The sequence below is a fragment of the Phoxinus phoxinus genome (assembly GCF_949152265.1).
Source record: "Phoxinus phoxinus genome assembly, chromosome: 5".
Lineage (NCBI taxonomy): Eukaryota > Metazoa > Chordata > Actinopteri > Cypriniformes > Leuciscidae > Phoxinus > Phoxinus phoxinus.
Window position 1 is genome coordinate 43,393,094 of NC_136880.1, and position 55,000 is coordinate 43,448,093.

At 35.5% G+C, this 55,000-nt stretch overlaps 2 protein-coding genes and 1 long non-coding RNA gene across 3 annotated transcripts; all 3 read right to left on the bottom strand.

The window, feature by feature from the left end:
• Positions 1–835: 835 nt before the first annotated feature.
• foxl2b (forkhead box L2b) lies at positions 836–3,462 on the bottom strand. The gene is made up of 2 exons (XM_079612965.1): positions 3,240–3,462; positions 836–2,875 (listed from the first exon to the last, which is right to left on the bottom strand). Exon 2 carries the CDS (start codon positions 2,871–2,873, stop codon positions 2,004–2,006), a length of 870 nt encoding a protein of 289 aa, XP_079469091.1. The 5' UTR covers positions 2,874–2,875; positions 3,240–3,462; the 3' UTR covers positions 836–2,003.
• Positions 3,463–22,136: 18,674 nt separating this feature from the next.
• LOC306998707 (uncharacterized protein) lies at positions 22,137–37,398 on the bottom strand. Its single transcript, XM_079612975.1, has 3 exons — positions 37,170–37,398; positions 28,662–28,837; positions 22,137–22,265 (listed from the first exon to the last, which is right to left on the bottom strand). Exons 1-3 carry the CDS (start codon positions 37,366–37,368, stop codon positions 22,248–22,250), a joined length of 393 nt encoding a protein of 130 aa, XP_079469101.1. The 5' UTR covers positions 37,369–37,398; the 3' UTR covers positions 22,137–22,247.
• A 1,204-nt stretch (positions 37,399–38,602) lies between these two features.
• On the bottom strand, positions 38,603–49,736 carry LOC306998710. Its single transcript, XR_013797645.1, has 4 exons — positions 49,604–49,736; positions 47,196–47,240; positions 46,908–47,079; positions 38,603–38,885 (listed from the first exon to the last, which is right to left on the bottom strand). It is a non-coding gene; the product is annotated as an uncharacterized lncRNA (long non-coding RNA).
• Between the last annotated feature and the right edge of the window lie 5,264 nt (positions 49,737–55,000).

The following is a 55,000-nucleotide window of genomic DNA, read 5'->3' on the forward strand; positions in this document are numbered from 1 at the left end:
CGGATTCTGGAAGTGGAGCGGAATGTCAGACTCAGTTTACCGAGGAATAAACATGGATGAGCTCGTTTCTTTTAATTCAATATAATCAGTGTGTGTGAGACACAAACACCGGAGCAAGAGCAGCGCGAGAGCTTTAAATGCTCAAATTAAACACAGTTTAAATAACAATCATATTTATGCAAGTTTTTCACGTACGGCCTGCAACTAAAATAAATGCAAGGAGGTTTATGGTGTTTATGGCAGTTATGCATTTTAATGTATTTGGGTGATTGTAAATGCTGTCAGTATTTTGTTCGTAAAAATTGACGATTTAAAGCAGGCCGGTAGAGAAAAGCTTCCATTATTATTATTTTGACATTATGAAAATATGTCTTACGGTCATTCAACGGGAAATAAACCTGAGGAGATGCACAATTGTACATGCATAATTTATATTCAGACTACATTTGAGTTATTTAGTCTCGCGACAGGATTCTCAGCTGTTGTTATTGTATATTGTGGAAATATGGAGCGACTGAGTTTCTCTCGTTTTCTCACGAACGTTCGTTAAATCTGGCCTTGATCACGGAATGTAATGAGAGACAGAAGAGAAAGATATGCGTGTTTATACATGTATAATATTCATGCAAAAACAATATTTCCTTCAGACATTTAAAATTATTGTCGGCCTAATCACAGTAATTGTATTTTAATCCGTATTATTTTTTAAAATCCGTTACAACAAAAAAAAAAAAAACATTTTTTTTTATTTCTTTATTAAAACTCTAAAGTTTTATTTCTTTAACCTTGTGTTAGTTTCGCATATGGTTTAAAAAGCCAGTTGAGATAGTTTTATGGGATTTAATTTTTACCTTTCAATTCACATTCACATTTATTAGCGGTTTTCACAATATAGTTTCAAAGCAGCTTTACAGAAAATGCATTATAATTACATTTAGAGTGATCTGTTATCAGAGGTGACCGTGTCCAAGTTATGCATTTCAGAAATGTAATGTAAATATTATAATTTCGACGTATTTACGGTAGGCCTATAATATTTATGAAATGGCAGCTAAAAGACTGAAATAAAATGCAGGGCCATAATTGAATATAAAACAGCCTATATATAAATAAATAGCTATTTAACTGAATTTAACATATACAAATAACATGGGCTATAATAGCTAGTTGACGAGAACTGATTTTTCGAAACGAAAAAAATAAATCGCCCAATTCGAATCGTTTTTATTAAACCAAAAACGAATATGGTTTTATACTTGAACAATAAAAATACGTTTAATTTGTGAAAGAACACAATGAACGATTTTTTTCACGGAACGAAATTAAACAGAATTGAAGAACGGGTCTTACAATCACATTAACGGTAAATTAATTACTATAATTATGCCGTTCTTCTCAAGAGCAGGAATATCACTGTAAATTATGCAAAAATGCTGGTGTCTCAACGGTCAAATATGGACAAACACAACCGTTGGGTTTAAAAACTTAATTTAAATGTTTAAACCAACGGTTTATTTTGACCATATTTGACCGTTGAAACAACCCTGCGTTTTTTGTTTTTAGAGCGTAATCGTGTGTTTTCTTGTTGTTGTTTTTTTGTAAGCGTTTTTTTCTTTGTTTGTTTTCTTGTAATAACAGACCCCTCTAACATATTCCAATTACATCGACATTTTAATCAAAACAGTTTATTGAAAGCATAGAAAATAAGTGCTGGCTTGACAATCCAAAACGTAAAAATCACAATGGTCCCAAACCAATCGTGTAAATAGGCTATTCTCATTGTCCACAAACAAAGTAATTTTCGATTTTTATGATTTTTTTTTTTTAACCTTTTATCCTGAAGTCGAGAATCAAAACTACTGATTTATAATATAAAAAATAAAAATAAAAAGATCCATGCTGTCCAGGTAGCCTAGTGTTGGTTCTTCAGCAACAAAAAGTTACCCTGTTTACCTCAGATGATCGACCGAATTCGAAGTCCCTCGAGTGAGGCGTGATTCGGTTCAAATGTCAATCCGCGAATGTAACGTGGAGTTTTTGGCGTCGTGGTCCCAGTACGAGTAGAGCTCGGCCGGCTGCCGGGAGCAGGTGAACTGCAGGGCCGCCGCGCTGTTGGACGGAACCGGCGAGGGCTGTTGCTGCTGCTGGGCCTGATGGTGTTGCTGGTGGTACGAGTTCATCATGTTCGGAAGGCCCATGGCTTGCATTCGGCTATAGGGGTTGTAGGATGGGGCCGTTAGTCCTTTCATGGCCCCCATGTTCCCGTTGCCCATCTGGCAGGACCCGTAGCTCATCGTTGGCGGAGGCTGAGCGAGCGGCCAGGTGTTGTTCATGAAGCCGGACTGGAGGTATTTTGGGGCGGGTAGGAAGTTTCCGTATCCGTCGCCTCCGAAGAGAGACTTCCCCGGCTGGAAGTGAGCCACCGGCGGTCTAAACGGGCGCTTCATGCGCCTCCGACGCCGGTAGTTCCCCTTCTCGAACATGTCCTCGCAAGCCGGGTCGAGGGTCCAGTAGTTCCCCTTGCGCTCGCCGCCACCCTCCCGGGGAACTTTAATAAAGCACTCGTTGAGACTCAAGTTGTGTCGGATACTGTTCTGCCATCCCTTCTTGTTCTTCTCATAGAAGGGGAACTTGGTGATGATGTACTGGTAGATCCCGGAGAGGGTTAGTCTTTTCTCCGAGCTCTCCCGGATGGCCATCGCGATCAGAGCGACGTACGAGTACGGAGGCTTCTGGGACGGGTCCGCTTTCGGGTCGGAACTCGGGTCTGACTGGACCGGCTCGTCCTTCGCGAACTCTTCCTTCTTCACCGCGTTGGTGTCGTGGACCATCAAAGCCATTGCGTCATCATCCAAGCTATGGTAAGATGCCATCGCTTCAAAAACATAAGCAAACAAAACATCAAAACAAACACCTCACGCTAGGAATAAAGGTATATTGGTATCGGATGGTTCCGTGAAGAACCTTCGCTCTAAAAACGTTCGTTCGTTTCAACGGTCAAACTAAACCGTTGGTTTGATTTTTTTTAAATACAATTTTTAAACCAACGGTTTGTTTTGAATTTGAATTTTGGTTTTTTTAGATTGTCGAACCGCTTTATAGTGGATAACGGTTTTTTTAGATTATTAAAATGTTGTAGGAAACTGAACTGATCGCTAATGATTCTTTGGGAACCAAAAACGCATTGCTGTGAAAAGTAATGTTTAAGAGCGCGTGAGTTTGTTTGAAACGGGACGTACCTGATTTTAGCTCTTTTGGATGATTTGTTCATGCATTAGGTCACCGCAGATCCATAAATGATGACAGAAACTCTTAAATATGGTCCGTGTTGGATGACATGAGAGCTCCTCGCGCTTTGCTGTGATGGACTCGGGATCTCAGTGTGGTTTAAGCTCGAAGGCTCTTCTGGAAGATCCCGAAACTGTTTTTTCTCCCTCTCGTGAAATGCGAAACTCTGGTGTCGTCAGGCTCGCGCCGATCTCTCGTCATATTCCGCTTTCGTCACGTCTCTCTCATCGCTTAACACACACACACTGACGCGTTTTACACACAAATAACACCTTTAATATTCATATACAGTATATATAACTAAATTAGATGCTCTTTAAATATATTTATTATTATTATTTTACTTAGATTAGATTTAACTCCATATGCTACCAGTAGCCACTACTAAATATAAAAATTAATTGTATATATTTTTTTTTACATATTTTTGGTTAAAGGTCTTTGCAATTTATTTGACACTATTTTATGCATTATTATATAATACAGCCTATTGTAATTTAACCCGCCTTTATTTCAACACTTAGCCTACATATTTATCTCCAAGCCCATTTAGTTCGATTCCTTAATAAAAGATGAATACAAATAATTGAAATAATAATACAGAATATTTTATAAATACATCATTATAAAATATTAGGTAACACTTTATTTTACAGTGTCCTTGTTACATATGTTACATTACCATAGTAATAACAGTAAGTTATGCATAATTACATGCAACTAACCCTCAACCAAATCCTAATCTAGTAAGTACATGTAGTTACTTAATATTACCCAGTACTTAAAAATATAATTACATTGTAACATGACACCTTAAAATAAAGTGTAACCAAATATTATCCAAAAAAAAGAACAATAGCCTTCAACTTTGTTGTATACACTTTGCATGCATTATTATAGGTGTTTATTTATAATTGATATATAGCTGCAGATTCTGATCTCCAAGCCCAGCCAACACACACACACACACACACACACACACACACACACACACACACACACACACACACACACACACACACACACACACACACACACACACACACACACACACACACACACACACACACACACACACACACACACACACACGCACACACACACACAGGTGTAACAGCTGTGTGTTCTGTATGTCATCAGCATCTATCGGCTCCTTCACGCCTCTGAAATTTGACAGAGAACGAAACATTTCTTTTGTTTTTTAATGGAAACTGCGCTAGAGATCTGTCGAGCTTGCGTGTCGTTTACTTGCATTTTTTTTTCAATTACAGCCTTAATTGATTCTTAATAAAACACAAATTAATTAAATAAATGCATGTGTAATTAATGTTTCTTTTTCAGAACCCAGTATTTGGTTAAGCATCATTAGGTCATGCTATCAAACAGAAATCAGAAAATTCTCTCTCTCTATATATATATATGATGTTATCAATATTTACGTATGTTACAGACATGCATGCAATGCAAACCAGTATTAAGCTATTAGACCATCAAACACAGCAATATACACATTTATATAGCATCAGATGCTGAACGCAATCCGGCAGGCTCTTCTATTTTAAATAGACTAAAGCACATTTAAGGGAAAACTCACCAAACTTCCTGCCAAGCTCTTTGAAAGGAGGATGTTTATGGTTCAAAGTGCAAGAATGCAGATGGACTGAAGCTCCGGGTCAGTGGGACACCGCGGACCTGATGAACATCAGAACCTTACAACATCATCATCTCGCACCGCTGCAATGCGGACAGAAATGTGTTCAAGGTGTTCGAGCTTCACAACAAACGGCTCATGATGATCCGTCTGCACTCTATGTGGCAAATATGAGCCTTTACTTTAAGAAAATGTGCACGCACTTACAGACAATTGTCACTTAAATGAAACACTCCTGAAAATAAAAGCTCCAAATAGACACAAAATAAGAGCTTTGCATCCTGGAAGCAGTGGAGATCTGACATCTTATTATGTGCAATAAAGGTTCAATAATGCCATATATCTCTAAAGAGGGATTTTTATAATCTAAAGAACGATTGGTTACACTTTATTTTAAGGTGTCATTGTTACAGTGTAATTATATATATTTAAGCATGAGTAATATTAAGCAACTACATGTACTTACTATAGGGTTAGGGTTTGGTTGAGGGTTAGTTGCATGTAATTATGCATAATTTAAGGTTCCATGGATGTTAAAGGTTCTTTATGGAACCATAACTGTCAAAATAACCTTTATTTTTTAAGAGTGTACTGATGATTTAAAGCGCACTCTTGAAAAAAAAAGTTCTTTATTTGCATTTATGGTTCCACGAGGAACCTTTAACGTGGACACTTCACTATCCCATGAGGCACCGGGAGAGGATTTATGAATGGCAGTGAGCAGGTCACATGATAATGACGACATGGCGAATGTATTACGTCTGGATTACATTCACACTACACTACATTCATACTCGTTTCCACCACAGAGTGAAAAATAAAAAAGGTAATTGTGACTTTTTATCTCACAATTCTGACTTTTTATCTTAGAATTGCGTGATATAAAGTCGCAATTGAGTGATATAAAGTCGCAATTGTGAGAAAAGAGTCAGAATTGTGAGATAAAAAGTCGCAATTGTGTTATTAAGTCAGAATTGCGTGATATAAAGTCGCAATTGAGTGTTATAAAGTTGCAATTGTGAGAAAAGAGTCAGAATTGTGAGATAAAAAGTCGCAATTGTGTTATTAAGTCAGAATTGCGTGATATAAAGTCAGAATTGCGTGATATAAAGTCGCAATTGAGTGATATAAAGTCGCAATTGAGTGATACAAAGTCGCAATTGAGTGATACAAAGTCGCAATTGTGAGAAAAGAGTCAGAATTGCGAGATATAAAGTCTCAATCGCGTGTTATAAAGTCACAATTGCGTGAAATAAAATCTCAATCGCGTGTTATAAAGACAGAATTGCGAGATATAAAGTCAAAATTGCGAGATCTAAAGTCAGAATTGCGAGATATAAAGTCAGAATTGTGAGAAATAAAGTCAGAATTGCGTGAAATAAAGTCAGAATTGCGTGAAATAAAGTCAGAATTGCGTGATATAAAGTCAGAATTGCGTGATCTAAACTCACACTTGCGAGAAATATACTTGAAATTCTGACTTTTTTTCCTCAGAATTGCATGTTTATATCTCGCAATTCTGAATTTATAATACACAATTGGGAGATATAAAGTCAGAATTGCATGATATAAAGTCGCAATTGCGTTGTTATAAAGTCAGAATTGTGAAAATTGTCTTTTTTCCCCCTTAGAATTGTACTTTATAACTCGAGTTTAAATCTCACAATTCTGAGAAAATATGTCACAATTGCGAGATATAAACTCACAATTATGTGTTTAAGTCAGAATTGAGAGTTATAAAATCAAAATTCTGACTTTATAACACGCAATTCTGACTTTTTTTCATGCAATTCTGACTTTATATCTCGCAATTGACTATTTCTCGCAATTCTGACTTTATATCTCGCAATTCTGACTTTATATCTCGCAATTCTGACTGTATATCTCGCAATTTTGTCTTTATAACACGCGATTGAGACTTTATTTCACTCAATTCTGACTTTATATCTCACAATTCTGACTTTATATCTTGCAATTCTGACTTTATATCTCGCAATTCTGACTTTATATCTCGCAATTCTGACTTTATATCTCGCAATTCTGACTTTATATCTCGCAATTCTGACTGTATATCTCGCAATTTTGTCTTTATAACACGCGATTGAGACTTTATTTCACTCAATTCTGACTTTATATCTCACAATTCTGACTTTATATCTTGCAATTCTGACTTTATATCTCGCAATTCTGACTTTATATCTCGCAATTCTGACTTTATATCTCGCAATTCTGACTTTATATCTCGCAATTCTGTCTTTATTTCACGCAATTCTGATTTTATTTCTCGCAATTCTGACTTTATATCACGCAATTCTGACTTTATATCTCGCAATTGACTATTTCTCGCAATTCTGACTTTATATCTCGCAATTCTGACTTTATATCTCGCAATTTTGTCTTTATAACACGCGATTGAGACTTTATTTCACGCAATTCTGACTTTATATCTCGCAATTCTGTCTTTATAACACGCGATTGAGACTTTATATCTCGCAATTTTGTCTTTATAACACGCGATTAAGACTTTATTTCACGCAATTCTGACTTTTTATCTCACATTTCTGACTTTATATCTTGCAATTCTGACTTTATATCTCGCAATTCTGACTTTATATCTCGCAATTCTGACTTTATATCTCGCAATTCTGACTTTATATCTCGCAATTCTGACTTTATATCTCGCAATTCTGACTTTATATCTCGCAATTCTGACTTTATTTCACGCAATTCTGACTTTATTTCTCGCAATTCTGACTTTATTTCACGCAATTCTGACTTTATATCACGCAATTCTGACTTCATTTCACGCAATTCTGACTTTATATCACGCAATTCTGACTTTATTTCACGCAATTCTGACTTTATTTCACGCAATTCTGACTTTATTTCTCACAATTCTGACTTTATATCTCGCAATTCTGACTTTATATCACGCAATTCTGACTTTATTTCTCACAATTCTGACTTTATATCTCGCAATTCTGACTTTATTTCACGCAATTCTGACTTTATTTCACGCAATTCTGACTTTATTTCTCACAATTCTGACTTTATATCTCGCAATTCTGACTTTATTTCACGCAATTCTGACTTTATTTCACGCAATTCTGACTTTATTTCTCACAATTCTGACTTTATATCTCGCAATTCTGACTTTATTTCACGCAATTCTGACTTTATTTCACGCAATTCTGACTTTATTTCTCACAATTTTGACTTTATATCTCGCAATTCTGTCTTTATAACACGCGATTGAGATTTTATTTCACGCAATTGTGACTTTATAACATGCGATTAAGACTTTATATCTCGCAATTCTGACTTTATATCACGCAATTCTGTCTTTATAACACGCGATTGAGACTTTATTTCAAGCAATTCTGACTTTATATCTCGCAATTCTGACTTTATATCTCGCAATTCTGACTTTATATCTCGCAATTCTGTCTTTATTTCACGCAATTCTGATTTTATTTCTCGCAATTCTGACTTTATATCACGCAATTCTGACTTTATATCTCGCAATTGACTATTTCTCGCAATTCTGACTTTATATCTCGCAATTCTGACTTTATATCTCGCAATTTTGTCTTTATAACACGCGATTGAGACTTTATTTCACGCAATTCTGACTTTATATCTCGCAATTCTGTCTTTATAACACGCGATTGAGACTTTATATCTCGCAATTTTGTCTTTATAACACGCGATTAAGACTTTATTTCACGCAATTCTGACTTTTTATCTCACATTTCTGACTTTATATCTTGCAATTCTGACTTTATATCTCGCAATTCTGACTTTATATCTCGCAATTCTGACTTTATATCTCGCAATTCTGACTTTATATCTCGCAATTCTGACTTTATATCTCGCAATTCTGACTTTATATCTCGCAATTCTGACTTTATTTCACGCAATTCTGACTTTATTTCTCGCAATTCTGACTTTATTTCACGCAATTCTGACTTTATATCACGCAATTCTGACTTCATTTCACGCAATTCTGACTTTATATCACGCAATTCTGACTTTATTTCACGCAATTCTGACTTTATTTCACGCAATTCTGACTTTATTTCTCACAATTCTGACTTTATATCTCGCAATTCTGACTTTATATCACGCAATTCTGACTTTATTTCTCACAATTCTGACTTTATATCTCGCAATTCTGACTTTATTTCACGCAATTCTGACTTTATTTCACGCAATTCTGACTTTATTTCTCACAATTCTGACTTTATATCTCGCAATTCTGACTTTATTTCACGCAATTCTGACTTTATTTCACGCAATTCTGACTTTATTTCTCACAATTCTGACTTTATATCTCGCAATTCTGACTTTATTTCACGCAATTCTGACTTTATTTCACGCAATTCTGACTTTATTTCTCACAATTTTGACTTTATATCTCGCAATTCTGTCTTTATAACACGCGATTGAGATTTTATTTCACGCAATTGTGACTTTATAACATGCGATTAAGACTTTATATCTCGCAATTCTGACTTTATATCACGCAATTCTGTCTTTATAACACGCGATTGAGACTTTATTTCAAGCAATTCTGACTTTATATCTCGCAATTCTGACTTTATATCTCGCAATTCTGACTTTATATCTCGCAATTCTGTCTTTATTTCACGCAATTCTGATTTTATTTCTCGCAATTCTGACTTTATATCACGCAATTCTGACTTTATATCTCGCAATTGACTATTTCTCGCAATTCTGACTTTATATCTCGCAATTCTGACTTTATATCTCGCAATTTTGTCTTTATAACACGCGATTGAGACTTTATTTCACGCAATTCTGACTTTATATCTCGCAATTCTGTCTTTATAACACGCGATTGAGACTTTATATCTCGCAATTTTGTCTTTATAACACGCGATTAAGACTTTATTTCACGCAATTCTGACTTTTTATCTCACATTTCTGACTTTATATCTTGCAATTCTGACTTTATATCTCGCAATTCTGACTTTATATCTCGCAATTCTGACTTTATATCTCGCAATTCTGACTTTATATCTCGCAATTCTGACTTTATATCTCGCAATTCTGACTTTATATCTCGCAATTCTGACTTTATTTCACGCAATTCTGACTTTATTTCTCGCAATTCTGACTTTATTTCACGCAATTCTGACTTTATATCACGCAATTCTGACTTCATTTCACGCAATTCTGACTTTATATCACGCAATTCTGACTTTATTTCACGCAATTCTGACTTTATTTCACGCAATTCTGACTTTATTTCTCACAATTCTGACTTTATATCTCGCAATTCTGACTTTATATCACGCAATTCTGACTTTATTTCTCACAATTCTGACTTTATTTCTCACAATTCTGACTTTATATCTCGCAATTCTGACTTTATTTCACGCAATTCTGACTTTATTTCACGCAATTCTGACTTTATTTCTCACAATTCTGACTTTATATCTCGCAATTCTGACTTTATTTCACGCAATTCTGACTTTATTTCACGCAATTCTGACTTTATTTCTCACAATTTTGACTTTATATCTCGCAATTCTGTCTTTATAACACGCGATTGAGATTTTATTTCACGCAATTGTGACTTTATAACATGCGATTAAGACTTTATATCTCGCAATTCTGACTTTATATCACGCAATTCTGTCTTTATAACACGCGATTGAGACTTTATTTCAAGCAATTCTGACTTTATATCATGCAATTCTGAGAAATAAAGTCAGAATTGCGAGATGTAAACTCATTTTTGAAAATGTTTTATTCTTTGGCGGAAACAAGCTTCCATAATAGACGGCACTTTTTATAGCCGTCAGTCATTAAGTAATAATTACTGAAGAGAGAGAGTATACGTGATGTGGGACGCAGCCCATGTTCCTCTTTCTAACTGGAGGCTTGACCTGCCGGGGCATTAGTGTGTGTGTGTGTGTTTGTGTGTGTGTGTGTGTGTGGGGGGGGGGCTTCCTCACTTTGTAAATCCCGGGATTGACCTCTGCCTTAAATTACAAAGCCCATAGAGCGCTCGCTCTTCCTGAAGGTGCTCAGGGTTTCTGTTTTAAGAGCGGAGAACGTGTTTTCCTTTCTTATCACCCGGAGGAAGCGTATGGGAAGCTCTGAGCCATTCTCCCGACAACACGCCTGTCACATTATTATAATGCATTACGCTGCACTGGCACACATTAAACTGGGATGATTGATAATTCAATAATTCCGGGAGATTAAATACAGATCAAAGAGTGTTACAGATTGAGGATTGTTTTTGTAATGAAAAATAAAAGGGTTTATATTAGAACACTAGTGTTCTTGAAACAATTGTTAAGAACCTTTTATTCCAAATGATTCTATGTAGAACTTCTATATAGTGTTCCTGACTCCATTTTAAAGAACCCTTTATGATAAAAAGATTCTATATAAGGAGGAATGTCTTAAATAATCTGATAAACATGAATGTTTTATGCAATCTTTTAAGGGTTTCCGTAATTAAAACTAAATGCATAAACTACTTCCATGATCTAAAAGGTTCTTTATAAGAAGCACCTGAGGTTTCACTTACAACCTTTTCTTATAGTAGTTACTAGTTAATGACCGCTTTGAGATGGTCATTAACGTCAACTGACTTCAACTAATTAATAGCTGACACAAACTTTGAATATGTTATTATAGGAATTTTTCATAATCGTTATTTTGACTGAGTAATTGCTTATGTTCCTCTATTAAAGTCTAGTCTGCTAAATGCATAAATGTAAAATTAGATTTTTTTTACATGTTTTTGCATTTTTGACAATTGTTTTGTCCATTTGAAGTGCAAATATGCACCTTTTTATTGAAAAACATGTGGATAAAAAAAAGGTGCTCTTGAGACAGCACAATGCAGTTAATAATTAATATTAATATATTGTGAATTTACAACTAAAAAGAGGTTTGAATCCACTTTAAAGTCCATGTACAAACACTTTTTACTCTGTTTAATTTGGACATTGAAAATAGTTTGGAGCTTTTTAACTCCTAAAGAGCATCGCACGGCATTTGTTTTCTGATAACACTCGTTATTAACGTTCAAAGCCGCCGTTTTAATACGTTATTATAATAGAACATTTTTCATTTTCATTTCATTTTGACTGTGACTAATTGCTTTTGTTCCTCTATTATAAATCAAGTCTGCTAAATGCATGAATGTAAATGTTATTATTTATTTCTATTTCAACACCAGGATGCATTTTGACACATTTTTTAGTGATTAATGTTAAAAGCACCATTTTAAGGGTCGTTTAGATTTAAGTAAAACTTTCACTTTCCTCACTAAATTGAGTATTTTCTTTGACCATTTGGAGTGCAAATATGCACTTTTTTTATTGAAAAACATGTGGATAAAAAAAAGTAAGTTTTTTATTTGCTCTCTGTATACTTGAACTTGAGACTGCACAATGCATCTAATAACTCAGTGCATTTGTTGTCTGATGACGGCAGTAATGACCGTTAAAAGCCACCGTTTGGTGAACCTCTCGCTCTCCTCACTGCATATCTGCCCAACAATCATGTCGAGCGCATTTACTCCGGCTCAGATAGCATCTAAGTGTCAGACCCTGGAGGAAGGCTAAATGAGAGAATAAAACAGGCACACAAACACATCAGCAGACTCGACTCTGGCGTTTCGATGCTTATCTGTCGCGCACAGCCGCAGGGAATCAGCGCTGCACAAACGTGCCTTTGATCGGCCGAGGAAACGCTATTTCTGGCTCACCTCGCCTCTTTTGTTTCTGTTGAGCAGCAGGTGAAGGTGTTGAAGCTCATTCACTGAAGTCTAGCTCTGACACACACACACACACACACACACACACACACACACACTCCTGCGAAGAGAGAAACACATGATTTATTCATGACAGACCACAAAATCACCCATGTTGCATTCATAGAATTAATTTTTTTTAATAAAAATTAAAACTTGATATCCTTCATAAATGTAAATTTACATGAATGTAAATATTGTTTTACTCAAACCTGTCATGTTTAATTGCATTCATTAATTCTTTTTTTTTTCAAATGAAAGCTAAAAAAACTCAAGTTTAATTCTTCAATTATTGAAATGTATTAATGTAAAAAACATTGTTTTGTAGTTGTAAAAAAAAAAATTTTTTACAAGAAAGACTGAAATAGTATTTTCTACTCTTTCTTGCACACACACACACACACACACACACACACACACACACACACACACACACGAAGAGAGAAACGCATGATTTATTCATGACGGAGCACAAAATCACCCATGTTGCATTCATGGAATAAAAATTAAAGCTTAAAATCAATTAAAATTAATGCTTAAAACTTTAACTTTAAGGTTTAATTGTTCAATTATTGATATCATTCATAAATGTAAATTTACATGAATGTAAATATTTTTTTACTCAAACCTGTCATGTTTAATTGCATCATAGATTTTTTTCAAATGAAAGCTAAAAAACGCAAGTTTAATTCTTCAATTATTGAAATTTATTAATGTAAAAACATTTTCTTGTAGTTGTAAATAAAAAAAAAGAATTTTTAAAAGAAAATACTACACACACACACACACACTCCTGCGAAGAGAGAAAGCCGATTTATTTATGACAGAGCACAAAATCACTCATGTTGCATTCATAGAATAAAACATTTAATAAAAATTAAAGCTTAAAACTCAGGTTTAAATGTTCAATTATTGATATCCTTCATAAATGTAAATTTACATGAATGTAAATATTGTTTTACTTAAACCTGTCATGTTTAATTGCATTCATAGATATTTTTTTCAAATGAAAGCTAAAAAACTCAGGTTTAATTGATAAATATTATTTATTGATGCAAAACATTGTTTTTTGTAGTTGTAAATAAAAAAAATAATTTTTACTAGAAAATACTTTCTACTCTTTCTCACACACACACACACACACACACACACACACACACACACACACACACACACACACACACACACACACACACACACACACACACACACACACACACAGCTGTTGTTCTGCTGTGTAGTGCGGCGGTTCACAGGTGCTCGTCTGTCGTCTTCATTGAGGATTTCAGAAACACAATGAAAGTTGAGCATCAGAAGCAGAGATCTCATCATTTACTCACTCGCGTCTTTCTTCTGTTCAACATAAGAAACTGTTACTCAATAAAAATATGTATTTTTCCATATTATTCCTGTCTTGTTTTCCAGTACAAATATCTAAACATTCATAAATCAAGATACATTTACTGGAGAAGCAAAAAGACTGGAGATATTAAGACAAAATGTCTGAGTTTGTGTTTAAAACAAGAACAAATATCTGCCAATGGAGTCAGAAAAATAATATTATTTTCTCTTTGAATTAAGATTATTTAAGACTCCATTGGCAGATATTTGTTCTTGTTTTAAGCACAAACTCACTTCATTTTCAGATTTTACTTAATATCTTCAGTCTTTTTGCTTCTTCTCCAGTAAAGTAAATGTATCTCGATTTATGAATGTATAGATATTTGAAAACGAGACAGAAACACTGAAGAACATAATTTGTTTTTTTAAGTGTATTTTGAAGCAAACTGTTCTTCAGTTCTATCTTCTTCTTCTATTATGTCCAAGAGAATATAAAAAAAGGGTTTGAATGACATGATTCTCTAAAAATTATTGTTTATTCTCCTTCATAATTTTTCTGCACAAATCTGATTTGAAAGATTGATTTGTGTGATGGCATTCGTCTTCATACTGTGACGGTAAAGACTCGTGTCCTGTTTATGTTCCCGAAGGAAGTTAAATCACACACTTCTGCTTTCCCAAACACACTCCGTCAAACACACACTCGACATGAGGGACGCATGGACACACACATCCAGCACTATTTCTGCAATATGCATATTTTCAGTGTGAAATAAACACCCAGTATAAAACCAGTGCTGTACCCACAATGCAATGCGTTTGACCTGACCTTCGGACGTGATGTCATCATCTTCTTCTTGATTCGTTATTTGATTGGACGGCCAAAAGGTCATTGCGAAGTCATGTGACAACAACACAATAGTGTGAAACAATCGTATGCGAGTACACATAGTATAATTATATTATACCATTTTATTTTAGTAGTAATTTTCAAACATCTGACATCTAAAAAATGTTTGCAGTTTTTTTTTTTGCATCAAGGGTGATTTTTTTATTGACCAAAAGGGACAGTAAATACATTTATAATGTTACAACACATAAAATGCTTCTATTTAAAACAAAAGTATTTTGTTTACACAAAAACATGCTGATAAAAATGCAGCGAATTAGAAGGATTTCTGAAGGGTCATGTGACACTGAAGACTGGAGCAGAAAATTCAGCTTTTGATCACAGGAATAAATTACATTTTAAAATATATTCACACAGAAAGCAGTTGTTTTATATTGTAATATTATATCACAATTTTACTGCATTGTTTTTTTGGGTCAGTCTTTTTATTATAATTTTAGTAATATTTCTAAAGACTCCGATCCCACACAAAACAAGTTTTCACAGCACGTTAAAACAGAAATGGTCAAATAATAATAAAATAATAAATAAATTCAGTTTTAAAATATATTCACATAGAAAGCAGTTGTTTTAAATTCTAAAATTATATCACAATTTTACTGTGTTTTGGTCAGTTATTTTTTATAATAATTTTAGTAACATAGGCTCCCATCCCCACAAAATAAATTTTCATTGCATGTAAAAAAAATATAATAAATAAGTTCCATTTTAAAATATATTCACACAGAAAGCTGTTGTTTTATATTGTAATATTATATCACAATTTTACTGCATTTGTTTTTTGGGTCAATAATTTTATTATCATTTTAATAATATGTAAAAAAGGCGCCCATTCCCATGTTAAAACTAAATTAATAAATAATAATAATAATAAATTACACTTTAAATATTCACATATAAAATAGTGGTTATAAATTATATTATATCATATAATTATATTGTCTTTTATTAGCATTTTGGTAATATAGGCTCCCATCCCCACAAAATAAGTTTTCATTGCACGTAAAAAATTAAAAATAAACTAAAAAATAAGTTCCATTTAAAAATATATTCACACAGAAAGTTATTTAATTATAATATTATATCACAATTTTACTGTATTTTTTCAGTTATTTTATTATCCTTTTAGTAATATGTACAAAGACCCCAATCCCCACAAAACAAGCTTTCGTTAAAACAAAAAATAGTAATAAAAGTAATACTTTTACAATATTTTTGATCGAATAAATGATCACATAACACGTTTTCACTGCATGTTATAACAAAAAAATTGTAAAAATAAATAACAACAGTATTAATTTTACTGTATTTTTTATCAAATAAATGCAGCCTTAAACTCTTACTAACCCCAAAACATTTTAAATAGTAAAAATACAATGATAGACATTTTAAAAATAAATAAATAATAATAATTTTACACTATTTTTGATTAAATAAATGCAGCCTAAAACTCCCATCCCCACAAAACAAGTTTTCACAAAGCATGTTATAACAAAAATAGTAAAAATAAATAAATAATAGGAAAATACATGCATAAAGTAAAAATAAATAATAATAATTTTACTGTATTTTTGATTAAATAAATTCAGCCTAAAACTCCCATTCCCACAAAACAAGTTTTCACTGCATGTTATAACAAAAATAGTAAAAATAAATAATAATTTTACTGTATTTTTGATCAAATAAATGCAGCCTTAAACTCTTACTAACCCCAAATTTCAAACTGCAAAATATACCATACTTCATCCTGCATCTGATTGCATTAGCGTAGCAGAAACCCGAGCGCGCGGGCGTGTGTGTGTGTGTGTCAGGTTCACACACACACTCGGGTCGGGTCGCCCCCTTCTGAGGGCAGTGGAGGGTCACAGGGACTCGTCCCGTTCAGACGAATGTGTTCTCAATCAGAGGAAACACACACACACACACACACACGCCTCAGGTTTGAAGAAAGGCCCCAGATCTCAGGATCATCCCTCCCGGAGAGGAGGAGGAAGAGGAAGAAAAGGAGGAAAGGAGAGGTAAGAAAACAAACACCTGGGCTGTTAACAGGAGACAGAAGCGCTCGTGTCTCTCGGGGTGCGACTCGCCTCGGCCTCGCGTTAAACTAAACAAACACACACACACACACACACACACAGATTGAGCCGTCGCTAATGAGTGACAGACGAGAAGCAGGAACACAGGTGAACACTTCTGTCACAACAAACACAACGAGACGACGATACACAAACACATGTTCTCAGAACATCCAGGTTTTTATGTGAACATTCCATTTTAGAATTATGCAAATGAGGGAAAGTTACTCTTGAATGTTCTCTGAACGTTCCGAAACAAGCAACATTTAAAAAACGTCTGATGTTTTTAGAAATAAAGCGTTACTTTTTTGTTTATCTCACACACACACACACTCTTGCGGACACACACACACACAGACACACTCTCACACACACACGCACTCGAGGACAGACACTCATCACACACACTCGCGGACACGCGGACACACACACACTCTCGCGGAAACAGACACATTCTCACACACACACGCGGACAGACACTCATCACACACACACTCGCGGACACACACACACACTCTCGCGGACACACACACACACACTCTCGCCTCGCGGACACACACTCATCACACACACACACACACACACACTCGCGGACACACTCACACACTCGCGGACACACACGTGGACACACACACACACTCTAGCGGACACACACACACACACACACACACACACACACACACACACACTCTCGCGGACACAGACACACTCTCACACGCACTCGCGGACAGACACTCGCGGACACACACACTCGCGGACACACACACACACACTCACACACTCGCGGACACACACACACTCGCGGACATACACACACAATCGTTGACACACACTCACACACACACTCGCGGACACACAGATACTCACGGACACACACACACTCGCGGACACACACTCACGGACACACACACACACACAATGGTTGACACACACTCACACACACACTCGCGGACACACACTCACGGACACACACACACAATGGTTGACACACACTCACACAATCGTTGACACACACTCACACACACAACTTTTTTTTTTTTACGTAGCTTTTATGTTCCTTCGTTTTTGTGACGAAAGACCAAAAGAGTGTGTGTGTGTGTGTGTGACGAACGTTGTATTAATGTTACTGGTTCGCTGAGATGCTGAATTAACTGGTTAAATGTGTCAAATGCACGAGTTTATGAGAATAATTACGCTCGTCACAACACCAAAATATAATAAACCGAAAACAAAGATTTCATAATCCTTAATATCACCACAAAACCAATTACTATCTTCAACTGACAACTTCTGTACACATTCACTATATAATTTTACATACAGTACACTTAATATTCATGAATTATTATGGATTTGACTGCCTTACACTGTCGGATAAAAACTAAACTTAGTGACACTATTGTCTTTTCTATTGTCTCCATATTTGATGAACTTTGCATCATTAATTCTGTTATGTTCCTGTTTATGACTGTGAAACAATCTGTACTTGATCAAAATCTATATGACAAACAACTTGACAAAAAGCGATACATACAGCATTCCCAAACGGTTCAGCTTTGCATCACAGGAATAGATGTTTACATGTTTACATGTGTGTAACACTGATGCATCGAATATAAATAGCAAAGAATGAAAATTAATAAAAAGCGATGACAAGAATCCCTCCACATCTGCACTGTTGGGGCGATTGATCATTTACTCGCACACTAAAGACAAACTCTTTCTGGTTCTGATCTCAGGCGAGACGGTGTGTGTGTGTGTGTGTGTGTGTGTGTGTGTGTGTGTGAACGGAGTGTGTTTTGTCTCACGTAACTGATAATAAGAGATTATGGTAAAAGAGGCCGTCTGAACCCACATCACCAGGGGCACACACACACACACACACACACACACACACACACACACACACGAAAGTTAACAAGCTAACTGTACTGTAAATTATTTAAAAAAATAGGTTTAGTGTCAAATCTTTAGTTTCAATTAATTTAATAATTTTTTCCACAGCAACCACTTTACGTACTTTTATTTAAGTTTAACCAATAAATAACTTTTTTTGCAGTGTATAATAAGCAGCAGGTGTAAAAGACATTAGAACAACACCAGGGTGGGTAAAGGAAGAGTTAATCCTCATTTTAGGGTGAATTAACCATTTAAAACCAGTTACCTTATTTTTTTAGTTGACAGCTAGTTATAAGACTGAGGAGTAAATTTCTGTAAGAGAATACACACATTTGTAAAGATTTTTAATTCTTAATATAACACAACCGAGTATGAATTTATAGAACCTCAATGTTCTTCAATGTCCTCAACCTTTAAACACCTTATAAAGTTATTTGGAATAAAATTAGAGGTTGTTAAAGAACAGATTACGGTTCATTCCTGAATTTTCAGATTATTTATATTGATAATGTGTAGTTAATAACCTAAATCATTTAGTTTAGACTGAAACCAGAACAAAGTAAGTTGCTGTTAGCTAGCTACTAATTTTATTAAATTGTATATGGTAGAAAATTAGAGTATTTAAAATAAACTTTTTAATGCTACTTTTTAATATTGATATGATAATAGGCCTATACCAAAATAATTATTAGTGAACAATGAAGAACAAAAGAAACAAACATCAAGGTAAGAGATCATATATAATATATGAGATATCGAAATAAGAGAAACAAAAATCACAAACGGTTTCTTTGCATTTAAAACGTGTTTTGGAAAATATGCATTTCATATAAAAATTGAAAAAAGTATTTTTATGCATTTTTCATAACAATAAACAAAATTCTAAAATTAAAAACTAAATTTATTTTCACTTTTTTTTACATCAGCAATAAACATGGCAGTGTCTTTAAAAACACTTATGTTAGCAACACACTAAAACATGGTAGCAAAATTCTAAACAATGCTAGACACATGCTAACAATACTGCACTGTAAATTATTTAAAAAATAGTTTTAGTTTCTGTTGATAAACTAATTTATTTGTATTACCTCATTACCTTTTAGTACACGCTTTTGGAAATATTTATCATTCCTAATATAACAAAACACGAGTTTGAATTCATAGAACCTCAATGCAACACCTTATAAAGGTTATTTGGAATAAAATGAGAACCGGTTATACGGTTGATTCCTGGTGCGGTATCGTCAGGTAAGATTCACTGCCAACCCTCAGCAGACTCAACACTCATGTTTATCATTCCTACGGCCTCCTTTATCAACAAACTCACAGTCAAGCTATTTATAACAGACCGAGAACGAGTTTGGAATGACAGAAAAACATCTTCTGTTGCTACTTTTGTCATTGTTTCTATTTCAAGCTACCTGTAAACAGATGATGACACACTGAAGCTGATCTCTGATGATGTCACTGAAACATTAAAGGGGGGGGGGGGGGGGGGGGGGTGTAATGCCCTTTTCACTAGATGTAAAATAATGTCCCCAGAGTGTGTATGTGAAGTTTTAGCTCAAAATACCCCACAGATATGTTAAAATTGTCACTTTTTGAGGGTGAGCGTTTGTGTGTCTGTCCCTTTAAATGCAAATGAGCTGCTGCTCCCGGCACAGGGGGCGGAGCTACAACAGATTGCACTGAAAATTTTAAAAACGTTTAGTTTTTTTAGTCAAACCGGAGTCAGACAAAGATGGAGAGACTCAATAAGTGACCACATGCAACAAAACATTTCTGAATGGTTAGCTGATGAATTTATGAAGCTTGTGTGTCATTGGTTAGCATATTCTGTCTTGATAATCTATAAATCATGTTCCTGGGGGTTGCCGAGTTCTGCTTTAAATCAATAAATAGATAAATGTTATTTTAATCACTTTAATGTGACCAAATATTTTACTAGTAAAAATAAAAAAGATTTTTTTTTTCAATGTTTCAAGCAAACATTTATCAGCTTTTCATTTTTATTAAATTTCTTTCGTATCGTGACATTTTTTAATGCAAATTAAGTATATTTCCCTTGTTTACCATAATGCAACAAAAAAAACGAAAGATATTATTATTATTGTTATTAACATTATTCAATGTCCAAATGTTTTAAAATAAATAATATTTTGCATAACGGAAATCCAGCATATTTTTTGATAGTTGAAACTTTTGATAGTTTCATAGTTTTTCTTTTGCATTGTGACATTATTTTCATGTAAATCAATTATAGTATGATACTTTAATGTGCCCAAATGTGTGTATGTATGCATATATTTATTTACACACGCGCACACAAATACATAAATGTTATTTTAATTACTTGAATGTGTCCAAATGTTTGACTTTTGAGTTCCAGCGAATATTTCTCAAGGTTTAGATTTCATTTTAATTGAATTATTTTTTTTCCCATGTCTCCCATAATGCAAAAAAATTAACTTAACAATAATAATAATTTCCTTAATGTGTCCAAATGTTTTAAATAAATAAATCTTGTTTTATTTATAGGCTTAGTATTATATATATATATATATATATATATATATATATATATATATGTGTGTGTGTGTGTGTGTGTGTGTGTGTGTGTGTGTGTGTGTGTGTGTGTGTGTGTGTGTATGTATGTACACACAATTTAAGATCATATGAACTATACATTTAAAACCAACAACCAAAACTGCTTATGGAGAAAACGAGTGTTTGTATAATTGGACTTTATACTAAAAACCTTCCTGATATGTAGACCTTGTGAAAATGTCCTCATCTGACAGCGAGACTTATTTGTACCTCTTGACCTTGAGGAGAGCATGACGAGTGTGAAGATCTGCTGTATCTCTGCAGGACGCTGAGACCCGACTGTATCGGGAACATGTTGTGTTGCAGACACTGATGAAAACATCTCCCACTCCACTCTTATCAGGTGCTGACGGGCAGATGCTGAGATTCACGCACACACACACACACACACACACACACACACACACACACACACACACACACACACACACACACACACACACACACACACACACACACACACACACACACACACACACACACACACACACACACACACACACACACACACACACACACACACACACACACACACACACACACACACACACACACACACACACACACACACACACACACACACACACACACACACACACACACACACACACACACACACACACACACACACACACACACACACACACACACCCTGAAGATGACTCTTCCTCTTTATCTCGTCAGCAGAATCTAAAGGAAAATCACAAATGAGTTCCCGTAAAATATTATCTAGCCAAGTCAGGCATGCATACATTCATACGTAAATGATGTTGAACGAAAGTCTTACAGGTTTGGAACGACATGAGAGTGAGTAATTGATTTCATCGTTTCTTTTGTGGATGTGTCCAAAAGTTTTACTAGTAAATAAAAAAAATTCCCAATGTTTCAAGCACTAACATTTATCAGCTTTTCAAATTGTGAGATTTATTCATGCAAATAAAGTATTTTTTTTCCTTGTTTGAAATAATGTAAAAAATACACTAATAATATTAATAAAAAATAATGATAATTTCGTTAATGTCCAAATATTTTTAAATAAATAATATTTTGCATAATGAAAAACCGGCATATTTTTTGATTTGTTAGTTTAAGTGTGAATTTATTTTCATTTCTTTATTTATTTTACACATTTGCAAAAATAACAATCAATAGATAGATAGATAAATGTTATTTTAATCACTTGAATGTGTCCAAATGTTTTATTTTTGAGTTTCCAGCAAATACTTTTTTTTTTTGCATTGTGATATTATTTGCAAATGTTTTGCGAATTGTTAGTTAATGACTGTTAACACATTAACTGTGCTTGAAAAATTAATAACTTATGAAACAAATTCGAATGCATCTCTACAGAAGACTATAGCGTAATTATCCAGAGCAATTCAAGCTTTGTATTCATGGTCAGTGGAATCAACTCGCCAACTGATTAAATGAAGAAACTCAATAATCTCAAGTGTCTCCTATAGAATTAAAGAGATCTTAATAAATCAAACTGTGCTCAGATTTACCAATGAGGTTCATTCTTGTGTTACGCAGCACGTTTGAGCTTCTCAAGAACCAATGAGGATCATTCTCGTGTTACGCAGCACGTTTGAGCTTCTCAAGAACCAATGAGGATCATTCTCGTGTTACGCAGCACCTTTGAGCTTCTCAAGAACCAATGAGGATCATTCTTGTGTTACGCAGCACGTTTGAGCTTCTCAAGAACCAATGAGGATCATTCTCGTGTTACGCAGCACGTTTGAGCTTCTCAAGAACCAATGAGGATCATTCTCGTGTTACGCAGCACGTTTGAGCTTCTCAAGAACCAATGAGGATCATTCTCGTGTTACGCAGCACGTTTGAGCTTCTCAAGAACCAATGAGGATCATTCTCGTGTTACGCAGCACGTTTGAGCTTCTCAAGAACCAATGAGGTTCATTCTTGTGTTACGCAGCACGTTTGAGCTTCTCAAGAACCAATGAGGATCATTCTCGTGTTACGCAGCACGTTTGAGCTTCTCAAGAACCAATGAGGATCATTCTCGTGTTACGCAGCACGTTTGAGCTTCTCAAGAACCAATGAGGATCATTCTCGTGTTACGCATCACGTTTGAGCTTCTCAAGAACCAATGAGGATCATTCTCGTGTTACGCAGCACGTTTGAGCTTCTCAAGAACCAATGAGGTTCATTCTCGTGTTACGCAGCACCTTTGAGCTTCTCAAGAACCAATGAGGATCATTCTCGTGTTACGCATCACGTTTGAGCTTCTCAAGAACCAATGAGGATCATTCTCGTGTTACGCAGCACGTTTGAGCTTCTCAAGACCCAATGAGGATCATTCTCGTGTTACGCATCACGTTTGAGCTTCTCAAGAACCAATGAGGTTCATTCTCGTGTTACGCAGCACGTTTGAGCTTCTCAAGAACCAATGAGGATCATTCTCGTGTTACGCAGCACGTTTGAGCTTCTCAAGAACCAATGAGGATCATTCTCGTGTTACGCAGCACGTTTGAGCTTCTCAAGAACCAATGAGGATCATTCTCGTGTTACGCAGCACGTTTGAGCTTCTCAAGAACCAATGAGGATCATTCTCGTGTTACGCAGCACGTTTGAGCTTCTCAAGAACCAATGAGGATCATTCTCGTGTTACGCAGCACGTTTGAGCTTCTCAAGACCCAATGAGGATCATTCTCGTGTTACGCATCACGTTTGAGCTTCTCAAGACCCAATGAGGATCATTCTCGTGTTACGCAACGCGTTTGAGCTTCTCAAGAACCAATGAGGTTCATTCTCGGGTTACGCAGCACGTTTGAGCTTCTCAAGAACCAATGAGGATCATTCTCGTGTTACGCAGCACCTTTGAGCTTCTCAAGAACCAATGAGGATCATTCTCGTGTTACGCAACGCGTTTGAGCTTCTCAAGAACCAATGAGGTTCATTCTCGTGTTACGCAACGCGTTTGAGCTTCTCAAGAACCAATGAGGTTCATTCTCGGGTTACGCAGCACGTTTGAGCTTCTCAAGAACCAATGAGGATCATTCTCGTGTTACGCAACGCGTTTGAGCTTCTCAAGAACCAATGAGGTTCATTCTCGGGTTACGCAGCACGTTTGAGCTTCTCAAGAACCAATGAGGATCATTCTCGTGTTACGCAGCACCTTTGAGCTTCTCAAGACCCAATGAGGATCATTCTCGTGTTACGCAACGCGTTTGAGCTTCTCAAGAACCAATGAGGTTCATTCTCGGGTTACGCAGCACGTTTGAGCTTCTCAAGACCCAATGAGGATCATTCTCGTGTTACGCAGCACCTTTGAGCTTCTCAAGAACCAATGAGGATCATTCTCGTGTTACGCATCACGTTTGAGCTTCTCAAGAACCAATGAGGATCATTCTCGTGTTACGCAGCACGTTTGAGCTTCTCAAGAACCAATGAGGATCATTCTCGTGTTACGCAGCACGTTTGAGCTTCTCAAGAACCAATGAGGATCATTCTCGTGTTACGCAGCACGTTTGAGCTTCTCAAGAACCAATGAGGATCATTATTGTGTTACGCTTCACGCTTGAGCTTCTCAAGAACCAATGAGGATCATTCTCGTGTTACGCAACACGTTTGAGCTTCTCAAGACCCAATGAGGATCATTCTCGTGTTACGCATCACGTTTGAGCTTCTCAAGAACCAATGAGGATCATTCTCGTGTTACGCAACACGTTTGAGCTTCTCAAGACCCAATGAGGATCATTCTCGTGTTACGCATCACGTTTGAGCTTCTCAAGAACCAATGAGGATCATTCTCGTGTTACGCAGCACGTTTGAGCTTCTCAAGAACCAATGAGGATCATTCTCGTGTTACGCAACACGTTTGAGCTTCTCAAGAACCAATGAGGATCATTCTCGTGTTACGCAGCACGTTTGAGCTTCTCAAGAACCAATGAGGATCATTCTCGTGTTACGCATCACGTTTGAGCTTCTCAAGAACCAATGAGGATCATTCTCGTGTTACGCAGCACGTTTGAGCTTCTCAAGAACCAATGAGGATCATTCTCGTGTTACGCAACACGTTTGAGCTTCTCAAGACCCAATGAGGATCATTCTCGTGTTACGCATCACGTTTGAGCTTCTCAAGAACCAATGAGGATCATTCTCGTGTTACGCAACACGTTTGAGCTTCTCAAGAACCAATGAGGATCATTCTCGTGTTACGCATCACGTTTGAGCTTCTCAAGAACCAATGAGGATCATTCTCGTGTTACGCATCACGTTTGAGCTTCTCAAGAACCAATGAGGATCATTCTCGTGTTACGCAGCACGTTTGAGCTTCTCAAGAACCAATGAGGATCATTCTCGTGTTACGCAGCACGTTTGAGCTTCTCAAGAACCAATGAGGATCATTCCCGTGTTACGCATCACGTTTGAGCTTCTCAAGAACCAATGAGGATCATTCTCGTGTTACGCAGCACGTTTGAGCTTCTCAAGAACCAATGAGGATCATTCTCGTGTTACGCAGCACGTTTGAGCTTCTCAAGAACCAATGAGGATCATTCCCGTGTTACGCATCACGTTTGAGCTTCTCAAGAACCAATGAGGATCATTCTCGTGTTACGCATCACGTTTGAGCTTCTCAAGAACCAATGAGGATCATTCTCGTGTTACGCATCACGTTTGAGCTTCTCAAGAACCAATGAGGATCATTCCCGTGTTACGCATCACGTTTGAGCTTCTCAAGAACCAATGAGGATCATTCTCGTGTTACGCATCACGTTTGAGCTTCTCAAGAACCAATGAGGATCATTCTCGTGTTACGCATCACGTTTGAGCTTCTCAAGAACCAATGAGGATCATTCCCGTGTTACGCATCACGTTTGAGCTTCTCAAGAACCAATGAGGATCATTCTCGTGTTACGCAGCACGTTTGAGCTTCTCAAGAACCAATGAGGATCATTCTCGTGTTACGCAGCACGTTTGAGCTTCTCAAGAACCAATGAGGTTCATTCTCGAGCATGAAGCAGGTATAGTCGAGCTGTTTATGTTCACATGTGACTAAAATCCTACAATAAATGTTTACCAAACTTTTTTAAGCATCAAAGTGGTATTTGTGTAAACTGTCAAATGAGGGACAGAAATCTCTCATATTTGATTTTAAACTTGTTTCGAAGATGAACGAAAGTCTTACGGGTTTGGAACGACAGAGTGAGTAATTGATGACATTATTTTTTTTCATTTTTGGATTAACTTTATCGATTTGACTGCACTGACACTATCAGATAAGAACTAAACTTGAACATAAACTGGAAAAACTGCTTTTCTTACTCAGTATTTTTGTCTTGTTTCCAGTCCAAAAACCTAAAATATTCTTAAATCAAAATTAATTTACTAAAGTAATAAAATGCTATAAGAAAGTATGTCTTTTTTTCTGTGGAAATAATCAAACTTGAGAGGTGTTGCTTAAAAAACAGCACAATTATCTGCCAATGGGGTAAGAGAAGTAATTCAAACAGAAACAAGATTACCCCACTGAGAGATAATTTTACTTGTTTTAAGGCGAGACACGGCAGGCAAAAACCTTATTTTATATTTTGGGATATTTGCCTTCAATAACATCTTCTTTCAGACTTGTGGTGAAAAAAAGTCCAAAATACACATTTAGGTCTTTATTTTACTAACTTTGTCTATTTGCGTCTGTAGATTTCTCCGAAATTCAACAAAAGTTGGCGTTCTTAATCAAGATGATCCGCGATCTCTGTCTTCTTCCTTTAATCTCACACACGTCTGGAAAGCTCTCTCCTGTACAACGCTGTCGGATCCAAATATGGTCATTTCCTTTTTATCAGCAACCAATCGTGAAAGTACAATAGGTATTTAACTCTAAAAGCGAAATCTCATTGGCTGATGTCAATTTCTAACACCGTGATTGGTTCAGATGCATCACGTGACGCGCTCTGACACTCAGATGTGTGTTTTTTACTGTTTTTCTGTTCCGTTAAAGGCCATAAATGCTGTGTTTATAAGTTTTGATGTGATTTAGGTGGTTTGTATTGTTGTTGCTAATTATTTGATAAGATATTGTGTCAGTAAATAGTTGTTTCCACTAAAAAAGAATGAATTTTTACATTACAAATCTTTAAATGCCTTTTTCTCAAAATGAGTTTTTTGTCATTCTCCAGTGACACATCTCAGCCGATGTACACCAAACTCTCCAGTTACACACTTAGCAGTATTCTGAAGATATGTTCAGAGGGATTTGTTAATAAATCATTCCTGGCCTGATTTATGTGACAAAATATGGCGAAAATCGATTTTTTAAGGCTATGGACAGTATATTTTGATTTCCTAGGTAATGAAAGCATATATCCTGAAATCCCTCTGAACATCTTTTTTCAACTTATCTTGTGTGTAATCAAAATGAAAAAAGACTTTTGCACCTGGCTTTATCATATGTTCAGATCTATCTACCGAAAATATATGCAAAAGTGCGCATATTTAATGAGATAATGCCTAATTTGCATAATTAAACATACAAATTTCAAAAACTTGTAATACATTTTTTTTATGACCTTGTGTAAGTAATCAACTGAGGAAGTTTCATGGTTATATCTATTATTTTACAATTGTACCCTATTCACCTGTAGTGTCTCGCCTTAAGCAAAATATAATTTCATTTTGATTTATTTCAAAACAAGACATAATATCTTATGGCATTTTACCCCTCTAGTAAATGCATCTTGATTTAAGAATGTTTAGATATTTGGACTGGAAACAAGACAAAAATACTAAGTAAGAAAAGCATTGTTTGCCGTGCAAGTGATCTAAATAATGACACTATTGTCTTCTGAACAATAGAAATAAAGGTGGCTTGAGTCACAGACCCATAGAAACACTCAGCATAACCATTACCCAAACTGTGCCTAATCTCTAAAGAGTTACGGCATCATTGCATCAAACCAGACGCTGACAGTCTGGTTGCCCTCGAGCTTGCGTCTGCCTTTTAACGTTTCGCTCATGCGAGGCCTCGCGCAGGAATGTTAAGCTAGCGCAGGAAGCGTTGGAAGCGCTTGCTAAAATCAAAGGCGGCAGGTGAGTGACAGGTGAGGTTTCAATAGCGGCCCGCACCTGTGAGGACTGAGACTCAGACTCGACCCCCGACCCCGGACCTGCAGGTGTGCTGGCGTATTGTTGAAAACAGCCCAGCAGAACCGATCCTGTGACACCGGCCCGTCGCGCACAGATGAGGGTGAGCGGCACGGGCTTTAGCTGTCGAAGACAAGAACACACAGACGGCTTCACATCTGCTGACACAAGACACACACTAATGTAACAGTGAAGTCTCACATCTGGTCAAAGCGCTTGACTTTTTCTTTTGGATGAAAAGCAACATGGTAATTCATGCTAGTTAAGTTAAGCTAACCACTTTATTACACAGTTGTGCTCCTAATTCATGTTAAAATCAAGATAATTCATGTTGACACAATGTTAACATCATGTTAACACATTGCTAGCATGATTGAAATTTTTGCTAGCAATGAATTACCATGCTAGCAAAATGCAAATTCGTGCTAACAATGTGCTAAAACATGCTAGCATGCATTAACGTTAGCAATGTGGTAAAACCCATAGATGTACATAATAAAGGCTAGATGTCTCGTCCACGCTGCTGGCCAATGAAGGTCGACGTCCGCACCTGGCGGCCATCTTGTCACAGTCAGCTCGCTCACTCGTAACATTGTGTTTTAATGGTGCATGTACTTTTTAAATAACCCTAAGTTGCTCAATTTTATACTGATTTTCAAAAGGGTTGGTTTGTTATAAACGTCAGAGATGTAGTTATGACACTGCATACTTATGAATAATTATAATATTATATATTTCAACATGTTCAAGCATCCAGAATTATAGCCACGTTAATAACGTTTGTTGAAACCAAACAGTTTTTAAATCCGTCAAGATTTCAGCGAGATAAGAGTATTTGTGTTCGTGCGGATCACTCGCCGTACATCAGGAACCACAGAGCCCGCCAAAACGCTTGCCTGTGACAAGATGGCCGCCGGTGATGACGTTAGAGACTCCGCCGTAAGACATCTAGCCTTTATTATGTAGATATATGGAAAAACCTGCTAATTCATGTTAGAAAAATACCAATTCATGCAAGCAAAATGCTAAATCAAGTTAGCAAACATAATTGGTGTTAACAATGTGGTAAAACCTGTTAAGTCATGTTAACAAAATGCCAATTCATGTTAACAACATGTTAAACATGGTAACAACATGCTAATTAATGTTAGCTGTGTACTAATTCACGTTAACCAATTGCAAAGAATGCTAGCATCATATTGGCACATTGCTACCATGATTGAACACTTGCTGAACAAAATGCTTAAACATGTTAACAACATGCTAAAACATGCTAGCAACATAAAAATCCATGTTAGCAATGTGTGCTTAAACCTGCTAATTCTTGTTAGCAATGTGTGCTTAAACCTGCTAATTCTTGTTAGCAATGTGTGCTTAAACCTGCTAATTCTTGTTAGCAATGTGTGCTTAAACCTGCTAATTCTTGTTAGCAATGTGTGCTTAAACCTGCTAATTCTTGTTAGCAATGTGTGCTTAAACCTGCTAATTCTTGTTAGCAATGTGTGCTTAAACCTGCTAATTCTTGTTAGCAATGTGTGCTTAAACCTGCTAATTTCATGTTAGCAATGTGTGCTTAAACCTGCTAATTTCATGTTAGCAATGTGTGACAACATGCTAATGTTTTTCTAGCAATTACTTTCTTTCTTTCCACTTCCACTTATAAAACTTTCAAACGGCTTTGTCAAGCCCAACGAACTTTACTCATCTAAAATATGAATAATTCACAAAAGTGAGAGATTAGCGGCCCGCACCTGTGAGGACTGAGACTCAGACCCGACCCCGGAGCTGCAGGTGTGCTGGCGTATTGTTGAAAACAGCCCAGCAGAACCGATCCTGTGACACCGGCCCGTCGCGCACAGATGAGGGTGAGCGGCACGGGCTTTAGGTGTCGAAGAGAAGAACACACAGACGGACAGATTCATTTCTGCTGACAAAACACACAGCGATGTGATGAAGTCTCACATCAGGTCAAAGCCCTTGACTTTTTTCAAATAAAATCTAAAAACGGCACAATGCATCAATGAGTTCTTTATAACAGTATAGCAGACTTACATAAAAAGCATATAAATATCAATATCTGCCAATAATATGTCTTAGAAAGATTATATATAAATGTATAGTTTTTAGTGCTGGGCAATGATTAATCGTATCCAAAATAAAAGTTGGTGTTTACATATGTGTGTGTGTACTGTGTATAATTATTTTGTGTGATATATATATATATATATATATATATATATATAAATACACACACATGCATGTATACATTTAAGAAATATTTCCATATATATACTGTAAATATATATATATTTTTTTTACACATAATATATATTATATAAAAAATAACACATTTTCTTAAATATATACATGCATGTGTGTGTATTTATATATACAAAATAATTATACACAGTACACACGGATTGGCCACTATTGAGCCAAAAAAATAAAATAAAACACAATCAACAATTAGAATTTAAAATTAAAGTAATTATTTAATATATTAATATTTATGGAATATTGCCGAAATATTTGTATAAAACGTATTTTTATATGTATTAATATTTTTTATGTAAAAAATTTATTTTAAATGATTTATCCATGCACATATTTTTTTTTTTTATAATTCCTGTCTCGTAATCTTGAATCAGAATAAATTCCTCTTGCAGCTTCTCTTCTCTGATGATGTGGGCGGGGCTATAACCTGTCACTCACACGAGATCAGTCAATAGCAAACCACAACCATCCAATCAATTCCCCACAGACACACTCAAGCCCCGCCCACATTCGTTCTTGTTCCAGAAGCGTTCCAGAAGCGGCACAATAGAAAACGTCCATTTCATAGCGACTTTAGGCATGTAGAATTACATTGAATTAAAATTCAAAGAAATCAATATTACTGCTATAAGACAAACTTTGAATAATAACTTGAGAAAATTTTGCAGGAAGTTTTAATGAAAGATTTAAAGGCCCTACAAACCTTAATTGAAATATATACATATATAAAATTTAAATTTATCAAGTTTATAATTGACCAGAATCTGTTGAATTTCTCTGAATTGTCATTCCAATTTGAATTCTTATTACACATTCAGTTAAAATTCCAAGTCGTGAATTGAAACGGAGCCTATTGTTAATTAAAATCTGAATTTTGCTTTAGCAACAACTACCTATTGTGGAATTAGATCCACGTTTTTATTAGCCTGGCTTTGCCCTCCTACGTACTTCCGGTAAATTTTCATTTTCCTTCAGAACTACGTCTGGGATTGTGGTGTATTCTTGGGTTTTCTCCGGTCAATTTTTACTGGTCCAATCGGCGAACAGAGGGAGTGGCTGAGAACGATGACGTTGAGGTTGTACGCTAGTTTGAGTCGTCATACGTCACGACCAAACGTTAGCGATTGGTTACGGCAGATCCAGAGTGGCTCTGGGCAGATCCAATAGTTTTACACTTCAACAGAGGACCGCCTACAAGGAAGTTAACGCTTGTCAATGGAGAGAGGCCAGACTCTCTGTACACATGAAATGTACCAGGCTATACGTTTTTTATTGTCCATCAGACATGTTTGGACAAAGCTCAAGTCTTCTAGAATATGTTTTATGTTTTGCTTCCTTTGAAACAAAGAGCGCCACTTGTTTTACAGTAATATTTACCGGCTCCTCAGTAACTATCAGAGGTAAGCGATCTCTCCTCTTGTTATCTGGAGAATCATCCGTCTGTGAGTAAGAGATTCACACTGATGTCTGAAGATCCTGGAGGTACAATCATGCAGCATTATTCATCAGAAAGGAAATATATATATATATATATATAACTCAACTAACTGCAACTTAAAGCGTTAGTTCAGCCAGAAATATAAACTCTGTCAGTAATGACTCTCCCTCATGTTGTTCCCCGTCAGACTCTCTTCATCTTCGGGACACAAATGAAGATATTAGTGATTAAATATAAGCGCTGTCTCACTCCTCCAGAGGCTTCTGTCGTAATTTAAAGTTGCCGGCCCAGAAAGTTAGTAAAGACAATGTTTAAAATAGTCCGAGTGACTACAGCGGCTCAACTTTAAAGGGACAATGTGTAGTTTAAGTATTTTATTAACTAAAATCAATGTCTTTATTCATAAATGTGTCCTCAATGGTGTTCAATTACCTCTGCCAATGATCCGACTTATCCTCGTACGTGGAGAACTTCTTATCTTTATTTACATGACGGGTAAGTCCACGGACGCGTCCATGTTGTTCCGCCATCTTGAAAAACTATAATAGCAGAGAGGGACAAAAAGCGCTAGGCTAGCTCAGCGCGTGTTCGTCCAGAGCCGGCGTAACGTGACTGGCACTGAAGCGGACGAGGAGAGAGTAATGCGTGTCACTGCCCCGGTACATCTGAACGGCTGCACTGCACGGTACTTCATAATTCAGGATCTTATGCCGAGCCACGGGAGAAATTACAACATTTAATTTAAAAGGAAACGCGACGGCGAATTCAAAAACCGAGAGTAATAACGGGATAGCTTTTCCTATGTGGAGAGAGCTGATGATTATATAATAACCATTGCTTGGTTGTGTAACTCATTATATCGGCCGCATAACAGCAGAACATGTGACGTATAGTTAAACTCGACGGAGGGCGATTGTTGTCATCGCTTCTCGGCACATAACGGCTGCCGAGTTGCAACACGCGTTTGAAAAAGCGAGGCGCTAGAGACACTATTCGTCTGAATGCAAAATACAATTTCACCGCTAGATGGGAGTAATTCCTACACACTGCCCCTTTAATTTTATCAAGCGACGAGAATACGTTTTGTGCGCAAAAACAGCGTAGCGTACATGGTTGTACGCCAGAACGCCGGCTCATTTCTTTTTAGTAAACTCTGTGTACACAAACGATGTTCTCAATGCTGGAGTTCATGTGTAGAGGCCCTGGTGACACTTCAAGCACAGTTTCATGTTGTGTCGAGCCTTCTTAAAGGCCCTTTCACATCGGACTCGTAACGAAAAAGCAAAATAAAAAAAAACGTCAAAACCGTTCACATCAGCCACGACGCGAATTTGTGACGTTCAGAGCTTCAACATCCCAAAACTTTCACGCCGACAGCTGAGAAAACATGGATCATTCATCATCATCATCATCCAGTGAAGACAAGCTTTTCATTTTCTGTAAAAGACAGAAAAGAAGGTTTTGGGTGCACCCGATCTTAAAGAATAGAGAGTTTGAAGGGGAGTAGCTATGCTAATCTTGTACAGGAGCTAAAACTTTATCATGGCCAGTTCCGCACTTACTTTCGGATGTCTGTGGGTCAATTTGAGGAGCTCGTTCAGACAGTGGCACCGCATCTGACGAGACAAACCACGAACTTCAGGGAATCGGTCCAGAGCAGCGTCTGTCCTCTTAAAATCATCAGGGCTACGTTTACATGCAATCAAATAAACAATCCACTGTATGTGATTGGCTGAAGGATTTTCTGTCGCCGCAAAAGTAAAAAAAAAATCGACATTGAAGCAAAAAAAATAAAAGTCGTTTAAAAATAAAACCATTGCGCAAATTATTTGTGCGTCAAAATCGCGTCCAGTGTGAAAAGGCCTTTAGTGTTTTAAAAATAGGGATTTTGATGCTATCACAGAAGTGCCCCATGCACTCTCATTCAAAAGGCATTTTGACCTAAAACTAAAATACGGTCAATCTTCAGAGGTGGACAGTAACAAAGTACATTTACTTGAGTACTGTACTTAAGAACACTTTTGGAGTATCTGTACTCTACTTGAGTATTATTTTTTCTGGAAACTTTTTACTTTAACGTCACTACATTTGAAAGACAAATACCGTACTTTTTACTCCACTGCATTTCTGTCAAGGTCCTAGAGTAGAGAGTAGTAACGTCAGGGATGATTTGTGTTGCATTTTGGTTGTAAATGAAAGTCTGGTTGACGCCAGAGCTCGACTGATGTTGGTTTCTGACGTCAGCCGATTTTCAACCACAATACAACGTCTGTCCAACGTTGGAGATTAACGTCAATCTGACATTGGATTCTGACATCAACCTGATTTTCATTTTCAACGTTGGGTTTGGTCTTCTAAATGCGAATTTTGTCATTGTTTTGGAGCGCACTAGCTTATAGATAACAGTACGGCTAACATATTCATACTAAAAGCCAAAAAACTGGGAACAGCCGTTTGTGTGTCCGAAACCATTGTGGACGTTATTGAGTGACTTATTCAATCCCACGACTGGAGCTGTGTTATAGAAATACATGTGATGTTGATATGAGTGTAGGCATAAATTCAGAGGCATAAGTTACTGTAAGTATTACATGCAACAATAATAAAACAATGCATTTACATTTACTTTTTACTTTTGATACTTAAGTACTTCTGTACTTTCACTTAAGTAAAAATCGGTCTTTACAACTTTTACTTGTAACGGAGTAATATTTAACCAGTAGTATCTGAACTTTCACTCAAGTAAGGAAGTTGTGTACTTTGTCCACCTCTGTCAATCTTAAAAGTGGCGTTTCCATTCCAATTACGCTTTTACACGAAAGTTTAACTCGGGTAGATAAACAAAAATAGCCTAGGTTCAATTTTGGCGAGAGTTACCCTTTAAAGGAGATTTTCTCAATGCTTAGATTTTTTTCGAACAACTATTTTCTAATATTTGCATCTCGGTCAAATATTGTCCTATCCTAACAACCTATACATCCATGGAAAGCTTATTTATTCAGCTTTCATATGATGTATACATTACCATGTGACTGGTTTTGTGGTCCAGGGTCACATTTATGCATTTGGCAGACGCTTTTATCCAAAGTGACTTTCATTGCATTTCAAGGTATATTCTTATCAGTTCTTGCGTTCCCTGGGAATTGAACCCATGACATTAGTGTTGCAAGTGCCAGCGCTCTACAGTTTGAGCCACAGGGAAGCTCAAACCGGGAAAACATTGAGAAGAGACTCAGACAGACTCAAAGACAGCGAGATGTGCAGAGATAAACGTCCCGCTGAGAGCAGATAACCAGAGGAATGTCCCAGTAAACCTGTTCAAACCTGCCCGAGTAAAGAGCCACACGAGGCCTTCAGACGCAGCGTCAGGACTGTGGCTTCCCCGTCGACCGGCTGCCAGATCAATGCGGTGCGCTTGTCTAGTGGCCCGAGACTGCATGATGTGTAAATTTAACACTGAAGCACTGATGCTTTCTTTTGGCCGAGAGCTAGTGTACGTGTTGTTCAGAGAGAAGGCAATCCCAGAATGCACTGCAACAACACGTTAAATAAATAATAATAATTAAACCGAGATGGATGATGATTTAGATGATAAACTAGTTAACATATCATTAAAGAAATATCATTGAGATACTATTATAGTTTTTGTTAAATATTTTAAATTAGATTTTTCTTTACTTTTTTTTTAGTAAAGTTGTGTTTTTGTCATTTTTATTCGTTTTAAAAAAATGTGAATATGGTTATGTTTTTTTGTTAGTTTATTTAGCTTTGTAATTTTAGTACTTATAAATATTTTATTTTATTTCAGTTAATGTTTGTTTTGTTTAAAGCAACTATGTTTTTTTTTATTTTAAGTTAATGATAATTTATATATATATATATATATATATATATATATATATATATATATATATATATATATATACATACACACACATACATAAATAAATACATATATTAATTTTGAGACAGGGTTGTTATTAACTAAAACTTAAAGTATTTTTAAAAAAAATTGGTGTATATATAATTTTTATTAGTTGATTTAAAATTAGCGCTGTTAAATGATTAATCGCATCCAAAATAAAAGTTTGTGTTTACATAATTACTGTGTATAATTTTTTTGTATATATAAATACACACACGTTCATGTATACATTTAAGAATTTTTATTTATTTATAAATAAAATATTTATAATTTATATATAATATAAATTATATATATATCTATATACAGTATATACATGCAAATATTTCTTAAATATATACAAGCATGTGTGTGTATTTAGATATATAAAATAATTATACACAGTACTCACACATTTATTATGTAAACACAAACTTTTATTTTGGATGTGATTAATTGTTTAACAGCCCTATTAAAAATTGTCAATATAGTTTTAGTTTATTTAGTATCCTTTACTTAAGTACTTCAATTTAAACTAAATTACATTTTTATATTTTATTTCACTTAACGCTTATGGTTTTACATATACTAATATATATATAAATATATATATAAACATTGCTGTTAACTGAAATAAATCTGAAAAAAAAAGCAGAATTTAAAGGGTGAAGCACTCAAATTATTATTAACTGCAAATAAATAAAAATAAACTAAACCTAAATAGCAGTTTTCAAAGAAATAACATGAAAATGTAAAATATAAAATCAAAAGCTAAGCACTCTTTCAGTGAGTTTAATCGTATACAGACGGCGAGACGACAACATTCAGCCGCTCTGTGAACTGAGACTCATGGCAGCGAGAGCAACTCACTCACGGGTCGAGTGTGAATCCAGCACAGCGCGCGGAGGAACGAACAAAAGCGAGCCCACCTCTCGTGCTCCTATCTGAGGGACGCGATGCAGGCCATGAGGGCTGGAGGTGTGTGTGAGCTGTGTGTGAGCTGGCACACACACATGCTGGTATTCGTGACAGACTTCCAGATGGCAGATCGCCCTGGTCTCTGCGCCGGGCATCTCGGGCTTCCCCTCAGCGGGTCAGCAGATCCACAGCAAGATACGCGGCTATTTCCAGAGGACAACGAGTATCAAACACTTCAATACTGCAAAATCAAGAATCAACACTTGTTTGAATAGAGTTAACTGCTAAAACATAACGGGTGGTACTACCGTGGGTTTTTTTTTTTTTGTTTTTTTTTTTGAGAAATGCAAGCATGCAAAGAAGTAACAAAGAGATTAAATTTGCATTTCCACAACAACAACAAAACACACTTGTAAGCCTGATATGTTTTTGTTAGAGACTCCAGGATGATGTTCTAGCCTATTGAGTTGGATTTTTATTTTTTTTAAATCAGGTCTATGTAGTTTTTATTGATAATTTTTTTAAATAATTTTAGTGCTTCAACTTTATTGCCAAGGCAGCATTTGTAATTTTCATTTAGTTTAAGTTTTTCAACTAATATTTGAATTTTACTTTATTTTATTTTACGTTTTTTATTATATATACTGTGTGTATACTAACTAAAACCACTTCAAAATAACCTTGTAATACATTATATTTTTGTTAGAGACTCCAGGATGATTTTCTACACTATTGAGTTGGATTTATTCTAATACATTTTTATTGTTGGATTTATTTAGTTATATTTTAGTATATATATATATATATTTTTTTTTTTTTATCAGGTCTATGTAGTTTTTATTAATCTTTTTTTTTTAAATGTAGTGCTTCAACTTTATTGCCAAGGCAGCATTTGTAATTTTCATTTAGTTTAAGTTTTTCAACTAATATTTGAATTTTACTTTATTTTATTTTACGTTTTTTATTATATATACTGTGTGTATACTAACTAAAACCACTTCAAAATAACCTTGTAATACATTATATTTTTGTTAGAGACTCCAGGATGATTTTCTACACTATTGAGTTGGATTTATTCTAATACATTTTTATTGTTGGATTTATTTAGTTATATTTTAGTATATATATATATATATATATTTTTTTTTTTATCAGGTCTATGTAGTTTTTATTAATCTTTTTTTTTTTAAATGTAGTGCTTCAACTTTATTGCCAAGGCAGCATTTGTAATTTTCATTTAGTTTAAAGTTTTTCAACTAATATTTGTATTTTGATTTATAAACTTGAAATAAAGTAAAAAAATATATATAATAATAATATATATAATTTTTTATTTTGGTGCTTCAAGTAAAAAAAAAAAAAGAAAGAAAAAGAAAGAAAGAAATGTTTCCTTTGGTAAATATTTTATAATATTTCAGGAAGCATTTATTCAGTTGTCACATGTTTAGTCTGTTTTGGTTTCGTTTTCACTGCGTGTTGTTCTCGTTTGTCCTGCCCGAGTTCTTAGTTAGTTTCCTTGGTTGTTAATTAGTGTCACGCACCTGTTCCTGTTCCTGTTCCTGTTCCCTCTGATGACTCCTCGTCAGTATTGAAGACCTCAGCTCTGTCTGTTTCCTCGTCAGGGTTAAACGTGGTTGTGTTTATTGATTCCTCCTGTGATCTCCTGGGTTTTCTGTGTGGATTAAATAAAGACTGTTTTAATCATTTTAAACTCGACACATCAACCAACCGGGACATCAAGTAACAATAAAAATAAAAAGTGGTTATAGTTTTAGTTAAAGTCCCCCTGTAGTTAATAATTTTATCTCTTAAAACTCATCTATGATCATCAAAATGTTAATATTTAAACGTTTTTTTCCTTAAAATATCTTGAATGCAGCTCAACACCCTTGCCTCATTTAGTATGCACAGTTCTATGAATATGCAAATGAGCCCCGCCTCCACTCACTCACTCAGAGATCCACTGGTTGACGATCACACATTGATTTGATTGGTTACACAGTTCTATGAATATGCAAATGAGCCCCGCCTCCACTCACTCACTCAGAGATCCACTGGTTGACGATCACACGTTGATCTGATTGGTTACACAGTTCTATGAATATGCAAATGAGCCCCGCCTCCACTCACTCACTCACTCAGCTCAGAGATCCACTGGTTGACGATCACACGTTGATCTGATTGGTTACACGGTTCTATGAATATGCAAATGAGCCCCGCCTCCACTCACTCACTCAGAGATCCACTGGTTGACGATCACACGTTGATCTGATTGGTTACAAGGTAGTGTGTGACGTCAGAAACACCAGCGATTTCAGTGTTTTTGAGAATGTCTTTGGTTCACTGCAGTTTTAAGCATAAAATACTCAGCATTGCTGTCGACTTATGAACTTACACATGCTTTGTCTTATTAAAAAACACCACATAGACACATAAACAACATTAAAAGATGTTGACGGGGCTAATTTGCATATTCATATAACCTCGTATACTAAATGAGGCAAGGGTGTCGAGTTACATTCAAGATATTTTTTTAAAGGGGTCATGACATGGTTTTTTATTTTTTATTATTATGTTCCCTTAGGTGCAATTATAGTATTACTATAGTTTTTTTTACAAAAAACTTTTAAAATGTAGTGATTTATGACCTTATCCCACCGTGTTTCTCATCCTCTGATTCAAACAGTCTGTTTTGGGGGTGTTTCCCCTTTAAGAGTTCAGTGTTAACGCCCACTGTTATGATTGGCTAACGTCAGTGCCTATGCATCAATTATTAACGCCCCCAGCCAGAAGGTTTGCGGATTCGGCGCAACTGTTTAATAGCGGGTGATGCATGCGAAGCGATGGCTCTTGCAATGATAAAACCTTATTATGTTTGAGCCAGAATCAGAGGAAAATGAACCATCACCACAACAACGAAGACTGGATCAGCTCGTGTCCACATGGAAAGTGAAACTATTTTGAATTAATAAAAAAAAAATAACCCGAGACACTTGAAAACGGATTATTGTTGCATAATTATCCTATAGCTTAATTTGCTAACAGTTTAACATTATTTAACTAATTCCAATGAAATGATAGGGTGTACCACGGACAAAAATGCGCACAGACAAGCCATATTTGAAGATGCAGCATTGATAAAGGCAACATTTTCTATCACATGTAGGCCTACTAGAAAGGCGACATATTTTCAAGATTCTCTTATACAAATGTGTTTATATTAGCCATGGTAAAAAGTAAGTTTGCGTCATCGTTATTGAGCCCAGAATAGTCGGCACGGACTTATCTTTGAGCAACAGTTTTCTGGCAAAGCCAAGCATCATATTGGGATTTTTTCCTCAAAACAGTCATCCTTAAATGTATAGAACACTGCCGTGACTGGGACGTCCGCAAAAAATAAAGTGCATCCATTTTTCCCTGACGACTGGATCTTTCAGCGTATTTAAAAAGTAGTTTAAAGTTTTAAATACATTACAGTTTGCGTCGTCGATGTTGAGCCCAGAATAGTCGCACGGACTTATCTTTGAGCAACAGTTTTCTGGCAAAGCTCAAAACAGTCATCCTTCAAATGTATAGAACAAACGCTTAAACTAACACTGCCGTGACTGAGACGTCCGCAAAAAATAAAGTGCATCCATTTTTCCCTGACGACTGGATCTTTCAGCGTATTCAAAGATGTTGTTTGTCCACATCCAGGAACAGCAGCACATCTGCGTGGCATCGTAATTTCCCTGTACACAGACCCACTCGCTGTCCGGCGACTGAACACTTGTGAGGCGCGCAGCGCGCGGGCGCGACAGTGATACGAAATGAGCGTAGTTGTCTTGCGCTTTAAGCGTAGTTGTCTTGTGCTGGAGGCGGTCTATATGCAAACGCTGGTACGTCACTTCGTACCGTGACGTCACTTCTTACCATGGATCCAGAACGAGCTGTATTTAGAGCTTGATTAAATAAATGATTCGTTTATAATGGGGAGGACGTCTTAAGCTATGAAACTTGCAGGATGTTTTAATGGTACAAAGACCTCTTATATACCAAAAGATCAAGGCAAATTTGGTTTCTCATGTCATGACCCCTTTAAGACATGAATAATTTTTAACAATTATTTTTAATTTTGTTGATCAAAGATGAGTTTTAAGGGTACAATTATTATGAGTTATGAGTTATAAGTACAATTATTGACTACAGGGGGACTTTAATATCTCGTCACACCCTAAGTAGATTAAAAATTTTATTTCAGTTAGATTTTTTACAACTTTAATTACAGTTTATTTCAATTTCTCAGTTTAACCTTTAATTTGTTTCAAGTAAAACATTTAAGTAACTTTGCAACTACATGTCAACTAACTCTAATTACAGTATTAGTAGACTGTTAAATTGGTAGAATTAGTTGACATATACTTGCAAAGTTACTTAAAATGAGTAGAATTGATATAGTGGACTATAGAACTACAGTGTAAAAATTATTGTTTGCTAAAAATAAATATAATATCAAAATAAAGTGTTACCAATGACAATAAAGAAATGTTGATTAGAGATATGCAGTATTTCCTTCAATATTGAGCATGCATAATCAATAAAAATAATTATATCCGATTCAGTAATGTAGAAATTCATCCTGTAGTCACTGACAGAAACACACCAGGTCTTTTGTGGAAATGCAAACACACGCATGCAGAGAAGTGACGCAGAGATCCTATCGTGATGTTAGTACCATGAAAATAAAGTGTTGAATGTCAGCAATAAGTGCACTTTCACACCGGCAGTGATTAATCGCGTCGTTAATGGGCTAATTAGGACAGTCGTCAACATTTGGTTAGAGTGAGATCCCTGTGCGCACGTGTTTTCATAACAGGGTTTAAACAGATTAAACGTGAATGTAAAGGATCGGCGTGTGGATTCACAGCAGCTGCAGCTCGAGCCCACCCAGGTGTTACTAACAGCCCTCATTCCACACACACACACACACACACACACACACACACACACACACACACACACCTCCAGTGACTCCCAGAAGCAGGTGCTAAAAGCCGGAGGAAGGAATTCATTCTTGAGAGTCTCGTTTTGCAGGCGAGTGTGTGTGTGTGTGAGAGAGAGAGAGAGAGAGAGTCTGAGTGTGTGAGAGAGAGAGAGAGTGAGTGACTGTGTGTGTGAGAGAGAGAGAGAAAGAGAGAGTCTGAGTGTGTGTGTGTGAGAGTTAGTAAGTGAGTGAGTGAGTGTGTGAGTGAGTGTGTGAGTGAGTGTGTGAGTGAGTGAGTGAGTGAGTGAGTGTGTGAGTGTGTGAGTGAGTGTGTGAGTGAGTGAGTGAGTGAGTGTGTGAGTGAGTGTGTGAGTGAGTGTGTGAGTGAGTGTGTGAGTGAGTGTGTGAGTGAGTGAGTGAGTGAGTGAGTGAGAGTGTGTGTGTGTGTGTGTGTGTGAGAGAGTGTGTGTGTGTGTGTGTGAGTGAGTGAGTGAGTGTGTGAGTGTGTGTGTGTGTGTGTGTGAGAGAGAGTTAGTAAGTAAGTAAGTGAGTGAGTGAGTGAGTGAGTGAGTGAGTGAGTGTGTGTGTGTGTGTGTGTGTGTGTGAGAGAGAGTTAGTAAGTAAGTGAGTGAGTGAGTGAGTGAGTGAGTGAGTGAGTGAGTGTGTGTGTGTGTGTGTGTGTGTGTGTGTGTGTGTTGATGCTTCTGTTGCACTGTTACTGTAACTGGCTCTGAATCTCACTCGGTGAATCTGAGGGGGTCGAAAACAAGCAGTTTAGTGGATCATGTATGAATGTAATAATAAATGGAATAAACTAATAAATGCAAACAGTCAGAGATTGAGTTACTCGCAGAGGATAATCATCATCGCCACGCCTATGAAGTTTAAAACACACACAAGCTTGCATGCGTGCACACACACACACACACACACACAATCATGTATATATTTAAGAAATTATATATTTATAAATATTTTAGAAATAGATTTCTTAAATATATACATGAATGTGTGTGTATTTATACATAATAATTATACACAGTACACACACATATATTATGTAAACACAAACTTTTATTTTGGATGCGATTAATCACGATTAATCTTTTGATTCCCTATAAAATATATATTTTTACGTTCATCTAAATGATCCAGTAGTTTGACAATTATACAGATTTTTTTATTTTTTTTTACATTCCACATATTTCTCGCATCAAATCACGAGCACATTCAAACTCGTTTTATTGACACACACTTTATAAATGATCAATTATTCCTCCTTATCTGAGGCCTGTGTGTGGAGGTGTGTGGTAATGCGTCTTCCTGAAGGATCTGGCCGTCCTCCACACACACCGAGAGAGCCGATGACAGCTATTGTGTCCGAGACGCGGAAAGCTTGTAAAAACACTGGTTTCCTTGGTTCTGCGGCTCGCGATGCCCGACTCTATCGCGTCCGGTCCACGCTTCCCTGTTTAACACTCACTGTGAGTTTTACTCTTTAACTCAGAGATTAGACACAGTAAAAGTTACTCGATTCTATTAATTATCCTTATGAAAACTGATTGTTCTGAGAAACACATACCTGGACCACAAAACCAGTCAGATGATGTATACATCATCTGAAAGCTGAATAAATAATCTCTCCACTGATGTGTGGTTTGTTAGGATTGGACAATATTTGGTCGAGACACAACTATTGAAAATCTGGAATCTGAGGAGCAAAAAAATGTAAACATTGAGAAAATCTCCTTTAAAGTTGTGCATTTATGTTCACGATTGTGCTGCATTCACTCACAAAAATACATGTTTTATATATTTACGGTAGGACATTTACTAAATATCTTCATGGAACATGATCTTAATATCCTCATGATTTTTGGCATAAAAGAAAAATGGATAATTTTGACCCATACAGTGTATAGTTGGATATTGCCACAGATATACCCGTGTGTCATGTGACTGGGTTTGTGGTCAGGGTCACGTATTGATATGATGTTATCTGGCTATTTACATTAGCAGTCAAAAGTTTGAGGTCGGTAAGGTTTTTAAAATGTTTGTGTCTCTTCTGCTCACCAAGGCTGCATTCATTTGATCAAAAATACAGTAAAAATTGTGTAATATTATTATAATGTAAATCATCAGTTTTCTATGTGAATATATAGTAAAGTGTAATTTATTCCTGTGATCAAAACTGAATTTATCATCATTACTCCAGTCTTCAGTGTCACATGATCCTTCAGAAATTTGCTGCTCAAGAAACGCTTATTATTATTATTATCAATATTATAATTTTTTTGGGGGGAGGGGGAAAATATTTAAAAGTAATGAACACTTTTCTTCATCAAGGATGCATTAAATTGATCAAAAGTGACATTAAAGTCTTTTGAACTTTTATATTCATCAAAGAATCCTGAATCACGGTTTCCACAGAAATATGAACTGTGTTCAACACTGATAATAATCATAAATGTTATTGAGCATCAGATCATCATATTACACTGATTTCTGGAGGATCATGTGACACTGAAGACTGGAGTAATGATGATAAATTCAGCTTTGATCACATCAGGAATAAATTACAATTTACTATATATTCACATAGAAAACTGATGATTTACATTATAATAATATTTCACAATTTATTTTTAATAAAATAAATGCAGCCTTGAAGCACTTTTAAAAAAATGATTGTTTAAAAAAGATTTTTATACAACAGGTATAATTGTGCTTCAAATAAAAAAAAGTATTTACCTACACCTTATTCTTGTTTAAAAACATTTACATAATATATATGAATATATATGGAGCGTGATAAAAAGTGACCTTAAAAAAACTGTGGCGTTAAAGGCGACGCGAGCCGAGGAACAATTTGGGCGCACCTTAATAAAAAAAGTTAGTCTGGAGCCCTGATATATATATATATATATAATGCATGTTTTGAGTAATTGTAAAACATTCACATATATCTACATCTCTAAAACTTTGCGTACTGAATTATTTTACATTCATTGAGCATTAAATCCAAGCCGTTTCTCCCGTGCTTTACATTGATCGGCTTATCAGTGAGAGTTTATGGCCAAATACCAGAGAAAAGAGATTAACATTGTGTGTTTTAATGCAAAAGTGTCCCTTCCGCATCATCTCTCACCTCCTCACACACACACACACACACACACACACACACACACACACGTCAGCGTTTCTGTGGGGCCGAGAAAGAAAATGTGTGGAAAAAAAAATCCACTTATTTTATTGCATATACCTAACTTTTTGTCATTTCCAATATATACATAAAAATAAAAAAAATTGTTATACCCGAGTTAATACTTGGGTTGAGAAATAGTAAAGCAAGACGCACTAGGTCTCTATGTGAAGCTTTTTATGATATTTATGATGATTATTTTTTTCTGTTTATATAATTTTCTCTTTTTTTTTAACTTGTATTATTATTTTATAAATTACACTGTGTATTTTCTTTTCCTATTTGTTGTAGTCTATATTTATTTAATATGTTGACACTATATATTGGATTATTGATTATGATACATGTTTTGTATTTGTATCTTACTGGCATTAAAAAATAATAATAATAACAATAATGATAAAACGCTGTGATTTCTGTGGGATTGAGAAAGAAAATGTTGTCCACTTATTTTTTAAATAGTATTTATGGAAGATGTTTTGGAATATTTTCCGTGTAAATGCTAAGGGATGAAACTTTTTCATATTTTTTTATTTTATTTATTTTAATAGACAAAGTTTACCACCAAATGTGGCCTTTATTGTTAATCATTGTTTGATTATAGGATCTCATATCGTTTCTTTTTTCGGTTTATATCATTTTCTTTCTTTCTTTTTACTTGTACAATTATTTTATAAATTTCACTGTGCATTTTCTTTTCCTATTTGTTGTAGTCTATATTTGTTTCATATTTTTACACCATGTATTATTGTCATGTTTATTATTCATATGTGACTGGCATTCAATAAAAAAAAATAAAAAAAAATGCATATTTATAAAAAACAGTTTTCCTTAATCTGTCCTTTAAATGTTGCATATGTTTTTAGGCTTGATTTGTCAGGAATATTAAACAATATCTGTGATATGTTCCTCATTTTTTTTTTTTTTTTTTTTTTTTTGGCATGAGCAGCAGATTCAGCAATAATCAGATTCAGGAATAAAATAAAAAGTGTAATAAAGCGTGGCACAGATCGCAGCATTACCTCACCAGCGGCGGGAGGATCAAAGCCGCTTTTAAATGAGGAAATCGGCCAACTAAAGTCAATTAGATTTAAAGAACTGGGACAGGGTCTCGGGCTGACCAACGGATTTTAATTTAGAAAACAAATTGGCAACCAGTTTATTATGCAACCCAACCCATCATCCACAGGAGTGAATCACGTTCCTCCGCATCTCCGGAGACGCTTTAGCTTTAGATTTATCAGTTCTGGTACAACCTGCTTCTTGTTTAGTCTCCGTCGAGCTCCCAAAGACTTGGCGTTCGCTTGCAATCGCACAAAGGGAGAAGTTGCACGAAGGTCAACTTAAAAGAGATACGCTTAGCACATCTAGATGGATGTTTTGCACAAGAATAAATGTAGATCAGACTGAAATCCTGAGGAACAATGACCCCGGTTTGCTCCGGACGGGCCCTTTCTCTGGGCGAACCCTCTGAAATTCATCAAATTGGATCAAGATGACATCAATAATAGACTCAAGCTGGAGCTCACCAAATGATCCGTGCATTGTTTTAGTTTTGTCCTCTCGATGCACATTCCGATTACGGACGCCGTCATCAAAAGCCTCGTCACAGATGTCAACACATTGGCGTCCGAAACGCTGTTTTCATTATTCCCGGGGCTTTATCGCATTACGGAGCGATCCGGGCACCACTTTTAAACCCTTTAATTGTAAATCGTTGCAAGCACATCTTAATAAAACCACAAAGTTATTTCAATTTGGCTGATTTGCAATGCATTTCAGCTCTGTATTTTTTTTATGCATGCATGTTAACTCACCTGGGAATGGAACGCGTGACCTTTGACCTGCTCGCGTCAGATGAGCTGCAAGAGGAAAACAAGAGAACGAGCGTCACTGATACTGTGTATTTCTGCCAAATCAAGCCCGAAAACACACGCAACATCATCTCAAGGATTGATAACGGTTTGAGGATATTTATTTTTATGTTACCTGGGAATCGAATGCATGCTACCAAAATAATACAATTAAAAACAGAAAATAAAATAGAAATGGAATGAAATAAAATAGAAAAAATTAAAAAATAAATACAAATATCGAATGAGGACAAACTAATCAAAATTATTAAAAAACTTTTTAAATAAATATAAAATAATTTAAATAAAATAATACTAGAATAAAATAGAAATGGAATGAAATTAAATAAAATTTAAAAAATAAAATAAAAATATAATTAAATTAAATAATAATATTGAATGCATGACGTGCAACACGAGGACAAACATCTCTGATTTCATGGAATATTTCTACCAAATCAGGCCCAAAAACACATGCAACATCTGAGAGGACTAATAACTGTTAGTCTTAACAGTTCGAATCGAATGCATGCTACCAAAATAATACAATTAAAAATAGAAAATAAAATAGAAATGGAATGAAATTAAATTAAATAGAATAAAATAAAAATAGAAAATAAAATTAAAATAGAATAAAATTAAAAAGTAGAAAACAAAAAAAATAATACAAATATCGAATGCATGGCGTGCAACATGAGGACAAACTAATCAAAATTATTAAAATAATAATTTTTCAATTAATATAAAATAATCAAAATAAAAAAATACTAAAATCAAATAGAAATGGAATGAAATTAAATTAAATATTTTTTTTTTTTAAATATAATTAAATTATAAAGTAGAGTACAAAATATTGAATGCATGACGTAAAAGATGTGCAACATGAGGACAAACATCTCTGATTTCATGGAATATTTCTACCAAATCAAGCCCAAAAACACACGCAACATCTGAGAGGACTAATAACTGTTTGTGGATATTCATTTTTATGTTACCTGGGAATCGGATGCATGCATGCTACCAAAAATAACAACATTTAAATAATACTAAAATTAAATTTAAAGTTGAATAAAATATAAATGGGATAAAATATAAATAGAATCAAATGAAAAAGTAGCAGAAAAAAATAGGAAGTAAATAAAGTTATAAAATAAAAATAGAAAATAAAAGAAGAAAATAAAAGAATAGGCCACTAAAACAAAATAAAAATAGAATTAAATTAAAAAGTAGAATACAATAATAATATTGAATGCATGATGTGCAACATGAGGACAAACATCTCTGATTTCATGGAATATTTCTACCAAATCAGGCCCAAAAACACATGCTACATCTAAAGGACTGATAACGGTTTAAATTAATCTATGATTGATTTGTTGAATCTGCTGCTCATGCCAAGATTATTATTTTTAATTAATAAAATATTACAGATGTTGTTTAATATTCCCACCAAAACAAGCCCAAACCCATATGCAACATTTAAAGGACAGATAACTGTTTAAGGATAACTATTTGTATAATGTTGCCTGGAGATACATGACCTTTGACCTGCTCGTGCAAGATGAGCAACATGAGGACGGTACATCAAAGATTTAATGTAGCCTAATATTCCTACCAAATCAAGGCCAAAAAACACAACATTTAAAGTGCAGATAACGGTTTAAGGATATTTATTTTTATAATGTTACCTGGGAATGGAATGCATGACCCTTGACCTTGCTTGTGCAAGATGAGCAACATCAAAGATCTCATGTAATATTCCTTCCAAATCAAGGCCAAAAAACACAACATTTAAAGGTCAAAGGTATTAATGTAGGATTTCATTAACCATAAAAACCCTGTGATCTTGTCGTTGCTCGAGCTCTGATGGGTAAATATGTATATATAATTATTTATTTTTTAAACACGTCACAGATTTTGTGTAAAACTTGCATCAAATCAAGCAAAAAAACATATTGGCTATGGGACCCACATTCGTCCATGGTTATTAAGCAACGACCCCAAATGTTTAGTAACTGGAACTAAGCGAATTTATTTATATCTCAGAAATGGTTGACACACACAACAAGTACGGTCCCACTTAACATAAACATACACATAAATTGTAAGAATGTCACTAACAAAAGGTAAATAATTAATTCTACCCCCATTCATACTAGTCATTCATAATAATATAAAGTTAGTAAGTTGGCATGAGCCACCGTAGTCATCAAAAATATGGAAAAAAATAGCACAAAATAAAACCGTGGTAGCCGGCCTATATTGGGATAAGATTATGGAAACTAGTTACCGTGGTAAATACACAATTACTAACATGAATTGTTAATAAAACATATGAAAACGGCTCTTGATGAAAGGAAAACACATCATACCTGCATCTTCCCAGCTAACACACGATGTACTAAATACTTTTTGGTAATTTCATGATTTACTAATTGACAACGTAACTACGACGTTTACGTAATGCGCGCCTCCGCATTTGATTTTCGCGGGCAACCGAAGAGTGCGCGCGCCGAGCACAGAGTAACGTCTGACAGGACGCGGAAGTTCGTTTTGCTGAGGTGAGAGACTTTTTATTTCCTTTTAAGTTGCGAAAATAAAGTAAGAATAATGGCACTGATAGCCTGACAACATTTCATGATCTGAGCGCAGAAACGGAATCAGTATAACGCTGTTTTCTCCGGCACGCGACAGAAGAGTCAACAGCGTTCAGTGCGTCTTTCAAAATAAAGGTCTCACGTCAGAAAAACCTCTCTTGAAGGATAGTTCACTTAAAGGAGAACTCCAGCGCAAAATGAACCTTTGGTCTAATTACACATTGTTACCTAGTCAACCGTTATCTGAGATTTGTTTTCATGATTATTGAATGTAAATAGTTTTATCTCTAAAAACAGTTTAGCCTATAACGCTAGTATAACGCTAGTATATGGGGCATGGAGTAATGACAAATACAAATCGCTTGTTAATACCACTAACAAGGCTCAAAATAGCCCCACACTAACACGGCAGCATAATGAGGGTCCCTACCTTCAAACCGAAGCATTGAGAACTTTGACAGTGTCCAGACAGTTTAATAAGAAGATATTTTATACATACAGTCAACTTCACGTATACAAGCAGAAGCCATCTTAGAAAAACAGACTCTATCAGTCAATTAACGAAACGCCGATCTAAATGCGCTGGACCATATGAGATTCTACACAGTTCAGCGCATTTGGATCGGCGTTTCGTTGATCGACTGATCGAGTCTGTTTTTCTAAGATGGCTTCTGCTTGTATACGTGAAGTTGACTGTATGTATAAAATATCTTCTTATTAAACTGTCTGGACACTGTCAAAGTTCTCAATGCTTCGGTTTGAAGGTAGGGACCCTCATTATGCTGCCGTGTTAGTGTGGGGCTATTTTGAGCCTTGTTAGTGGTATTAACAAGCGATTTGTATTTGTCATTACTCCATGCCCCATATACTAGCGTTATACTAGCGTTATAGGCTAAACTGTTTTTAGAGATAAAACTATTTACATTCGATAATCATGAAAACAAATCTCAGATAACGGTTGACTAGGTAACAATGTGTAATTAGACCAAAGGTTCATTTTGCGCTGGAGTTCTCCTTTAAAGGGGTGGTAAAATGCCCTTTTCACAAGATGTATGTGTGTGTGAAGTTTTAGCACAAAATAGCCCACAGATATGTTTATATAGCATGTTAAAGTTGTCACTTTTTGAGGGTTTGCAAAAACGCACCGTTTTGTGTCTGTCCCTTTAAATGCAAATGAGCTGCTGCAGAGGGCGGGGTTTCAGGAGCGTGTTAGCAGCTGCGATTACCTCACACACACACTAAAATGACAGAAACTGTTCTGCCTTTAATGTTAAAACGGAGTCATACAGACAACGATGGAGAGACTCGAGAAGAAGTGACAACATGTAGAAGCAACAGGACGTCTCTGAATGGTTAGTTGATGAATTTATGTTGCTGATGTGGAGTTAACTATCTTAAATTAGCATATTCTGTCATGGTAATCTATAAATCGCTAGGAACTGTTGTGAGATGCACACAGAGTGACTTTCTATTGCGTGTGAAAAGATGGATGATAAAGTTTGAGCGGACAAATGTGCTCGACTACAGCAACTCTTCCTCTTCTCAACATGGACTGTGTGTTCAGGTTTATGTAAATTATAGGGTTGGTGATGTCACTAACCCGGGAGGAATGTCGTGTAGTTCCTACCAGCCGTTTGTTGTAGTCCTTTTCTTTAAACGCAAATATCTTCCTTTGCTTTGAACTTTGAGCGTTGTAACTTTGCAGATGTTGTTTATGATCAAACAGCAACATTACACACTAACTAAACATTACACACTAACTACAGTTAGAAAACACAACATTACACACTAACTACAGTTAGAAAAGTCAAATCATACTTTACCAGCCCTTTAAAAAAGAAAATTGTCATCATTTACTCACCCTCCATTTTTTTTTCCAAATCTGTATGATTTTCTTTCCTCTGCAGAAAACAAAAGAAGATATTTTGAAGAATGTCGGTAACCAAACAGTTGATGACTTCCAATGCCGAAGAAAGGAGGTTTGAAACAACTTGAGGGTGAGTAAAAGATGACAGAATTTTTATTTTTTAGTAAACTAATCCTTTAACCGTAGTACTACTCGCACGTCCACCATGTTTGTAGTTCTTAACGCTTTTTATTCGTCCAACGTCCAAGAACTCAGTTGATATTTGACAGGTTTTGTCCGTCCTTCTGTTAGACTGTCTCACACGCATGAATTATGTTGAATATCTGGTAAATTTAACTACACAATTAGATAATACCAGTTTAGCTCAACCAGTGACCAAGCAATGCTTCAGTGTGTTCAGTCTTTCCCCAGGAATTAGGAACTGTGGGCTGGTACTCGGTGTGTTTACACCGCAGGAATCAGGGTCTAAATGAAGTTCCGGGTAAATATTTCCCCCTCAGAAAGTCCCTGCTGGCGAGGTAATACTCTCTCAAAGTTCAGGAACGTTCGGGGGCGGGACTTGTGCGCTGAACATGCTGATTGGTCGTGTTCACGCCGCATTTTGATTGGATGACTCCACGCAGCATTCTATTTTAACCAGCATTTTTAAAACTCTATTGCGGTTCGTGGCTTCATGCAGTAAGAGTCTGTCTGCAAATATGGAATATAATTAAAAAAATAAAAACACAGCTGGACCGCCGACGAGGTTCAGGCTTTATTAAACGTATTTGTGTAACAGGAGATATTCTGCGCGTTCGTCACCAACCGTCTCACGGTCAATGTCCACATTGTCTAATTTTATAGCATTACGAGCTTTCTGAACACGCTTTAGTGTCAGTGCTCGTCTCTTTTCTGCCGTTTGTTAATTACCTCGTTAGTAAACCAATACATCACAAACAACCTCAGCACAGTTTGAATCTCCTCCATACTTATTATAAATGTGGCGCTCAAAACTGATTACTGTCCGTCTAGACTGGGAGGAGCCGTCGAGCGCAGTTATAATCTTCCCGGTACTTTAGACCGCGGTGTAAACGCAGAGAAACCGGTCTGGGGCAAAAAAAGTTCCTGGGACAAATTGTTCCGGGTAATTTCGGTGGAAACGCGGCTTCTGTGTGTAAAAAGAGCATTAGCAATTAAAGACAAAACACTTCAGCAGAACATGATCAGCTCACAGTGGCCCAATCATTTTTGGTCCCAAATTTGTATTAATGTTACCGTTTACTGTTTATAATATGTCACAGTTTACTTTACTTTTCAATCCTCACTTACATAAATGAACTATAGTGTCCTGCACACACTAGTAAAAAAATTATATCTGGTGTCTGAATAATTTTTGGTTTGACTGTTTATGTTTATAAATGCATGTTACCTGGGAATTGACCGCATGACCTTTGACTTGCAAGACAAAAACAAGCAGATGAACATAATAGATTTCATTCAATATTTCTACCAAATTAATCCCGAAATCATATGCAACATTTAAATGCATGTATATATTTGAGAAATATTTGCATTTATATACTGCATATATATTTTTACATGATTTATATTATATATAAATATAACCATTTTATATATAAATAACACATTTTTATTAAATATATACATGCATGTGTGTGTATTTATATATACAAAATAATTATACACGATACACACACATTTATTATGTAAACACAAACTTTTATTTTGGATTTCGATTAATCCCGATTAATCGTTACAGCCCTAATTTAAAGTGTAAACTGACTCTGCCATGGAAAATATGTAAAAATGAGAAGAACATGCGTTGACTCTGATGGGCTTGTTATGAGCCACCACGTGTCTCATCTATGACGAGATATATCTGATTATGAGGACTATTGTGACCTCTTTGTCATGTTCCCAAGGTTACTAATCAAATTTCCGTCCGGTTCAGAGAACACAAAGGCTCATGGTAAAATCCTCCCGCTCAAACACCCTCCCGCTCCTTCATGTGATGAGGTCAGCGAGGATGTAATTCCTGGGATGAAAGACTATACTCGTGTTTTGATCCGGCAGAAGTGAGGGGATGTGGAGCTTCAGGTGGGCGCCATGCCGGTTTCATTACGGGACGCTGATGTAAGGACTTTTATGTGTAAACGTGGGGCAAATGGCTACAGTGCATTAGTTTAATATTCCCTAAACGGTGTATGAAGTAGATTATCTCTGGTGTTAGTGTTCCTGGTGATGTGATCGAACCTCTGACACCGAGTACTGAAGTTCAGCGCTTGTGTTTCAGACGTAAATCATCTGTCCTGAGTGATCAGACGCACTATTTTCAAAACAAATGAGCTGGAAAAAATCCCAAAGAAAAAAAATGTATTATCGCAGAGACACGAGGGCAGTGGCATTATCATTTACAAAAATAAAACCTTAAAAAAAAAAAAAAAAAATTAAATAGAAAAAAGAAGAAGAATAAAATAGAAAATTAAAAGTAAAATAAAATAATAAAAATGTGAAAATAAATCAAAATAATAATACAATTTTATATAAATTAATATAAATTAAAGTTTGTGTTTCAGACATAAATCACCTGCCCTGAGTGATCAGACCCACTATTTTCAAAACAAATGAGCTGGAAAAAAATAAAGAAAAAATTAAAATAATAATAATTATCGCAGAGACATGAGGGCATTGGCCATTTACAAAAATATTTATTTTAAAATGAAAAAATATATATTTTTAAATTAAAATAGAAAATAAAAAATAATATAATAAAATAGAAAATTTTAATAAAATAATAAAAAATAATAATAAAATAAAATAATAATAAAATTTTATTTAATTAAAAAGTAGAATAATATAAGTAAAAGTTTGTGTTTCAGACATAAATCATCTGTTCTGAGTGATCAGACGCACTATTTTCAAAACAAATGAGCAAAGAAAAACAAAAGATCACAGAGTCAGTGGCATTATCATTTACAAAAATAAAACAACTGGTGAAACTGAAACTAAGATATATTTGTATTATGGGAAACAAAATACACTGTAAATAATGATTTGTAAATAAAACAAAGATTATTGGAGACTACTTTAAAATTTCATGTTTAATTCTTGCTGTTTATTTTTAATTTAATAGTGACTATAAATCCTACAAAAAACTTCAAGAGTAGAAAACACAAAAAATTAAAATAATAATAAAATAATAATAATAATAATAGAATAGAAAATTAAATTAAAAGTAAAAAATTCAATAAAAATAGAATTAAATTAAAAGGTAGAATAAAATGAAAGAATAAAATAGAAAAAAT

Bases quoted from the DNA above. Each gene is read 5' to 3' on its own strand.
- foxl2b (XM_079612965.1), bottom strand. From the start codon at position 2,873: ATGGCATCTTACCATAGCTTGGATGATGACGCAATGGCTTTGATGGTC.
- LOC306998707 (XM_079612975.1), bottom strand. From the start codon at position 37,368: ATGCCCGGCGCAGAGACCAGGGCGATCTGCCATCTGGAAGTCTGTCAC. The intron at 28,838-37,169 runs GTGAGTGAGTTG...TTGTGTCAGCAG, and splicing joins GCTGGATTCACACTCGACCC to ATGTGAAGCCGTCTGTGTGT.